At 40.9% G+C, this 71877-nt stretch overlaps 2 protein-coding genes across 3 annotated transcripts; both read left to right on the plus strand.

Moving 5' to 3' along the window:
• Positions 1 to 5021: 5021 nt before the first annotated feature.
• On the plus strand, positions 5022 to 47117 carry OBI1 (ORC ubiquitin ligase 1). 2 transcript variants are annotated; one of them, XM_045811017.2, is made up of 7 exons: positions 5041 to 5149; positions 9080 to 9134; positions 17123 to 17258; positions 19349 to 19440; positions 22190 to 22438; positions 25978 to 26066; positions 44363 to 47117. In XM_045811017.2, the coding sequence occupies exons 4-7, from the start codon at positions 19372 to 19374 to the stop codon at positions 45876 to 45878; spliced, it is 1923 nt and encodes a 640-aa protein (XP_045666973.2). In that variant the 5' UTR covers positions 5041 to 5149; positions 9080 to 9134; positions 17123 to 17258; positions 19349 to 19371; the 3' UTR covers positions 45879 to 47117. The 2 variants fall into 2 exon arrangements, with proteins under 2 accessions (XP_045666972.2, XP_045666973.2); XM_045811016.2 differs by lacking the exon at positions 9080 to 9134 and having other exon boundaries at positions 5022 to 5149.
• A 9757-nt stretch (positions 47118 to 56874) lies between these two features.
• POU4F1 (POU class 4 homeobox 1) lies at positions 56875 to 58972 on the plus strand. Its single transcript, XM_045811103.2, has 2 exons — positions 56875 to 57155; positions 57830 to 58972. Exons 1-2 carry the CDS (start codon positions 57033 to 57035, stop codon positions 58970 to 58972), a joined length of 1266 nt encoding a protein of 421 aa, XP_045667059.1. The 5' UTR covers positions 56875 to 57032.
• The last annotated feature ends 12905 nt before the right edge of the window (positions 58973 to 71877 follow it).

A 71877-nucleotide genomic window follows, 5' to 3' on the forward strand; every position in this document is an offset into this window, starting at 1 on the left:
TATAGGGCTTGGTAAATAACATGAAAACGAGGGTCTGGCTTTCAGTTCTTTTTTTTTTTAATATTTTATTTATCTATTGGACAGAGAGAGAGATAGAGAGCACAAGCAAGGGGAGTGGCAGGCAGAGTGAGAGGGAGAAGCTGCCTCCCCGCAGAGCAGGAAGTCCCTGCGGGCAGCCCAATTGCAGGGCCCTGGGATCATGATCTGAGCCAAAGGCAGATGCTTAACTGACTGAGCCACCAGGCGCCCCCAGCTTTCACTTCTTAATGGAGGATCTCACCTTGGAAGTTCTGCTAACACCTGAAGGAAGGGCAAAAAGAAAAGGAATATGGTCTGTCAGGCAACTTAAAGACAAAAGCAGTCAGGATCTCAGAGCGGGGTCCCCTATTCTGTTACTGTGGCGAATCCCACAACTTCTGTCTTTGTGGTTCCTGTTATGATATTGCCAGAGATAATATTTCCTTTATTTATTCTCTAGCATTCAACAAACATTTGTGAAGTACCACTTAGCCTTAGGTGGCACTAAAATATTCTTTTAAAAATTGCCTAATTTAAAACAATCACCCAATTTGCAACATTTAAAAATATTTAAAACTATAACTTTCTGTGTCACAATGCCAGAGGCTAACCCACAGTAAGAACATCTGGAAGAGAAATTACTGTAGAAATGGGCACTTTATGGTGAAATAGAAGAGTTGGGCTCCATTGTTCCATTTGTAAAGTGGCTCATTAATAGTACAGTGGTGGGGTGCTGACTGGCTCAGTCAGTAGAGCATGTGACCCTTGATCCTGGGGTTGTGAGGTCAAGCCCCACTTTCGGTGTGGAGCACACTTAAAAAAAAAGAAAAAAGAAAACCACACAAAAAATTAGTACAGTGGCTGGCACCTCATGGGTAGTCAGTAAAGTGGTTGTTGAATGAATAAAAGGCAGGGATTCATAGCTGTGTACCAGGATCTTAGACCAGGGCCTGGCACATTAAATAAATAAATAAATAAATAAATAAATAAATAAATAAATAAATAAATAAAAATTTAAAAACCACAAAAAACTTTAAATATTGGTGGAATAGTAAACCACTAACTTCATTCATTCATTCATTCATTCATTCATTCTGCAATCACTTATATTGTGGTTTACATACAAATTTGACGTGCAGGTTCAGCATTAAAACCTCAACTGCTACTCCAGAGGCCAAGATTTGGTTCTAAGCCAATGCAGTATAACTTTCCCACTGGAAGGAAGGCTCCATGAGACAGAACTTTGTCTGAGTTAGTTGTTCCTTAATATCTTTAATAGAAATACATTATATGAACGCATGCTAACTTCTAGTAGTCTGTTAAAAAAAAAAAAAAACCAACTTGCAAGAAAAACTTCTGCTATAGTAACAAGCGTCTTTCATGCCACCATCCTGAGATATTTTAGCTCAGAATTCCCAGCCTATGAAAAGACTGTCCCATGCTTGACGTCCATGCAGCTGGGCCAGCCCCTATGATTAATTTTTTTTAATCCAACTTTCATGAGTTTCCTCAGTGTTAACCACAATCCAAGTGGGGGAGTATAAATTTAAAACAAACAACAACAAAAAAGATTGTGTTTCAGAAATGAAAGATAAATGTAATCTGAAATCAATATTTATGAAGTTGTGATTAATTGACTGATGGCCAAATGATTACAAAACGTCTGTCTGAAACATCTACTCAAATTTATTAGCTTTGACCAAAAAAATTAAAAAACAATCTGAACTGGGTCAATGAAAGAATAATGCATGCCTAATCAATTTTTAATAGCACTTAAGATTTTATATTTTTTTAAACGTGCTTTTAAATAATTTATCATAAAAATGAATCTGATTTAAACAAGGGGTAAAAGGTGTTCCATAGCTATTTGATGGTTTTCTTAGCAAAGAAATTCAATTATGACTGACTTTTTATTACCGAACTACTTTATTAATAATAATACACCTTGCACTTACACAAAGGCATCGGGCCAACAATCTCAGAGAATCCAAGTAAGATCTAGGATTTAGTTCCAAATCTACCATTTTCTGGTGGTTTACCTTCTCTAGGTCTCAATGTGTTCATCTGTGAAAGGAGAGACCTGCATAAAAACCCCTAAGATTCTTTCTAATTCTAAAAGTTGAAATTCTAAGAATTTAGGGGGGTTTAAGCCCATCCCAGGTGCTATATCTGACGGTACCCCTCAGATCACAGGACTTTCCATAAGTCTACTAAGAAGCCAAAACACAGATTAAGCACAAAGTCGATGAGCCATGTAATCTTTGTTTTCCTATTAGAGTAATGGCAACATTATTTAACAATTTTGGCCAAATGACTTCTGTTTAGAACATGATTTGTCAACAAAAAGAAATGCTGTTCATAGAGCAGAGGGAAAGGATAGTTCCTGGCCTTAAACCATTTGTATTATTAAAGTGACACCTGGGAATTGGCCTGGAATCAGTTTGGACCTAGACGTAGTCCTCATCAGCCTGTATTACTAACAATATTATTTAGATGTGTGTGTGTGTGTGTGTGTGTGTGTGTGTGCGCACACGCCAAATCACAAGCATTAGTAAACAAAGCAGGTATGTTATGGTATGATCCTATTTGTGCTTATGCACGAATATATGAATTAGACTGTTTGTATGGATATGATTTAGAATTTAATAGTGATTACCACACAGGATATAAAGGAGAGGAATAAGTACAGAGGAACCTTTGCTTATTATTTTATATATTTATAAATGGCTTCATTTTCTTAAGATAAGCCTTATTATTTTTATAATTAGCAAAAAAGCAACACAGTTTTCCATTTTGCAGTGAAAAACAAGTAAAGGCAATGTTTAAAATAGCCTGAGTCTGTAGCTAAATAAAATACTACCTTCTGTGGAATAGTGTCCTAGTACCAGATACTAGAGATAAATCAGACACAATCTCTGACCTCAAAAAACAGTCTGTTGTGGGGGCAAACACATAAACAACCAACTATAATAGGATAGAAATAACTATATGGATAAACTACGACAACAGCCCCAAGGAGCAGCGACAATGACAGTGAATGTGTAAGGAGAGGCTGGGAATACTCTAGATTTTAACATTCTACTTAAAATGTAGGTTACAATTTTTTAAACTCACTTTGTGACTGAGTATTAACACCAGTCACCAAGGTGATTAACAAAAAATGAATTTGCTCCATTAACAACAGAAAAGAATTTTTTAAAAAATTGTCTTCAACATGTTTCCCTGCTACATTGTTTCCAGGGGTGGATGTGAGAGGCAGAACATTCTCAGTCCTACATCCCACTCAGAGGGTGGGAATGACAAGTCCTAACATACCATCTCAAGTGTCATTGAGGTGAGAACAGGGAATGGGCAAGGTGAAAGTAAGGAAGAACACAGCAGGATGGGGAAAAGGTGAAACTTGAATGACAGTGGGTAATGAATGACCTGGAGCTTTCTCATTCTGAAGTCTGAGATTTACAGCCAGGGACAGGAACGATGCATTAGCAAAACATGTGAACTCCAGACCCCATAAAAATATTACTTCAAATAGCCAGAAAATAACCAAACCAGGTGACTTTATGCCAGGCGTTTTGAAAAAGTGGCCATTAACCAGACAAGCGATGTGACTATTTTGCCTAATTCTCCAATTCCAAATACATGATATGGCCTCCAATTCCCAGAAAATGAAGTTTTGAGCTGTTTGGAAGAATTCTCACTGTCCTCTGTGAGACAATTTTGAACTGGACTTGGCCTTCTTTAGGTGAATTACTGGCTGGTCCAGTCTCATTATTGTCTGCCTCTTTGAAACATGATAGTAAGCATACATTGACCTCATTTATTACACACGCGCACACACACTTTACCAAGAAGGAACCTAAGAAGCAGAGAGGTTAAATAAATGGTCTGAAACCAGTAGAGCCAGGAAGTTTTGGGGGCAGGGAATTCCTATGCTCCCAGTACAGGTCCAGAACCCCTTTCCTTTGATCACGGGTTTCTCGTGATTATACTGTCTCTCTTTAGAAAAGATTACTGGAAGTCCTTCCCTTGGTTTTGTTTCTAAATCTCCCTACTCACAAATTGTATTTGTTTGCATAAATTAATTACATTGGCTCTTTCTCACTTAAAGTTAGTTGCTGTTAAATTCCTAATCTGTTGCTAATCAAGACGCATCTAGGAACTTTTAGAGTTTTTCTTTTTCACTAGTAGGAAATGCTGACTTAGAACCTGCTTAGACACTGCTGTCCTTCCGAGTTCTACAGCACAATGATACGTATCTTATCCAACATATACCTGAGATGTAGGCTTTAAAAGCTTGTGCAAGTGCTTTCCAGGAGTGTGGATGGTTGGCACTATTTGCAGCTTTCTCACTGACGGGTATAAAGCAGAGTCCGTGGCTCCGACCCTTCGGTCTCTGTTAGAAACCACAGAGGGGCCAACGCAAAGCGTGTCTTCAGGGAAAGTTGCGATAAAATATAACCTGTTTCGGAAACATCAAAAGACAATCACTGTTGCTTTTAAGTGACATAACATCATTTCAGAATGGAAAAAGACCTGAGAGCGGCAGAAAGTTGTTTTGAAAAATTAAAAGGTATAGATATAATCTTTTCTCTTCCTGTTTTGACTGCACCATGTGTTTCCAGACTGTGTAGCGTTTAATTTTTAGGCGGAAAACTCTCCCCCCTCCACGCTCTGGGAAAGAGCAAGGCTCTTAAAATCGCTTTCCCCATCTTTCTCTCGGCTCCGCACTTCTACTCTTTCATTTAAACTTTCAGGATCCTCCATCGGTGCCTGTAGTATACTGCCTTCCTTCTCATTCTCAAGAATCGTGCAGCTCCCCAACACGGGATTTTTTTTTTTTTTTTAATGAAAGGAAGGAAGGGAGGAAAAGAAGGGAGGGAGGGAAGAAGGAAGGAGAGAAAAGCCGTGGTGACCGCGCGTTTCGAAAGCGCGTTTTCGTTTCCTCCCCTGGCGGGCTCTGGCCCTGCCGGGCTGCCGTAGCCGGCCTCGCGCGGCCCCAGACGCGGCGAGGAGCTGCCGTCGGCGGGACTTCCGTGTTGGCGGGATTCTGAACGCTGCCATGGCTCAGACCGTGCAGAACGTTACATTGTCGCTCACTCTGCCCATCACGTGCCACATTTGCTTGGGGAAGGTAATGGGTGATTCTGGGCACTTCTACGAAACAGGGTCGGGTATGAAGTCGCCCTCCGGAGCCGAGGCCGGTCTCCGTGTGTGGCGGGGACGGGGCGTGAGGCACCGAGATGGGTGCAGACGCTAACTTGCGTTCTCTTCAGGCAACGGGAGGCCGCGTCCTGGGGAACGGAGGGGGCGCGTCGTGATTACTGGGTTCATCTGTGTGCCTTTTGGAGAAGGATGACAGCGGCCTGGGGTCTGAAGGGAGAGCGGCAGGCGGCTCTGACTCCGCCGGCGGCCTCACCCGGCCGGCTCCGGCGTCGAAGAGGCCTCGTCAAAAAGGAATCGCAACAGTATTTTACGCCCCTTTGCCACCCGTGTGGCGTGTAGTGAAGCCCATTGAAGCACGTTTCCTGGGAGCCTTGCCTAGGATTCCTTCGTCCCCTACACAAGTAGAGTGTTCATGTCCTTGGGCCTGCCTGCAGTGCTAGTTGGGGAGTCTTTTCCATTTCCAACCTCCTTGCCCTTGCTTAACCCAGCCTTTAGAGTGGCCTTTGCTCTGGGTTCAAAATTTGAAAAGTAAATAATACCCGCCCCTGAGTGGTGTTTAAAATGAGAGGCATGGTCTTTTATTCCAACAACGGATCAGCAATGAGATAGAATACCCTCCCTTTGTGTTGCAAGAGGTGCCTACTGTGTTTGTGAAACATTCAGAGTACTTCTGAATTAGAAACGGAATTTTGAAGGTTCTAAAGCATTCGTCTGCTCTTTCGTTTCCTTTTGTGCCTCCCATTCGATTTTTAAAAGAGCATTTCTTTAACGCATAGATCAAGAAAGGAGAAGATACTATGTATGAACAATCAGATTTTTCTCCAGCCTGAATTGTTTTTACGTTTGTGGTGTGTCTGTGTTTACCCTAAAATGCAGCCTGAAACTACAGCCACATATTTAGAATTGAGACATACAAACTTCATACAGCAAACATTTGAGTGCCAGCCAACGGAATCATCTGCCTTAGGTGTTTGGGGTTCTGTGTGAATTTACTGAGTTCAAGAAGTACAAAGTCAGGCTTGGAAGCAACTGATATCCCTCAGAATGAAATGCCAAGGAAAATAGCAAATGTGCTGTGAGAGCATATAGGGGATGGCTTGGTCAATTCTGACTGGAGAGATCTAGAATGGCTGCATGGAGGGTGGTATTTGAGCTGGCATTTGCTGCCACTGCCTACATACATAGCTGGGAGGAGAAGATGATGTTTGTGTTTGCTTGTCTAACTTGGTTTCTGACATGAAGTTCCCACAAGTATGTGTTAAATTCTGAGTGAATATACTCCCAGCAATAGCATTACAAGCTGATAAAAATACCTTGGGAAATAATTTTCACTTGGTCTTAGTTGTATGCATTGTATCTAGTTTCCATTAGTTAACAGGCCGTTTTGCAGTTGTGTTGAAAATGTGTTCTGCCTGGTTGATTTTCCATACTTATGCTTTTCGTGTGTAACAGAAATGATACTAGTAGAGAATAGTGCTTTGCAGATTACAGAATGCTTTTGTATGTATTTAATTCATTTACTTCTCTCACTAGTGCTGTGAGATAGATAGGCTGGTTGCCCCCCCACCTTTTTTTAACATAAGAAAGCTAAGACAGTCTCTGGTTTGAACCTCTATCTTTTTTTTTTTTTTTAAAGATTTTATTTATTTATTTGACAGAGATAGAGACAGCCAGCGGGAGAGGGAACACAAGCAGGGGGAGTGGGAGAGGAAGAAGCAGGCTCCTAGTGGAGGAGCCTGATGTGGGGCTCGATCCCATAACGCCAGGATCACGCCCTGAGCCGAAGGCAGACGCTTAACTGCTGTGCCACCCAGGCGCCCCTGAACCTCTATCTTTATCATCTGTGTCTTCAGTAGATTACTTCCTAAGAACTCATGTGAGCAGACACTCTTGGGGTCTCCTTCCCTCCCTCCCTTCCTTTCTCTCTCTCTCTTTTTTCCTGTATTTGTTAGCTGTGTTCTAAAATGAAATCTGCTAATAAAAGATTAACGATTTGTAAACTGGCATCTTTTTCTGTCTACTATGGAGGCTAAAGGTGTGGCTGAAGGCCTGAGTTCTGTGTTCAGACTGCATGAGTTCTAGCTTCTTCCATTTACTAGTTATGTGACCTTATACAAGTTACTTAACTTCTTTCAGAGCAGTTTCCTTATCTGTAAGATGGGAATGGTAATAGTAGCAACATCCTTCCTTGCATTTTGGGATGATTAAATCAAGTAATTCATATGTAGTGCTTAGCATACGGTCTGGAACATAATAATATTCCATAAATTTTTACCTATAGTGTGGGTGCTGAGACAGGCCCTCATGTGAGGAAACCAGCCTTTCAAGTAACTGTTCTTCCCAGTTGCTTTCTGAGGCAGTGCACTCACTTGATAAAGATTTGTTTTCCTAATGAAATGGGACCTGTTTGTTCTAGAAATTGCCACAGTATGTCCAGAGGTTTTTAACTGGTTCCATATAACTGTTGCATTTTGTATAGTTAAAGCAAATCTGATCTGCTTGGGCTATTTATCCTCCCCACATACTGGTATTTGTGGGGTACTAGAGATAGCATGACCTGGGATAGTAAGTACCATGTTCCCATTGTTATTTCGGCCTCCCTGACACAGCATCTCTGGCCAACTCTGAGCTCTACCTTAAGGTCCTTTCTGCCTAGCCCTCTTCCAGATAAGCATTCTTTTGCCGCCCTCATTATTTGTCCCAAATCTCACCATCAGCAAGATCCTTTTCTTTTGCTTGTTCAACAGAATTAGGGGCTGTTATCCCTGACAGGTCACTGTAAAAAAACCAAAAACCAAAAACCAAAAAAACAAAAAACAAACAAAAAAATGCTTAAAGGAGAAGGTGAGGGTAGGAGAGACCTCGGATCTGAATATAGACGCTGATTGGGATGGGGGAGGATGGAGGTGTAAAGAAGTAGTGGAGATAGCCTAAGTATGCACATTGTCAATACTTTGTCTTTTGGATACAAATAGACTTAAAATGGGACAGTTTAGACATTTTACATTTTCTGCCTGTCTCTACCTCAGTCTTAAAGGTGGATTCTCTCTGCTCAATAATGTTTAGCAGCCTTGCCAATATGACAAGAGCTCTATGTGGCTTGAAGAAGGTAGGTACACATCCTGTGGGATGAGTTTTGTGTAACTTATTTTCTTGCCTGTTCCTCAGTTTTTTCCCTTTGCCCTGGACTGTTGGGCCAGCAAGCAGAAATATAGAAATGATCTAGTTCAGGATATCTATTAAATGACAGAACTGGTCCTGGCACCAGATTGCTACAGACCAGTTTATCTTCAGATAATTCCAGTCATTTATCTCTTCAAATAGGATTCAAGCTATGAAATCAAATGATTGTTACATGTAATACCTTTATTGACTATGTCTGCATTTTCCCATGAGTGGCATGTCTCCCAAATGTGGCCCATAGTTGTTTTATGAAAGGATGAAGAGGTTCTGAAGTGAAATTCCAAGCAACTAGACTTCTGATGCTGTTTAACATTAATATATTGTATTCAGTTATTCTTCAGTTGAGTATGAGTCCAGTTTGGGACACCACACTTTAAAATAAATATAAATAAACTAGAGTATTTTGAAATCTTTTGGAAAGGAGTTGAAATTGAGGTTTAAATATAAGTGGAATGGACTCTGTTGGAATGAATGGACATGATAGTGAATCTTTAAATATAAACTGTTTTTCATTTGGAAGGGAACCAAGCTTTGCATAGCTCCACAATATTAAGATTTCTACTTATATAAGGGCATTCTCTCTGGCTACAATAATCTGAGATGAAATCAGCTTCCTTAGGATGTGGTGTGTCTGTTTCTTGTAGTGTCCAGTATAGGGTAGACTGTTTCCAGCTAAGAATACTACAGGAAGAATCCTTTTTTTTTTTTTTTCCAGGGAGGACTTCTTGCCTTGCTTTCCACCCATATTGTTGATTTAAAATGTTGACAAGGTAAGGCTAGGTACAAAGCTTTATGCAACTTAGAGTCCTCATTCTAGGTTGACTAAATTCATTCATCAGTGTTCATCAGAGGCTGTTGATTGGCCAGCATGTTATCAACCTCAGTACACTTGAGCCCACATTCGAGTCCTGATTGCTTCTTAGTTCCCAAGAGTGGATTTAAGAACCAGCCTTGTACATGACTATCACAAGTAATTTGATTTGAAAAAAGCCATATGGGCTACATTTTTCTCTTTTCCGAATTAAGTTTAAAGAATGCAGACACTTTAAAAAATGTATAATAATATTGTGGGTTTTTTAGCATACTTAGAGCATAATAAAAAATTAACTAAAAAAAAGTGTTGATATATCCTAATAATTTTAAGGTTAGTATGTAATAGCTGGAATAGTTACTAAACAAATAAGATTCTTGAAAGCATTCCAGGGGGATAAAGGTGGGGGAGGCAAAATGTATTATCTTTCCTTTTACCTAGACAGAAATGGGGACCCGGACCAGTAGGCATTAAGCAACTTAGTTCTCAGGATCACACAGTTTTAAAGTTCTAGGACTGAAATTTTGATCCAGAGCCAAAGATTTCTTGAAACATAACAAGAACAATCCAGAAATTTTATTTTGAAAAGTTTCCAAATTCCCAAAGTTGGTGATGGTGGTGGAGCTATTACCATCATTTCTCTACCTCAGCCTTCTTTTTCACAGTCTTTCTAGGTCTTGCCTCATAAAGCCCATAAAATTTTGACATAGGTGCAAGAAAGAATATTCTTTGAAGAAAGATTAGCTCTAGTCTTTAGCAAAGGTGATAAAAGACAGAAGAGTTGACTTTAAGTGTAATTGCCAGGCCAGTTGGTTAAGTTGCCTTTCCCTCCCATCACCTCTATCAGTGCGCCTTTTCTATAGCCCCTACTGATCCCAAAGTCTTAATCCTAATTTTTTGCTTCTTTCAGGTATGTGCCCTCTATTTCTTACTCTCAGACTATTGTTTACTAACTCTGCCCTAAGGAAGAAAAATCTATTTCTTAGTCGAAAGAGCACTCAGTTTGCAGTTGAGTCACATTGAATGTTGGTTAAATACTGGTTCTGCCACTTGTAACCTGCATTATTATTTTCTTGAGTCTCAGTTTCCACAGCTTGAAAATGAATTCGATACTACCAGAGCCATTAGGTTGTTAGGGAATTTCATGTGAATATCCTAGACCAGTTGTTCTCAAAGGGGTGGGAGTGTATTTCATCCCCCAGGGATATTTGGCAATGCCTAGAAATGTTTTTGATTGTCTCCAGGGGTGTGCTAGTTATGTCTAGTGGGTAGAGCCCAGGTATGCTAGCTAAACATTCTACAATACACAGGAGAGCTCCCTACAACAAAAAGTTCCTCACTCCAAAATATCAGTAGTGCTGAAGATGAGAAACCTTGTCTTAAACCAGTGTATAATAACGTCTAGTAGGTGAGTCTAGGATGATATGGATATTAATGAATAACCCCTTTTGACACCTCTCAGGTACATCTCAGTTACATCATTTTTTTAAGAAAGGAGCTTTGGTGGTAGAGTGGTCTCTTAAAACTGAAACATCTTCAAATAGAGGAAATCAAAACTATGTAGTAGAATTACAGATTTAGGGTTAATTTTTCTGCTCCTAGGACTGCACCCCTCAGGCCCATTCCAGTGAGAAGAGCCCACTTTTCATACCTCGCTTTCTCTTCTCTCTCTCTTTCTCCTCACCAGCCTCAGGGTGTATTACCCTAGAATATCATTTTGACATGCCTACTCCAGATGAGTTTGGAATTGTACATGTCACTTGCCATTGTCATCTTGCATTTTTATTTCATAAGAATACTGTTTTATTGCCACAGATCTCATTTGAGAGTAAATTGGATATAAAGTCTATTAACAGGCAACTCTTGACTATTTCTGTATCTCAGGAAGATTATATTAAGGAAAATTATGTGCATATTTAGGTATTGTATATACCAGGATCTGGGTAGAGGAAGGGGGTGGACAGGAGTTGAGGGAGCGCTAGATTCTTTGTATTTTGCTCCTGTAGGTTATAGTCAAATAACAAGTCATTTGTTTTAGTAGTTACTACTTCTTTATAGATTTCTCTTCTCCTAAGCTAAATTTAAACCATCGTTTAGAAATCATCATCTCATAAGTACTTGGTCCAAAGAAATGAATTAGTCAACTGTTTCAAAGCTCCAACACAATGACAGTGACAATACCAGGTATCAAGCAGTGAAAATAATTCTCCTGTGGGTGTGATTGCCAATGGTCTCAGCAGAGAGAGCTAAGTAGTCTGCCTGTGGTTGGTCTTCTGTAGGATTTGGCATATTAAATGGGAAGGTGAAACTTTTGCTTTTTCACAGTTTGGCAGTGGCCATCGACCTTTTGCTTCTTGAGACACTTTTAGGAACATTATCTCAGCCTTTCATTTTAATACATCAGAATTCACTTTTATTAATCTTAGAGTGTGCAAGGCATTATATCAGGTCCTGTAGGTGGATACAAAGATGAGCATGCCCATCCCCTGCCCCCAAGGAGCCTGAAATCTAATAGGGAAGCAGGATGTAAACAACTTTCTAAGTACCGTACAGAAAGAAATGAACGTTAAATCGATGCATAAGGGAGTACCTTTAATGAAAATCAGACAAAGACCCAGTTAATTCTAAAAAGGATTAATGAAAGCCTTGCAGAAGAGGTAGCATTTGATTTTCATCTTAAAATGTGGAAGGGACTCTATTTTGATTGGGGAAGCTGGATTATATCAGCAGGTTATATCAAGCTAAGAAATGAGAGCCTAATAAACAGGGAGCCTCCACTGTTCTTATTAATTTGGTGAACATCAAGTAGATCTGTGTCTTTGAAGTGTAGGTTATATCAAGTACTGAAATATAAGTTCAGTATTGAAATAGCAGATGAAAGGGCTGTTTAAGAACCAGCTTATGTTGTTCTTGAATGCTGTACTTAAAATTGTGAACAGGGAAAAATCATTGCTGTTTTTCAGGAGAGCAGTGAAAGCTGCTGATCCTTATTTTAGAAAAATAGCTCTGGCATCAGTGTGAAAGGTGGACAGAGGGATGCCTGGGTGCCTTAGTCGGTTAAGCGTCTGTCTTCGGCTCAGGTCATGATCCCACGGTCCTAGGATGGAGTCTCACTTCGGGCTCCTTGCTCAGCGAGGAGCCTGCTTCTCCCTCTGCCCCGCCCCCTGCTTTTGTGTGCTCTCTGACAAATAAATAAATAATCTTTTTTTTTAAAAAGAAAAAGGTGGACAGAAGTGAATATTTGGAAGCCAGGAAGCTTGGGAAGAGGTCATTACAATAGATCCATGGGTAAAGGAATGAGAGCCTGAACTCATTATTGAGGTGAAGATGGAAAAGAAGGGATAGATGATAAATAAAAATAAAACAAAGCAAAAAACATTTAAAGGTAGATTTGCCAAATTTTGACAATTCTAGGGTGTAATTTTTTCACATTATAACTTTTTTGAAACCTGGCAGTATCTTACAAGTGATGGCATCTTACAGTTGTAATTGGCAGCATTTTTCATTCTTTTTTCTTAGTGGTACATAAAATATTGGTGCATCTTAAAATCTCTGGCTACTTTGACTTAATATAGGATACCAGGATTTGTGGCCAATTGGATGGTGAGGCTAAGTAAAAGGGTGAGTCAGAGACAGCTCTGAGTATTTTAGTTCAAGTAATGAGGTGGTGGTGCCATTAACTTAGGTAAGAAGGAGTGCAGGAGGAGGAGCAAATGTGTGGAGGAGGCCAAGTTTGGGTTTGGACATGTTATGATTGAGGCAGCTATAAGATCCTTACATGGAGTTGGCTCCAAGGCACAGATTACAGTAATACTGTTACCTTTTTTTTTCTTTCTCTTTTTTTCTTTTTTGAGGGATTGCTATCAACCCCTCTGTGTTTATATCTTTACAGTATTAAATCTTAATGCCTGAATGAAAAGTATACTAAGTTAAGCCACTGTCTTCAGAGACAGAAACCTATGCGCATTGTAACTAAAGCGCTTACCTAAGGTCACACAGGTCAAGTGGCAGAGCTGAAGTTAGCCCCAGGTTTGTCTCTTAAAGCCCAAGCTCTGCTGCTTACTGAGATCCAGTTACAGAGGATTCTTAGGAGTTGTCATAAAAAAGATGTTAACATCATGTGATACATGAGATTAAGAGAGAAAATAGAACTATGTCAGATAAGATGGCCCAGGAAAAAAGCATTAAAGAAAGCAGCTGTACCATCTCTGGTATTTTGACTATAAGCATCTCACTCTGATTCTCTTTTCATCATACCTACTCTCCAGCATTACTTCAGCCTTATCAAGACCAATTTGTTGACTCTGTGAATATCACTTTTTCACTGTCATCATTACCATTCATATACTCATGTTTCTTGTTAGCCATGGTCATTTATTATCATCAGTCCCTTGTCTCTCTCTTTCTCTTTGGCAAAAATCCAATTCTGGGTAAACCCAACAACTTATTTGCTTCCTGCCTAAAACTGAACAGGTAAAAATTGGTAAGAAAAATACATACCTGTGTTAATTGGGTTTTGTTTATAGTAAAAATCACAGATCTCAAATAGGAACTCAAAAATGTTTGGTAATCCTACTGTATGTAAATTACTAGTAAATTTACTTTCTTGGTTTTCAAAATAGCTGCTGTATTCTATTTTCTCAAGTTGATATCCCTTCCCACTTCTCACTTTCAGCTGCTAACCTTACCTCATATTAAAGATAAAATATAAGCAATTGGAATATTTAGAACACGAGTTCTCTCATTTTTCCATCAACAGATCTTCTAACCCCTTTGCATTTGTTCTCAGGCCCATGGCCTTCCCTTTTGTTACAATGAAAGATGGATCCTCAAGCCTGTAAAAGCCACAACCTCTGCTGTGTGCTTTGGATTTCATTCCCTCTTGATTTCTTAGGGATTTTGCTGCCTATGGCTCTAATCTCTCCTTTTCTTCCTCCATCATTAACATCCCGTCTTTACTGTATCATTCTCTTCGGCATCTCTTACCATGGTCTTAATTCTTATGCTGACTTCTTTACAACGAAACACGAAGGAGTTGTCTGTATTTCTCTGTTGTTACTTAACCTTTCCCTATCTCTCTCAACCTTCAATCAAGTTTCCATTCTTACCATTTACTGAAACAGCGCTTGTCAGTAACAGATCACAGTGACTTCCATGTAATGAAATCCCATAGTCATTTCTTTGTCCATATCAAGCTCATACTCTTCTTTTCCTTCCTTCCTTCCTTCCTTCCTTCCTTCCTTCCTTCCTTCCTTCCTCCCTTCCTTCCTTCTAGGGGTGGAGGTTGCAGGGGCAGAGGGAAAGGGGGAGAGAGAATCTTTTTTTTTTTTTTTTAAGATTTTATTTATTTATTTAACAGAGATAGAGACAGCCAGCGAGAGAGGGAACACAAGCAGGGGGAGTGGGAGAGGAAGAAGCAGGCTCATAGCAGAGGAGCCTGATGTGGGGCTCGAACCCAGAATGCTGGGATCATGCCCTGAGCTGAAGGCAGACGCTTAACCGCTGTGCCACCCAGGCGCCCCGGGGGAGAGAGAATCTTAAGCAGGCTCCATGCCCAGTAAGGAGCCTGACTTGGGGCTTGATCTCACAACCCTGAGATCATGACCTGAGCTGAAATTGAGAGTCTGATGCTTAGCTGACTGAGCCACCCAGGTACCCCAAGCTCATTCTGTTATTATTTGACATGCTTGGCTGCTTTCTTCCTCTTGAAAATCTCTTTTCTTGGCTTCTGTAAGACCTCCTCCAGCACAGGCCCCTCCTTCTTAGTTCCCTTTGCTGGTTGCTCCTCCTTTTCCTTCCTCTGCTTGCTGGAATCCCTTGTCTCTAGCTACTCTGCCCATGAAAGAATCTCCTCCAGTCCTGTTGATATAATGCCATCATTTTTTATGCCAGTGATTCTCAGACTCTGCCTTATCCATTTAAAAGTACACCTGGCATCACAGATTTAATATGCCCAAAACAGAATTCTTAATTTCTACCACATGTGAGACCTCTTCCTCCATCTTTCTCACCTTAGTTAATGATAGCACCAACCACTGAGTTATCCAAAAGCATTTTTTAGATTGGGGAGATACTTAACCTTTGTTGTGGAAGCAATTACATGGAAAATACTGATTGCCTTTAAATGTGCTTCTAATGAGGGAAGCCTATAAGAGGTAGAAGAGCATCTTGAATCTTTTTAAATGTGCACAGTTTTATGTTTTGACCATTGGCTTTCATCCATTTTAGATGAGTTCATGACTTAAAAAAAAGAAATTAAATCACTACTCTAAAAGTTCAAGGAGATAACTTTTCTTTCTTTAGTTGAATTTCTCAATTTAGGGGTACACATACTTCTAGGAGTATTGTAGGAATTCAGGGTGTGTGTGTGTGTGTGTGTGTGTTGCAGGAATCTATAGGATAGATAAGGCAGTATCTTTCTGGTACTTAGTTTGAGAAGGTTTTTGTTCTTAAAACATTTCATGACTTTAAAGATGAAATGAAAACACCCGCAAATATATAATGGTGAACTTGGACAAACCACATGACTTTTTAGGAAAAAACAGAACCTGTAAAGGAAATTTAGACTTGTCTGCCTCTTGAAACTCTGACCAGGAATACCTTCTAGATAAGCATTCATTCCTTGCTGTAGGTAGGAGCACTTGGAAGAAGAGTATGAGAAGCTGTCTTTCATGGTCTTATTCATTTGTTCACTCAGATGAGTTGAACCGAATGAATTAGAATTGGTTTCTCCAAGAGGAAGTCTAAATGCATGCTGAATCATCTTTTCTGTTTAGTTTTCATATGTCAATGTTCATAATCAAGAGAGCATCTCCATGTTTGGAAAATCAGACTAAGACCAAAGAGTTCTTTACAGTGAAACTTAAAATGATTTCCTGCCTGTCATGGATCACCATACATCTGTGATTTCTTTGAAGATAGAGACCCTTTCGAATTAATGAATACTCACTATCTTTCCTAGGCAGACGTAGAGTAAGTAGCACAAGTGTTTTCTCTGCAGAAAGTGGTTTGTGGTAGTTCTGTCTCTTCTCCTTCTATTTTCTCTGTTTCCTCTTAATCTTCTGATCTCTAGTGAGGAAGGACTCTAAAATGGTATTTTTATTATTATTAGAGCAGGTAAATATTGAAAATATTACACAGTGTTTTGAGTCCCACAGTAATATTACCTTGTGAATCAAGTGAAAGCCTAAGCATTTACATGTCATTTCGGTTTTTATTTAAAAATTTTTGCTACTTGAAGAATATTGTTATTATTCCCTCTGGCAGTTCCTTAACTAATTAGTGTTAAATACTGTCTTAATAGCAATTACTTAATCCAACGAGTTTTTGTTGAGTACCTATTGTGTACTAGGCTGTCTTCTAGGCATCAGAGATTTAGAAATGAATGAGATGAAGGAAGTTTTTGCTCTCATGCAGCTTCCTTTCTAATAGGAGAGATAGACATTAAATGTGTAAACAAACACCAGATAGAAAACTAAAGTAACTTCTTTCTTCTATTTTCTGTCTTATAAAACAATTATATACAGTCAAAACACCTCAATAATCCTGACCGAGCCACAGAATTTCTTCACAATTTGGTTTCCTTATTTGTGAGGTATATTTACTGTGTTTACCTCACAGGACTATTTAAAACAGAAACACAGAGAGAGAAAGTATATGTGAAAGCCGTTTGTAAAATATAAGACTATATAAATGTAAAGTATTAGTATTTGTGCTTGTTTAAATGGAGTCAAAGATTTGTTTATTTAGTGTATGTCAGTATTTCTGTCAGCATTGTTTGCTGTTTAAATTATAAACCAGTGTTTTTATAAATCCTGGATAATTTCCTCTTAAAACACCTACTCTGCTGTACTGTAGAGAAACTATTTATTTGCTCTAAACTAAACCTATTGGGATTCTAGTTATGACTGTTGTCCTGTACTAAAAGTAATGTTTCTTTTTTCAAAGGTACGTCAGCCTGTCATATGCATCAACAACCATGTATTTTGTTCAATTTGTATCGATTTGTGGTTGAAGAATAATAGCCAGTGTCCAGCTTGCAGAGTCCCCATCACGCCTGAAAATCCTTGCAAAGAGATTATTGGTAAGGGCCTGTTTTATAAACACATAGAAGCAGATTTGAATCACTCTCTAAATAGTGTATATTTGAAGGAAGACTAAAATAGACAATTTTCACCGATGTCATTTTGCTACTGTCATACTGGATGGATTGGTCATTTGTATAATCTGTAAGTGAACACATGAGGGGCACGAGCCACTATGAGAAATCTTAGAGCCTTGTGGAACTAACTTTATGGTGGAGGCTATGCATATGGACCAAAATATTAATGGCTTAAAGTAGCAGATGCTAAAGGTCAAAAGAGGCCCATAGAGTTCAGGCAAGGAGGTTCAGCTGGGAATATCAAGAAAGGTTTCATAAAGCAGTTGGCCTTAAGAGATTTAAGGATGGATAAAATTTCAACTGGTGAAGGTTAGGGAGGGCATTTCATACAGAGTAAATTTCATGAACTAAGGATTAGAAATAGGAAAACACAAAGCATGTTTTTAGAAATGATCAGTAGTTTAGTTTGGGTCTGAGTACTGAAATAAGACTGAAAAGGTAAATTGAGACTTTAGTGCAGAGAATCTTGAGTAATAAACTAATTCAGGGACTCGGTCTGTAGGTGAGAAGAAAAGTAAAGTGAGCTGATGGTTTTGAACACAGGAGTGGCAAGATCCAAAATGTGCTTGAGGAATATTACTTGGGTGATGGTATGTAAGTTGGGTTGAAGGGGAGAGACACGCTGTGAGTAGGTCAGGTAGGAGGCTGTAGCCCAGTTAAGGGAGAACTAAGTCTGGTTTAAGGATAAAAAAGAACATTCAGTGCCATACCAGTGTGGGTAAAAGGGAAATAAAACTTGAACTAGACGATCCTTGAAAAATTAAACATTTAAAGAGCTTTTTTTAGTGTTTGGATTTTATTCTGCTCATATAAGTTATTATTCTTAGATTGCAGAAATGAAAATGATTTTTACTTCTTTCTGCTTTAGGAAAAATTGAAAGTGACTCTGGCATTACCTATGTATAGAAAACACTTTTCAGAAAACACAAGAAGTCATTGTAATATTCCCAATTTAGGGAAAATGGGCTTAAGTAAGATTTTTATGGTAGAAATGGAAAGGAAAATATATACTAGAACAAAAGAAGAACTAGTAGGACTTCAGAACTAAGAAATCTGAAGGAGGAATCAGATTATTCCAAGGTTTCTTTCTTGGTACTTGGGTGAAATCTGGTAAAGGAATATTTTTCTGTTGTGAACTTTGATGATTAAAATAATTTGAAAGTGTTTTCCCTAGCTTCTCTTCACATCCTTTCTCCTGCCTTTATTCATTCATATCTAAGTGATATTTCATAAGTTCTCTCAAGTAAAATAGTTCATTCATCCTTGTATTTGTATAGAATGTCCTGAAAAAGAACATCTGTAAAATACCTTTGCTGTCATGATACTAATAAGTACAAAGAAAGTTACCACAGCGTATGTGAAGAACTCTCAGGAAGAATTCATTTTGAGTGTTTGCATATCGAGTTATGGGCATAGAGTTAATGCTGTGATTCATAATGTATTGTAACTGGATTGTTAGATTCAGTAAAAATATGTGTTAATCTTTTCATTTGTTTTATCAGTAACTAGGTAGGTTTGAATACATTAGTTATAATAATATATATATGATAATATGAACTCATGTATTATGATATATATAGATATACTGGAGAATTATGTGAAATTTGATAATATGGATAATACTTACATAATTATTGGTTAAATATAAATATAATCATTGGTTTTATTATAACTGAACAGTTGTCTGGTATTCAAATTTTACAGTAGTCCAAATGTGATAATTAACAAAATATAACCTTTGCCTTCATTGAGTTTACTATAATAAGATACACAGGTAAGTAAATGCCCATGATATTTTACTGAAGGTATTTCTTATGGTGTTATTTGGTATTTATCTTTTCTCAAGATTGAGATAGAGAAAGGCCTAGGTGGCAGCCCCAAGTATGTATATAGGGAAAGGGTAGAAATTAAGCTGGAGAAGTATATACAACAATAAGAAAATCGTTTATCTTTGTTTTCATACTGCCTAAATCGGAATGAAAGTTAGATTTTTTTTTTTTTTCTCCTTTTAGGAGGAACAAGTGAAAGTGAACCTATGCTAAGCCATACAGTCAGGAAGCACCTTCGGAAAACTAGACTTGAGTTACTCCACAAAGAGTATGAGGTAAATAATAGTTATAATTTAAAATGAGGACAGCATTGAATTCAAGCTATAACTGAGCTCTCTCGGTCTCTGGACTTGTTAACATCCAATAAAATCTTATTTTAAATGCCATTTGAAAAATACCTTATTTGAGGGGCGTCTGGCTGGCTCAGTCAGTAGATTATGTGACTCTTGATCTCAGGGTTGTGAATTCAAGCCCAGTGTTGGGTGTGGAGCCTGTTTAATATCTTATTTGATAATTTTTTTCTTTTTTCCTTTTCTATTTCAAATAAAAGACAGGAACAAATGTGAGCATTTTTTTTCCTTTTTTTAATTTCAAATTTGTCCTCAACAGACACATCATTTTGTAAGTATTTGCTCTCAATTTGGGAGAGAAAAGAAACCCTCTTGTGAAAGTCAGTCTTCCAGTCCCTACAGGGCATTATGAATGCTCTAGTAAACAGTGGCTGTAACTGTCATTCCATTTGGTTTGTCTATAAATTCCCTGATATTTCTATGCCTGATTAGTTTTCATAAAATAAATATACCTATGTCAACTACCAGCAAAGAGATTTTGGTATGAAATATGCTATTTTTCTTTCTTTTTTTTTTTTTTTTTTTTTGGTTTTTTGTTTTTTAATGAAAATTGTGTATATTTGGGGCACCTGGGTGGCTCAGTTGGTTAAGTGTCTGACTTTGGCTCAGGTCATGATCTCAGGGTCTTGGGATGGAGCCCCATATAGGGCTCCCCGCTCAGTGGGGAGTCTGCTTGTCCTTCTCCCTCTGCCCCTCCCACCGCTTGTGCTCGAGCTCTTTCTTTCTCTATCTCAAATAATAAATAACATCTTTTTAAAAATTTAAAAAATTGTATATATTTAAGGGGCACAACATGATGTTTTGATATACATATCCATGGTGAATGATTGTGTCACTCAAGCTAACTAACATAGCCATCTCCTCACATACTTTTATTTTTGTGGTGAGAGCACCTGAAATCTACTCTGCTAGCAAAGTCCAGTATTCAAGACAGTATTAGCTGTAGTAATCATGTTGTACATGAGATCTCTAGATTTATTTAGCCTTCATAACTACAACATTGTACATATTGACCCATCTCCTTTCTCCCACCTCCCCATTTCCCCTACCTCCCCACCCTGGGTAACCACTGTTTAACTCTGCTTACATGTATCCAGTTTTTTTTAGATTCCACGTATAAGTGAGATCATGCACTACTTTTCTTTCTTGTGAAGGTGATTTGACACAGTGATGGAAATTTTCCAAATTAGTTTCATGCTAATGGACTATGTATGTTTTTGGTTTTTTTTTTTTTTTTAAGATTTTATTTATTTATTTATTTGACAGAGAGAGCATGCATGCACAAAAAGGGGGTGTGGGAGAGGGAGAAGCATGGCTTCAGTCCAAGGACCCTGGAATCATGACCGGAGCTGAAATCAGATGCTTAACTGACTGAGGCACCCAGGCACCCTGGAATATGTATGGTTTCGAGTAGTAGCCATTAAGCCCAGTTGTTATTTTATGTTGACTAAAGAGGGGATATTATTAATCCTTATTTTAACACAGAATATTTTTAAGTTAAAATATATGCATGGAAACTGCTTCAGTTGCCTCAAAAATATTTTGAAATAGAGTGGGGCATAAATAAATGACTGCATAAATGTTCGTTCATATATGTTCTCCTATTCATATTTGTTTATTCATTAATATATTAATTCCAACAAAAAACTTACTTTCTTGTTTTATAATGCTATTTAACTTGACGTGTACTGTAATTTAAAATATAAATAGTACTGTCTATGTTAACTCTAAAATGTATTCTTACATACTTAATATTTATCATACTTAGATAATAATCAGAATAATCCTTTAAATGTTCACTGATATATTGTTTATTTTCTAACAACAGAATTTCTAACAATCTTAGTTTAAGATGAAATATCTATTATAGATTAATAAGTGGTATCACAAAAAAAAGTTCTAGACCAAATGTTTAGTAATTGGATTTAAGAGAGTAAGCAGTTCCAAATGGGGAAAACTAATACTTTACATAGTCACAGTGGTAATTGAAGAACCAGAATGTAGAAAAGTTAAAAGTAAAACTAAAAATTAACTACATGTATTCTGAATGGAAAGTGGAAGGACATGGTATAGGGTTACACTCCTACTTCAAATGCAGAAGCAAAAATGTAACTATCAAACAAAACTATTATGACCTTGATCAACACTTTTTTTTTAATTCCCCTCACTAAAGCAGTTAAACATGCCTAAGAATTTTCTTCTGCAGAATCTACATCCTTGTTGAATTCACGTGACTTGTTTTGTTTTCTGCATCTCTTCAATAAAATAAAAGATTTGACTTTTTTTTTTTTTTAAGTAGACTCCACGCCCAGCACGGAGCCCAGTGTGGGACTTTGAACTCATGGCCTTGAGATCAAGACCTGGGCTAAGATCAAGAGTTGGATGCTCAGCCAACTGAGCCACCCAGGCGCCCCAACATTTTTATTTTTTTAACCACAAATTATCACTGAATTAAAATGAAAGCAGTGGAAATGCCAGCTTTTATCAGAGTCAAATACATTTTGAGAATTTCAACTGTATGTGACTTTCTGCCTACAAAACTATTCTGAGGCATAATGAATCTGTATACCTGCAGAATTTTGAGTATAAAATTTAAAAACACATTGACCTCAATTTAGCATACATATGTGTTTAGTATCTGTGTCTATCTAATGGCCATGCAATTCTTTTTCAGGATGAAATAGATTGCCTGCAGAAAGAAGTAGAAGATCTTAAAAGTAAAAATCTCAGCTTGGAGTCACAAATCAAGACTATTCTGGATCCTTTAACCTTGATGCAAGGCAACCAAAATGAAGACAAACATCCAGTTGCAGATAATCCAAGTAAAATTGACCCAGAAACTGTAGCAGAGTGGAAGAAAAAACTTAGAACAGCTAATGAAATCTATGAAAAAGTAAAAGATGATGTGGATAAGTTAAAGGAAGTAAGTTGTGGTTGTTTTTAAAATTCTGTACTTTACCTTTAAAAGTAAAAATAGTATGGTAACTAACATAACATAGTAAAAAATAAAATAAAAGGAAGAATAGCCATAATATCTTCACTCATCAGAAGATTTTGGGGGAAGGACAAAAATCTCTGGACAAGCATTTATAAGTAATACAACTTTTTTCTTCTTAAATGTCATCAGCTGCCAAGAAATATCAGGTCATTCCATTTGTGACCATAATTGGAGACTGTAGTGCTTCTATATGAGTTTGCATCTTCTTGTAGAAGAGTGACATCAGTTTAAAGGATGTGTTTCTATTTCCCCTCTTTGTGGTTTGCCTTAATTTTTTCTTAAGCTTATGTCAATGACTGCCCTATATGCATAAAAACAAACATGTATCCAATTCCCTACCTATAAAATGGGAAGCTTGGAATATATCTTTTCTAGTACTATCATTCTCTGATTTTTAAGATTGTAAGTAGTTAAAAGACTTAATGACTAATTCCAAGGAAGCTTTGAATAGTTGCTTTAGAATACTCCATGCAAAAAAGTATTGTAGCTTATGAGGTGAGTTCTTTTTTCTTTTTTTTTTTTTTTAAGGTTTTTTTTTATTTATTTGACAGAGAGAGACAGCCAGTGAGAGAGGGAACACAAGCAGGGGGAGTGGGAGAGGAAGAAGCAGGCTCATAGCGGAGGAGCCTGATGTGGGGCTCGATCCCAGAACGCCAGGATCATGCCCTGAGCCAAAGGCAGACGCTTAATGACTGAGCCACCCAGGCGCCCCTGAGTTCTTTTTTTTCAATTATTCTTCTTTTCATCCAACAAAATAAAGCATAGGTGGAAAAGGCAAACCTCTAGGATTTTTCAGTCCAGGAAAAGAGATGAGATCCAGTATGAGAGGTTGTTAAATCAAGTGCTGTAGAGGTTTGTTGGCCAGAGGGACCAGCCTTTGGCTTTCATTTCAAGTTTATCCACAGTAGAGTCCTGCTGTGCTGAATGGTGATGGTTTTGTGGTATCCATGTCCACAACCGCCCATTTAACCTGTCTGCATTCCCTTAAAACATCCTTAGTGTGTTGAATTATTGAATCCTGCCTCCTTGAAATCATTAATGAGCTCCTTAAAGAAATACCACAACATACTGACCCTCAGATCCTCAGTGAGGCTAAGTAGCTTAGAAGTCTGCAACTTAGTGTAAATACCAAGCCATCTTCACATATCTACCTATAAAATAAATGTTGTTTGAGTTCAGAAAAGAAGGGAATTTAGTGCTTTCAGAGAAAAAAGAAACTATAGATATAATTGCACTGAGTTTGTTACAAGTTTAGAGGAAGTGTGTAGTTTCTTTGGGTATTGAAGGACATTAGCCTGTTGGTTTGTCCAGGAAGAGGATATGAAAAGCAAAGACAGCTGGAAATTTACAGTATTTATTAATCTACTATGTCTCCTTTAATTTCCCTTCGTCTTCTTGAGCTATCATTAAGTTCTACATGGTCTCCTTTATAGTTATTAAAACTTCATCTAAATTTTTGGCAATAAATGCTTCTTTGAAGATGAGGATCGATATGAAAACATTACTCTGGGCTTGTAAAAGTGGTGTAGGGGGTATGTGAAAGAAAAGTACATAAAACAGTTTTTCTTTGCTCTTTTAAAGGTCACATGTTAAATTCAATCCCAGAGCTACACTGAGACCTCAGAATTATTTGGGATATTTAATAAGCCCATTTTGGATGCCTAGTGGTGGTATTAGGTAGTACTAGGCAATAAATTGTGGCACAAGTGAATTAGAAAACGTGGAAGCAAATTTTGAATTGAGGTAAAAAATAACATACTATAAATCAAATACAGGAGTACAAAAGATTCAGACTACATAGCATGAGTGAAATGGACTTGTGTTCTGATGAGTTTTGAAACCATCATGAGTCCAGTATCATTACTGAATTAGTATTGCAAATGCAAAATAGTTATCTGAAGTCCTCATTACTCTTTTAGGTGCAACAAATGGGCAGAACTTTGCTCTTGGTAATCTTGACCCACTCAACCAAAAATACCTCTGATAGTTGGAAAGAAAAAAAAAAAGAAAGAAAAGAAAATACCTCTGATACTTAAGGAACCAGCCAGCCCATAATGAGGATATTAGAGAGCCACAGGACTGGTGAAAGACCTTGAAATGTAGCGATACCATATGGAAGGGATGGGGAAAAGAAATCAAATGAGTTTCTAATTTAAGCTTGTCATCATCATCAAAAAGCATTCACTAAGTGCCTCCTCTTATGGTGCTATGTTTGAGAGCTTAATTCATTGTCTGTTTGTATGAGGAAGTAGATGACTTTCCTTATATCTTCAGAGGGGCAGTAATAGTTATTTATCAGTCACTTAAAGAATTAACCCTCCACAGTACTGGTTGGTTTGCAACCGTGAGGATAAGCAGCTGTTTAAGAGCCCAAAAGAACCTCGATGAGTGTAAGTACAAGAGCCAGCCAGGCTTTATGCCAAGAAGAATGTTTTTTTGCCCTTCCTCTCTTGTCATCCTCTAGGGGTATTTGTGTGGGGGTGGACGAGCAATATAGTCAGAAGTTCTGCAAATTAGTCAAAAACATTGGTCAAATTTTCGAAATATGTTTTTAAGCCTTTCAGTTTAAACCTTTTTGTTAACAGTAGTTTTCGTGACCCATTCACTTTAAAATGTTTTAAATGTCAGTGTTCTAGTCAAAGACATTTCTCTTGCCAAGTTAGTGAGACTGGTTTCTAGGCTAGGGAGTGTTATTCTTTGGAACTAAAAAAATGCCATTACTGAGGAATTTAAATGGCTTTTAAGAAGACTCTAAAATTGAGGCACACTACTTTTTGTCCAGAATCAATATTCAACTTCTAATTTTCTAGCAATTAATGTTTTGTTAAACAATTTTTAGGTATCAGACAATACAAAAAGAAAGTCGTAGTTTGGATTTTTTTTTAATCAAAAGAGAATCCTTACAATTTATTAGAAAATATTGACCCAATTTTGAGAGTCCCAGAAGTTGTGAGCCAAGGCATTGGGGAAAAACTTTTGCAGAAAGAAAACAATTGGTTTAATTATATTAGATTTGTTACCACTAAAAAGCTATTTTTAAGTAGCAACCAAAAATCAATCTCATAGCTCATAATTCATGAGAATTAACTCTTAGCATTAGTTTTGCAAATAATTGCATATAGTATAATGCTTAGAATTATTCAGTTATGTGAAAAAGGAAAAAAAATATATTTGCCATTAGTATAGTCCCTTAATGACTCTAAGCTAACTAACCTAACTCTGTTTATTTCCCTGGATAGGAGAATTGCAAACTGCTTGGGGAATATGGATTAAAAATGCTTGGTTGTGTTCACAGTTTCACAAGTCATTCCCAGTGGTGATTTTAAGTTTCTGAAGGCCATGTTCTAATATTCAATTTTCTGATATCACTCTAAAAAATACAGATGGCTCGTGACATAATTTTTACAAGGCACTTGTTTTATTGTTTTAGCTCATGCTTAATTATTTTCAACTCTTTTTTAAAGGCAAATAAAAAATTGAAATTGGAAAATGGTGGCCTGGTGAGGGAGAATTTACGACTGAAGGCTGAAGTTGATAACAGATCACCCCAGAAGTATGTATTTTGCTTATAAAGCAATGTTTCAGATTATGTCAGTGTTTTAGAATAAGCTATTATTGTATGTGTTTTTCATTTGACTCTTTTCATTGAAATATGTAGATTTAAATAGACTGTCTTGCTTCTAAAAGTCAAGTGTACACTTATGTTATTGGTGAGATCTTTGTGTCATTTAAGGCTAATTTTGAAGAAAGGATTTCATTGTTATCCTTTTTCCTTACCTGATTAGCGAGAGGATTGTTTTATGTGACCTAAGACAAGAGAACTTTCACTTGGTTTTATATATAACTGTTTAATAGTACAACAGAGAGTAGGGTGATTAACATAATGCCCTTTAGATATTCTCTGAAATAATCTTAATAGTAGTTAACATGCATATAGTCCTTTCTCTTTGCCAGGTACAATAACCTGTGATGTACTATTAGTGTTCTCCATTTACAGATGAGACAGAGGCATAGAGAGATTAAATTAATTTGTCTAATCTGCACAGCTAGTAAGTCGTGGAAATAGGATTTGAACCCACATAGTCCAGCCCCAGAGTCCATGCTGTATTACCTTACACAGAGAACTGTTACACTATTACATTAACCATTATACTAGAAAGCATATCTGAAATAGAACTTAAGACATTATTTGTTGAATTCTAGACTGATTTTAATTATACAATTAAGTGAATCTGTTCTTCCTTTATGATGGGATAGTTTTCATTCCATTCCAAGTAAGAGAGTACAAGTATTGACCTGTTTAATAGTTTGTTTAAAATTATAAGAAACAATTGAGAGTTGAGAGTTAAAGATGGAGAAGAGATGGGAGATAGCACTTGAAGTTTTTCTTCTTCAGGGGGGAAAAAAGACAAGCAGAGAATATGGCCCTCAATCCCTCTTTGAGGGGTTGGCATATCAGAACTCCACACCTTCCTTCTGTAATTACTGGACTTCATTTCTTCCAACTGGAAAAAGGCAAGGCAGACATAAGCAACCAGTGGAAATTTATCCTACCAGAAGTAGCTCTCTGCTTATCATATGAAAAAGCGAAAACATTGCCTTTAGTAAAACCAAGTGTGGTATCAGGAAATGGTAGAAGTAAACCATAATTACTCAAAGGAGAGATAACTAACCAATAGAGAAAGAAGCATAGCTTTTACTTTTAAGTAGTTCCTTCCCCTGTGCTTTCCAACCTCATTTTTCTTTCACTTCAGATAATGTTGTACTTTGACAAATTAGTGAAATAAGCTTAGGAAATGTTGCTGTTATGTGGTGGTTTGAATCTCTGCTCCTCTCATTTATTGGCACCTCGCCTTGCCAGTCAGAGTAATGCTTGTCCATTAGCTGCATTTCCCACAGTGTGCTGAATGGAACTAAAGCTATTTTGTCTGCAGCATTTATTTCTTGAAAAGTTGCCCACCAGATTTCATATTTAATGCCAGCCACCAGGATGTGTTTTTAAATATCCACGGCTCCAACCTGATAAGTAACAGAAGAATCTTACCTGAAGAAACCTGGCCTCTGTCTATTCTAACAAGCAGTCACACTTCTGAATCCCATATAACTTTAGGACTTGCTATCTCTAACTTCCATTCCTTCCCTTCAGGGGAAGGGAACAGTTTCACTTAAAAAACGATTTGAACTGACCCCTATTCCAGATCAATTTGCAATGCATTGAGGTATTAAATGCATTGCATTTGATTTATAGCCTTGTTTACTCTGCATCACCAAACCCTAGTGGATTCAGAGGGAAGCTGACCACAGCTGAAAATACCCAGATCTGGTTTACCTGAGGAGAGCTCCTGTTTGTATTGAAAAAATACGAAATTTCAAGAGTTTAAAAGTAAATGCAAGCAAATACAACCATCTGTTCCATTTTGTTCCCTTGATTAGGAAATGCCTTACCAATTATTTTTCTTGTCTACTTGGGTAGGTGTCAAGGTATCCTTTTTATACACATAGCTTTCGTTTCCGATGCATCCTTCAAATTGCACAGACATATTCTACAAATCATGCAGAGGAGAGAGCTTTAAAATTTAGATACTAGAGAGGAAAAAATTTAGAAAAGTATAATTGTCAGCTTGGGCAATCATAGCAAAATACTATAGATGGAGTGGCTTACACATTGAATATTTCCTTTCTCACAGTTCTGGAGGCTAGACATCCCAGATCAAGGTTCAGCAGTTTTAGTTTCTGGCAAGGGCTCTGTTCTTGACTTGCAGACAGCTACCTTCTCACTATGTCTTCACATGTCTGAAAGAGAGTTTGGTCTCTCTTCCTCTTTTTTTTTTTTTTTTTTGTTTTGGAGAGGGAAATAGAGGAAGGTGAGATAAGGGCAGAAGGAGAGGGAGAGAGAAAATCTTAAGCAGGCTGCACGCCCACACCCAGCACAGGGCTTGATCTCACGAACCTGAGATCATGACCTGAGCTGAAATCAAGAGTCAGATGCTTATCCGACTGAGCCACCCAGGTGTCCCTTTTATTCCTCTTGTTAGAAGGACACCAGTTCAGACTAAGGCTTCATCTTTATGCTCTCATTTAACCTTAATTACCTCCTAAAACTCTTATCTCTTTGTATAGTCAGACTGAGGGTTAGGGCTTTAGCATGTGAATTTGGCTGTGGGTGGCAAATACAGTACAGTCATAGCAGAAGGTATTTCTTTTCAAGATACTCAAATAATACTGTTACCCCCAAACTAGACTAACATATGGTGTGGACAAGGTGACTTAAACATTTACAATTGGTCTCAAGTAGATAGTGCAGTATAAAAATAATGTATTTTATAATACTTTAAAAACAGTGCTATAACCTTTTAAAATGAAAATCTGGGTTATTATTTATCTCCTCTGTTGCTGTTTTTCTGTTCTGTTTCCATCCATTATATCCAGTCTTAAAGTGTGCCTGAATAATTTTCCTTTCTCAACTTTCACCTGAAAGCCTTTTTGAGCAGTATGGCAGATATTCTACTAAGCCTGTTCTTCAGGTTTAAATAATATCCATTCTGTTCCTTGTCAAAAATTCATTGTCCTAACATCTAAACTGGTAGTCTAGAAAATGTGATCTTTTTCTTTGATTTCATATAGCTACTTCCTGAATTTTTCTTCTCTTCTAAAATAGTTTATTTCACCTAGGGAAAACCATTTGTTTGTCCTTTCAGCTTTCTTTAACATGGATTCCTAAGAGATTCATAACTCCAGAGGTAGTGATGTGTCCTTTAGTTTATAAGACTGATAATTTGAAGAAAACTTAACTCTCACAGCCAGCCTGGGAGTACTGAATGTTTATTTACTTAACATTGTACAAGGTGCATTGAACTACATAAAATAAATATTCTTCCTGACCCCTAAAGTAGGTTAGGTTCCCTTGCTATAATTTCTCTTACTACTTTGTACTTTCCCTTCATAGCACATATCATAATTGCTAGTAGTTAATATTTTGTACAACTATCTGTTTCATGGCTTTCTTCTGTCTGAGCCAGGACTATAGCTGTATTCACTGTTGTAGCCACTGCATTTTATAGAGTTCTGGCTCATATTCCGCTCCTAATACATATTTGTTGAGAAAATAGATCATAAACATAGCTCTTTTTTTTTCAAGATTTTATTTATTTGTTTATTTGACAGAGAGCGTGTACGCACAAACAGGCAGAGCAGCAGGCAGAGGGAGAGGGAGAAGCAGGCTCCCCGCAGAGCAGAGAGCCTGATGCGGGGCTCAATCCCAGGACCCCGGGATCATGACCCAAGCTGAAGGCAGATGCCTAACCAACTGAGCCACCCAGGCAGCCTGATAAACATAACTCTTAAGACGAGGAGGAAACAGACAAATGCCAAATGTGGTACACTTTATGGCAAGGTGGTGGTATATGCAGCTGATGAGTCACAAACTCTACCTCTGAAACTAATAATACAGTATATTAATTGATTTTAAATTTAAAAAATGAATAAAAATCATTGGCAAAATGGGAAGGGGGATGTGCTTTACAATAAAAGAGGATTAAGAGTCAAAATAATCAGATGCAGTATATGGATCTTCTTTGGATATTGATTCATCACAAAGCATGTCAAAAGACATTTTTGAGGCAATTAGGTAAATTTGAATATAAGCTAGATATTAGGTGATACCAAGGGATTACTGTTAATTTTGTTTAGGTATTGTGGTTACCTAATAAAATGTCTATATTTTCTTTTAGAAGTGACTACTAAAATACAGAATATTTTAATAGAAGAAAGGGGATGTATAATAAAAAAAATAAAACTCCTGAAACACATCTAAAAAGCTCATAATCTAATGAAGCAAGAGACAAAAATACACGGAACAATTAAATACTGAACAGTAAGTCAAATAGCAGAGACCACGATAAGAGTAAAGAGAATGACCAGTGCGTTGCAATGGTAAGAGTCTTTATCAAACAGGCAGGACTTGAGCCTGGCTTTGAAGGGTGGAGATTTCCATGAGGAGGAAGGCATTCTGAGCTAGAGGGAAACAGCTTGAGCTGTTAGAAATACTAAGTAATCCCTTTAGTTCCAGTCCCTCATTTCCAGTACTAGCTATGGTTATGCTTGAGAAACATGGTGGCTTCCTTCTGAGACTCAGAGCAGAAGTCCTCTATGTAATTTGCATATCTCTCCATTGTGACCATCATCACCCCACTTAAATAGCTGGTTAGCTTCCCTCTACTACATCCATCACTCTGTGCTTTAAACAGAAAGGCCTGTTCTCAGTCTTCTGTTTAGTGGGGAATGCCAGGAGTGTTACACCTCCACATGGTAAAAAATAACAAGAATGAGAAGAAGCTAAGGGAAGACTTTAGTGTTAATGTTTCTCATATTCCTAAATACCCTTGGCTTCAATTACTATCCCTAAACTGTGCCCAGAAATGTGGATATACTTGTCCTTGAAGAATTGACTTTTAAAGTGTTTCAAATTTTCATGCCCTCTCTCAGATCTTTCTGTTCAGTTGTGCCGTTTTTTGGTTGTTTTTTTTTTTTTTTTTTTTTTTTTTTTTTTGCTCTAGGCACACTAGGCAGGGTTTGTGCCAGCTGTTAGGAGGCTTTAGTGGAGCAACTGTTCTTGCTCTCAGCTACTAACTTGCCTTAACAGCATAAGGTGTTAAACTCCATGTACAAAACTCTGTAGGTCATTAATATCAAACTTGGTTATAGTTGGATTAATGGCTTTCCTTTCTATAAATATGTATTCAGGAATGTTATGTGTTCTTGTCATTGTGTCTTTAGTGAGATTTATGGATTTGATAATGTCTCCCTGCATGTAGCTCTTTTACTGCACAGCAACCCCAAAGCTTGTCATTATGGACCAGTCTTCCCCCATGCCCCTGCTCCTTCTGGGGGAAGATAAAGGCTCCAGATACTCTCTGGATAGTGAACAGTATTTCCTGTTATTAGTATAAGAAAAAAAGTACTCTGAAGAGGAAAGAATAGATTTCATAGGTTATGACCTGGGCTTTCTTCCCTTTTTGCTGTATTTGTGTTCCTTGATGAGCCATCTCATTTACTCCCATAGCTTTAATAACCATCTACCTATATGTCAGAGATAAAATAAAATCTAATTAATCTTTGTTTGGTTTTACATTTTTCCTCAGCTGTAGATTCATATTTCTGTCTATTTTATACCTTCACCCAAGATCTTATACCTTAAATTCACCACATAGTGTAGTGTTTAAATAAATACTTAGCATTGGAGACAGACTACATGGATTCAAATGTCCCTGCTTCCACTCTGCCCCTCCTTCCCCTACCCAGTTCATTTTCACCATACTTGAAATTGTCTTTTTATAAAATATAAATCAAATTATAGAAGTCTCCTGCCTACAACTGTCCTTTTTTTTCCTAAAATAAGATCCATATTCCTCACAAACTAGTTTATGTTTCCCTGTTCCACTTCATATCATTCTCCCAGCTCATCCTGCTCCAGCCATACTGGCTTTTTCTGTTTCTAAAACATGCTGGACTTTTTCTCTCTGCTTAGAATGTTCTGCTTCCAGATTTTATGTGGTTGACTCCTTCTGTCAGCAGATTCAGATAGGCCTTTCCTGATCATTCATTCTAAAGCAGCCCTTTGCTTCAGTACCTTCTAAGTCCTTACACTGTCTTACTGTGATATCACAGTAATAAAATCATGGCATGACGAAGCAGTGTAGTATGTGATTATGAGCACAGGCTCCAGAGCCAGACTCCCTAGGACTGAACTCTGGTTTTGTCTGCTTACTAGCTCTGTGATTTGTATCTCTGTTCTTGTCTTCTGTGAAATGAGGCCAACAGTAGTACCTATCTTATAGGTTGTAGTAATGGTTAAATAAATTAAAACTTGAAATGTGCTTATAACAGAGCCCACAGCTAGTACTGAACCAAGGTTATAGTATTATTGTCTTCCTAGACCTAATCAGTCTGAAATTATCTTGTTTGTTTAATAGCTTGATCTGTTTGTTGTCTGTCCCTTCCATTCTAAACTCCACGCTCCGCAAGGGTAAAAGAATCTTACTGCCTATTTTCTTCACTCGCAAAACCCCAGCACCTGAAAGGCATCTGATAAATATTTGTTGAATGATTAAATGAATAGATAAATAACACTCAATAAATTACTTAATCCCTTGAAGCCATCATTTTCTTTATGTAAAATGTGGATGATATGTTACTGCGAGGATTAACAGAGATAATTTTATGTCCTTGGAACAATGTATAGCACAAAACTGATATAGGTGTGTGTCTAAATAATTGTATCTGTTATCCATTCTACTCAAAAGATTCTTTATCCTCTTGCTTTGTTTCTATCCTCCTTAATGGCTTTACTACTCATCTGGTTGCCTCAGATAAAAACCTCAGTCTTCTGTTTTTCCACCCCTTCTCCTCATCCCACACCTAATTGTTCAGTATATTCTATCTATCCTACCTCTTAAATGTCTCTAATCCATCTTCTCATTCCCCACTAGTTTAGATGCACATGATTTCTTGCTTAGCCTATTTTAAACAACCTTCTGATTGCTTGCTTTTCTTTTCCACTCTCAACCCTAAAGCATCTGCTTTATTATAGCCAGTATTCTAGAATATAAATTTGATTATCTCACTACCTTGTTTAATAACCTTCGGTGATGCCCACTGTCCTCAAATTAAGGCCCAGAAATCTTCATAAGTATGTGAGGCTCTTTACAATATGACTGGAGTTTTGGCCTTTTTGTGTCCGCTCCAACCTTCCCCTTCTTTTTTTTTTTTTTTTTTTAAGATTTTATTTATTTATTTGACAGAGATAGAGACAGCCAGCGAGAGAGGGAACACAAGCAGGGGGAGTGGGAGAGGAAGAAGCAGGCTCCCAGTAGAGGAGCCTGATGTGGGGCTCGATCCCATAAGGCCGGGATCACGCCCTGAGCCGAAGGCAGACGCTTAACCGCTGTGCCATCCAGGCGCCCCAGCCAACCTTCCCCTTCTCATACTCTGCTTTGACATGCTGAATTTTGACCAGATTCGCCATGTTATGACATGCCTTTGCACCTTTGCTCATGCCTTTTCCTTTGTTTTCCCTGGTCCTCCCCATTAACCTCTCCCTTTTTATTCTGCCTTGTTAATTCCTCCACAGTTGTTACTCTATTTGTGAAGCCCTCCCATGAGTTCCTAAGACAGAAGAAACACTTTCCTCTTGTTCTTCCCATTGTTCTTATATTATTAAGGGTCAAGTGGTATACTGACAAGTTCCATGACTGATGCTCAGTTAATCTAACGGCTAGCTTCTTGGAGCTAAGACATATTTATAAAAATGCATGCAATATGTGTATCTGTATAAAGTATATGTCAGTGTGTGTATGACTCGTGTGTGTGTGTGTGTGTGTGTGTGTGTGTGTATGTGTTCCTTCTCTGAAGACTGGCAGAAGGAAGGAGTCCTTATACCCTAATATTCCATGCTGCAACATGGAGAGAACTAACCAGGGAATTGAGATTTTGAGTTTTCTTGAAGCTTAAAGTACAAAGAGTTTACACGGACAGGAAATCCCAAGATTCTTGGTATTTTCTCCAAATGAGGAGAGCAGAGGGATTTCCTGAGGTTTTCCTAGGTCATACTAGAGATTGGGAGCAAGAAAGGGGAAAGGAGGAGGTGGGGTTGCTAGGCTTCTGGACAAGATTTCTCGTCTATCTCCTTACTTGTACTGGGTTTATCCTACCTTGATCTGTCTCCGTGCTGACTCTGAGCTGTGGCTCCTTCTTGGTTCACACTTCTGCTCTTCCTAAACTGTGTCTCAAGACATCCCAGTACCACTCAGAGTGCTTCTGTCTTTCGGCTTCCTCAGCAGCATGTCTGGTCTTGCTGGCCTTGGCTATTGTCCCTTCTTGACCTATTCTGGCCTTTTTTACTTCTCATGATTCTGCTCTGACAAACGCCACGATTCCTGGTATTTGACCCCAGCCTGATCTGATGACTGATTCTGCTATGCCCTTTGGTTTTCCCGGAAGGGGAACTTGTAGACTGTCAGGGGAGCCTGATGATACCCTGGGGCCAGACTGTGACAGCCAGGTGTGCTCGGGCCCCTCAGCCGCCTGAGGGGCCCTTCTCTGGGTATTCAGCTAATTGGGGATGGACAGTTACTGCAGTTTTCTGTCAACTTGTCTTTATTGTATTGATAAGATATTTTAGAAGCCTGCAATGCATGCTAATGACTAAGCAGTAGGGTTGTCGGGAAGATTAGGAACTGCTTGAGAACAAGAATGTCTTCTACTTTGTTTTCCTTTCTCTTATTCCCTCAGCATACTTTAAGTCCTTAGTAACTGTCATCAGAGTAATAATTACAGCGTGGCCGGATCACAGTTTTTTTGTTGTTTTATTTTGTTTTAGATTGTTTCTTGTGTTAATAAACATCCCCTTTGAAATTGGGAGAATAAAAAAATAGATTGCTCCTCATGGTGAGAGAGAGGTTGATTTAACTGTAGTGAAAAATGTATAGATAGATACTAGTCCGGAGATTTTTAAGTATGCTTTTTTTATATAGCAAAAGCTATCCTCTTACACTGTTGAGATTTTGTTGTTAAGGTTATTATATTTGGGGAAAACATATAAGTCCTTTATTCCTTTTAGAACTGTAAAAAGATATGAAATAGCATGTCATAGGTTATTTCCTTCCATGAAAGATTAGGATCCCCACTGATATCCTGTAAACTTCAAGGCTGATCTTTTCTTTTGGGGAAGAAAATTAAGGCATTTCTATGTGGAATTGAAATGAAATATATTCATCAAATAAAATGGAATTTATTCCATAGTAAAAAGAACAGTTAATATATGTGTGTGTGTGTGTGTGTGCGCGCGCGCGCGTGTGTGTGTGTGTGTGTGTGTGTGTGTCAGCCCTTTTTAGAGACCACAAAAGGGAATCTCTTCTTCTTCAATTTACATATGCAGCCCAACTCTAAGGTTGTTTGTGTTAAGAATTTCTAGGTTTCTCGGCAAGAATTTTCAGCCTCACAATTTTCAACTACAAATGCATGGTTAGTTTAATAAATGCACCAAAAAACCACTTCCTTTAAAATTGTATTGATAATGTGAGCTGTTATTTTAAAACTCGGCTCTCCATTTGAAAGCTTGCAAAGCAGACTGTACCTTAATCTTTAAACAGTACTTCTGGGAGGTAGGAGGAGGAAAAATGGCTACATGGGCCTTAATTCTTTATCTAGTTCCACTGTCCCTGTGACCTTTGTCTTTAAGGAAGAAATTGTGACTTTTTTTTATTCTTGCAAATGTTGAAGCACTTTCTATTGTATGCTAAAACTAAGATGCAGCATAATATAGCTGGTATTTTTTTATTCCTCAATATTAGACCCCAGGACAAGTACCTGTGTGAGGCTTAGGCCCTAAAATTTTACATTTAAAATTTTGCTTATTTCACATAAGTAGCATTGTTTCCTTATAGTTGAAGATGCCTGCTGATTATGCATGAGGTAGACAAAATGATCATGTATACTTTCTGTTGTTAGCACACTTTAAGATGGGGCTTTCAGATTTGTGGTTTGGGTTCCGATTTAGTCCTCGTATCTCTGGTTAAAGGAGATACCCTCTTTGGGTTGGCATTTGTTGGGGTGAGCTGTCTGTGCTAGTTTCCTGAAAGGCTACTGTAATAAACGATGTTTGGAAATTGCAAAATATTCTTGAACTTGTGCCTAAAATATAGTAGGTTTTTGATAAATATTTATCAGTTGTGTGCATACATATCTGTATGTCTTCCTACATCTTGATCCCTTATTTCCTCTCCATGTTCTATTAGCAAATGTATGGATTAGTAAATATTACAGCAATCCTAGTTACTTAACTGTGTGTACAGACTGTGTGCTCAGCAGTCCTAGCTTGTATTTTATGTTACTTTACAGTATAAATAGGTACTTGTATTACTGAAGAAGGGATCTCAATGTTCAGGCACTTCATATAATGTCAGACTTGGCATTTGGACTCAGATACACTTGAATTCAAATCCTATTCCTGCCACTTTCTGCAAATCCTTGAATAAGAGACAGTCTTTTTAAGCTTCTCATTTCTTGTCTTTAAAATAAAAATAACAGATCCTCCTTTATTAGGTCGACAGGACAATAAAAAAGATAATATATAATGAGCATATAGCTATGTGCTTGATTCAGGTAAACATTTAATAAATTGTGATTGCTGCTGTTATGTTTGTCACTGTCATTATCAGTAGTGGTCAGGCTACTGTTAAAGACTTACTTGTTACACTTACTCTTGTTAAATTCCATCATGCAAGTTCACTTTATTTATTTATTTGATGATGGGCTATTTCTTTCTTTCTTTATTGATGATGGTCCAGAAAACAGAAATGTTGTTTTGAGTCTTCAGGAGGGAGGAATTTCTTCCTCTTCTCTTAGTGTGGCTCATATTATTTAACATGTTTTTGTGGAAGCAGCTTGTGTGGCTAGGATTGGTCATAGATGGTACTTTTATGATTAATAAATTCTCTAAGAATGTAGAATTTTCATCACTGGGTGTTTAATTTTAAAAAGAAAAAACTCTTGAAGAAACACTGGCAAGTCATACAGCTCTGCAGCAGATAAAAATGTATCAGCCACTTCCCAAAGCTTCCCTAGTAGTTTAAAGACAGAATGCCCTTGACGGTCCTCCTGACACATACACAAGGGTGAGATAGATATAGGTAAACACATAAACAACTCTTTGGAAACAGGTGAGAACGAAAGGCCCTCACCACCAAGTACAGTTTTGAGCTTCCTACAGTCCTGGTCCTCTCTGCCCTCTTGCCCTGAAATATGCCCCTCTGCCCACCCTGCGTGCGCAAGCACAAGGCAGAACACAGTACTTGGGCCTCTCCCTTTTCTTCCCACTCCTATCAAACTTCATGTTTCTGAAGAGTTCATATTATAAGCTACTTTCTTCAGTTACGTGTAATCAAAAAGAGGAGTTTGCAAATTTAAGGAATCTCTAACTGGTGAATTTTGCTTTAGGAAAAAATATTTAGGAAAGGGAAAAGGATAATGGGATGTTCTTCCCTTTGAAACCCTACCTCTCTTCTATGTTTAAAATAAGATATTTTTTAATATCTCTGAAAGTCAGGGAATGAGAAGATATGCAACAGCAGTTGTGTAAACATGCAACTGTACAATACAATTCCCTCTATGAATGGGTTATTCTTTAAAAAAAACTTTCAAGACTCACTGAAGTTTACTTGGTTTTCTTACATATCAACTATTCCTTTAGTGTAGGTAATACTCACTTTGCACAGTTGTGGAGGACCATAAAAAAGGCCATTCAAATAAAAACCATGAAAAGCAGTCTTAATAATCAATGGGAAAAATCAGGTTGCTTTATAAACTTTAATAATTTTTGTCAAAACATTAAATCTCTTGCTTTCAGCTATAAATGTATATGGAAATGAAAAAAGAGTAAAACTAATATTTATGTAGTGTAATTTAAAACATTAGAGGGGCGCCTGGGTGGCACAACGGTTAAGCGTCTGCCTTCGGCTCAGGGCGTAATCCTGGCGTTATGGGATCGAGCCCCACATCAGGCTCCTCCGCTGTGAGCCTGCTTCTTCCTTTCCCACTCCCCCTGCTTGTGTTCCCTCTCTCGCTGGCTGTCTCTATCTCTGTCGAATAAATAAATAAAATCTTTAAAAAAAATAAAAATAAAACATTAGAAACATTGTGAAGTGTAAAGTATTTTATTTCTTTGTAAAAAACCTGTGGAGAATAATCTGAATAGTGCTTGTCTTCCTATCCTATAACTTATGATATGAAGCTAGCATCTTTTCTAATGCCTTGACGAATTGTCATACTCCTAAGTTTGCATCAGCTTCCAACGTTTTATCCTTAATGCTTTCAATGTTGTGAAATATCTCCATATTGCTTTAATGTGAAGTTTTTTGCCAGCCTGTCACTTCCTCTAGACAGCTTTATTCTTTTCATCACAACTACTTTTCTCATTTGGGTCAATAAGTTTGCCGCTCCCAGTTTCCTCAGGCATTGCTAGGGTCTCTCAGATAGTGACGGTTTCAACATTTCCATGGTCAGTTCTTCAATAACTGCATTTACATTTGATTCCAGTTTGACTTCTAGCATTGATCACTATTCAGTTCTTTGCCACACCTTCCTTTTTGTTGACCAGTTCTGTCTTTTGATTATCCATTCTTGTAAAATGTATGTGACAGTAGTACACGTGTTACTGTCTGTGTGTGAACCGAATAACAGATGCAAAGTGACCACTTTCAGACTTTGAAAGAAGTGACCCGATTGGTCACTGATGCGTATGTTATTTATGTACTGTTTTGTGAACTGAAAAGCAAGTATTGAAATTTTTATTTTATGCAGTTTCATGCAGTTAGTTACATTAATATAATGTGGTAAATTTGAGCCACGTTGTTAAGTAACTGGTATTATTTACCTAAACTGTGGCAACTGAAATTTACCCATATCAGAAGTGTGTACAGCAAGGATATCAGTGCTGGAAAACTGGCACATAGGCCAGATCATAAAAGCTGGTCCGGATCCAAAGATTGCTTTCACTTTGTTTCATAATTACTACCCCATCTAGCAAGTAAGGAAAAGATGTGAAATCAAAGATGCATGGAGGGGCAGGTGGGTTCCCTTCCCTGATGTCCCCCTATGTCCTGAAGATGTTTTAGAATTTTAGTGGTCTCAGCAACCACTTGACTTGCTGACTTTATCTCTTTTGTTGGGGATACCATTGAGAACTAGAGAGGCAAGTTAATTGCTCAAGTTCTCACAATTAGTTAATGGCAGCATGGCACTAGAAGTTAAATATTTTGGTACTTGGTTCTGGCATTTATTCTTTTACCACCTTTCCTTTCTTTTAATCCCCTTCAAGCACATCCTATTACTTCTGTGTAATGGGCTATGAGATAATGTGGACTGAGGAGCTTTTCATTGTGAGTAATACTCTATTCTAGGTGTAATACCTCAAAGGTCAAACTAATAGGACTTTCATTTCTCCTACTGCTAGTAGGGACAGGAATAATCTTGTACCTCTGTAGCTTTTTGGACAAGGGGAGCCCTAATCCAGATTGTATATATCTGTTAACATTGCAAGCTGCAAAATCCTTTAAGCTTCTCCTAGATTCTAGCATACTTCCGATATATCGGTTGCAGCTCCCAAACTGCTTTACGATGTTTTCTCTGACATAATGAAGCCTTTGGCCATCACTGCTACTTTGAAAATCAAAGCCTTTTGGTCTCTAATGGAATGTTTATAAAAATACTCCATTTTGAAATTTGCTCAGGAAAAGGAAGTATGGTAAATGATGTTAGAATTCCCTCTGGCTTGCCTTGGCATTGATTCATTTAATGCTATGTACTCTGGAAATATCTGGAATTAGTGTGAATAAGAGTATTAAAACCCAAAGTTAAATAAGCTCTTATCTTCGTTGTCTTCTTTTATGGAAGTATAGCATCAGATATGCAGCCCTAATTGTTATTTCTATATGACTTGATTAATTTCCCTTTGCCAAATCTAATACAGTAGTCGAGGGTAAGCTTAAAATTCCTAATAGCTATGTCAAAAGTCTCATATGTTTCCATTCTTTTGCTAAGGTTAGAGTTAAAGATTTTATGTATTTATTTGATTGAGAGAGGAGAGAGAGAGAGAGAAGAGAGCACGAGCCGGGGGAGGGGCAGAGGGAGAGGGAGAAGCAGGCTCCCCACTGAGCAGGGAGCCTGATGCCTGGCTGTATCCCAGGACCCTGGGATCATGACCTGAGCTGAAGGCAGATGCTTAACTGACTGAGCCACCCAAGTGCCTTAAGTGGCAGGTTTTTTTAGAAGGAGCAGTATAAGATGGAAAGCCTGTAGTAAAAACAAAACAAAAAAGCCACAGAACTATGCTCTGTATGTGGTGTTCTCTGTTGCTGCTTTCCTTTGTGTCAATGAAAAAAAAAAAAAAAACAGTCAAATGTATGAAACATTCAGTTTAGTTATATAGTGATTCAGAATACCTACATGTATGGGGCACCTGGGTGGCTCAGTCATTTAAATGACTGCCTTTGGCTCAGGTCATCCCGGAGTCCTGGGATGGAGTACCACAACAGGCTCCCTGCTCAGTGGGAAGTCTGCTTCTTCCTCTGCCTCCACCCTGCTCTCGTGCTCTCTCTCTCTCTCTCTCTCAAATAAATAAATAAAATCTTAAAAAAAAAAATTGCTTAACACGTAAAAGAGACCCAAGGACCTTTGGCTTATCCTATGTTGTTGGCTCTGTCTTGATGTAAGGTATTGATGCATCTTAAAGTAAGAAAATAACATTTATTCAAGGTGCATTTAATGAGGACTGCTGTATACCAGGAATTGTTCTAGGGAGCTAGCAGTGAATGTGAGTTGGTCAGACTCCCTACTTTCCTGGAGCTTATACTCTAGTGGGGGAGAGAGAGACAAAAATTACATGGATTGATTAATTAATTGATCAGTTCCATAGCTTTCACTATACATTTCTGTTAGTTTGTCCACCAGCACAGGCCTCTTATTAGCATGGTAAAAAGGTCTGATCACTCAAAGTATTATAGACTTGTAAAGTATTGAAATGGAACTTTGGGGAATTGAGGGCAGTGACCTTTTAGAAAACAGCCAGCTCCATCAGTGACTTGTGCTTGCTGTCTCTGTCATATGTGCTCCATTGCTGGCCTTTGTTGTTGTTAGTTCTTAGGGCACTTCAGCTTTCTTTCTGAAGTAACACAGAATACATGGTTGGGGCTGTCATTTTGACTTCAACTCAGAACCATTTGTTAACTTATTTTAAAAACATTAAAAAAAAATAAACATAGGGACAAATGTAGCATCTTAAAGTGACGTGCTTAGGGGCGCCTGGGTGGCACAGTTGTTAAGCGTCTGCCTTCGGCTCAGGGCGTGATCCCGGTGTTCTGGGATTGAGCCCCACATCAGGCTCCTTCTCTGGGAGCCTGCTTCTTCCTCTCCCACTCCCCCTGCTTGTGTTCCCTCTCTTGCTGGCTGTTTCTCTCTGTCAAATAAATAAATAAAATCTTTAAAAAAATAAATAAATAAAGTGACATGTTTGAAATTCCAGGTTAAAACCTGCTAATAAAAAGCTGCTAATATTTTGGGAAACATTTCATATTTGTCACTAGTCTTTCCTTATGTAAGCGTCTGAGTTCCCAAGGACATCCTTTGGTAATGGCTGACTTACCTATCTAGTAACATTATTTGATTTTAAATTGTTTGATTTTTGGGCACCTGGGTGGCTCAGTCAGTTAAGTGTCCAACTCTTGATTTCAGCTCAGGTCATGATCTTAGGGTTGTGGGATCGAGCCTCATATCGGGCTCCCTGCTCAGTGGGGAGTCTGCTTGTCTCCCTCTCTGCCCTTCTCCCTGCTTGTGCTTTCTCTCTCTCTCTTTAAAATAAATAAATCTTTTAAAAAATTGTTTGATTTTTTTTTTTCTTCTGAGTTTACCTTTATTGTAAAAATCGCACTTAAGAAAAAGATAAATTTTATCTTGGTAAGCAAATTTAAGGCTGTCACTTTTGCTGTTTGCATTAAATAAACATGCTACACATTTTTTCCATTTAAAAATATGTGGGTTATTTGATTATAGAGTAGTTGCAATCAAGAACTTACATTTTTGCTGATGTCCTTAAGATATTCATTGCTCTTTAAAATCCTCTTGTGAAACTACAGCTCTATTAGATACTACATTTATAAACTAAAACATTTTTCTCTAGCAAAGAAGGAAAAACTACCATCATTCATTTAACCAGATACTTATAGTAGTAATAAACTTGGTTTTAAAACAGGGAGGCTTGTTATTGTAGTTGGTTTTGTTATTGTTATACCTGTGGTTTTTGCTTTGTTTTTTAGAGGTTGAAGGGAGTATGCTTTTTCTGGGAGTTCAGTTAGTTAATTGCAGTGATTAGATCAATATTCAGTACTGAGTCTTTTAAGGCCCTTCTAAACCTGAGATTTTATGAATCTGTATCTACTTTTGCCCTGCTTTTTTCCCCCAGTAGTGACCGGAGCAGGAATTGTGTCAGAGTAAGCTAGAGAGTGAATTGGGCTGTAGTGGAAGAGGAGGTGTTGGGCGTTGAGTGAGTCAGAGCACATGTAGTGGTTGTCTCTAAAACGTAATTACTGTGGGTTTCTTCTTCTTTGTGTTTTTTTTTTAATACCTAGTATATTTTCTTAATTGTAATAACTTTTTAAAAAAAGATTATTTATTTCAGAGACAGAGAGGGCATAATTGGGGGTGGGGGGGAACAGAAGGAGAAGGGAGGCAGACTCCCTGCCAAGCCGGAGCCTAGGCAGGGCTTGATCCCACAACCCTGAGATCTAGACCTGAGCCGAAACCAAGAAACCACCCAAGCACCTCTTAATTGTAATTACTTTTATAATTAGGGGGAAAAAGAAGAAAAAGATAAACCCATAGATTTAAAAAAAATTTTTTTTAGAAGCCACCTTCTCAAGTACTTTCCTCCGAACAGACAATCGTGAATTCTTTAAGATGGGTCAATATTTAAATCATCAAAAAGATTATAGAAAGAGGCTCTTTAAAAGAACTTTTGTGGAGAGGAGTATTTTTCATGAGGTTAGAATGCAAGGCTTATGTTTATTCGGTCATAAGAAGCAGTTTCTTAAAAGATAGAATTTTCTTTGATGTTCAGATGGAATTTAAGGTAGACATTTTATATCCATTGGGGTGGGACAGTGTTGCTGATCTTTGTATCCCCAGCTCCAGATATACCATCAGCCCATACTAGGTGCTCAAAACTGTTTTCTGAGCTGAGCCTAGTACCCGTTCTTTTTTTTTTTTTTTTTTTAAGATTTATTTTTATTTATTTGAGAGAGAACAGCGAGTGAGCATGCAAGGGGAGGGGCAGAGAGAGGATATTAAGCAGACTCCACGCTGAGAGCAGAGCACCACTCAGGGCTCAGTCTCATGACCCTGAAATCATGACCTAAGCGGAAATCAAGAGTCAGTCACTCAACCATCTGAGCCACCCAGGTACCTCCCATACCCATTCTTAAGGGAATAATGAAAACAAGATAATCCTGAGTAAAAGAAGTGAATTTTTGATATGTTCTTTTTCAGTTACTCTCCAAAAGGTTCCTTTTCAGAAAATGTGAAAATGTTTTTATGTGTAATATATTGACTTTATATTTCAAAGTTGGAAGAAATGAGATTGATGTCCCACACAGTTGTAAACTGCCAAAAATAAGTAGAACTGGAATGAATTAAAGCCCAGTGTTCAGAAAGGCCAAGTAAAAGCTTCAGATCAAGAGTGGCTGTAATTGAAAGGGTCCAAATAAGTATTTAAAACCACCCCTGCTGGGACTGCTAAGATTTCTGAATTTCAAATTGGCATTTTATGTTTGACAAGGTGACATTGTATAAGAAATGTATTGTAAAACACTGCTGCACAATAGGAAAATGATTGAATGTAAATATTTCAAGATGTGGACCACTGTTCAAATGTTATCATAAATCTTTGCCATTGTTTTAGGGGATAACCCTGCATGCATATATGAGCTGAATTGATAGAGTTAGCTCTTGGAAGGGAAATCAGCAGTGAGTTTCTGCCTTTCTGCCACTACTAATCTGATTTGACCACAAGAGTATCCTATTAGATCTTTGCCATTGTTATCATATGCATATTATTATATAAAGTGGAAAAACTCTTTTCTGAAAATACTACCTCTGGCATCGCTTTTGACCTGTTCATCGAGTGGTCTGAAATGTCACTGGTATGTGAAATTGAAATGGGTTGATATAGTTTACACTCTTAAACTTTGAAAAGGAAAGAAAAAACTTGAACTGTAAAGTTAACTATCTTTCCATTCCTTGTAGGTTTGGAAGGTTTACAGTAGCTGCTCTTCAGTCCAAAGTAGAACAGCATGAACGTGAAACCAATCGTCTCAAGAAAGCTCTGGAACGAAGTTATAAGTATATAGAAGAACTAGAATCTCAAATTGCACAGCTAAAAAATTCAAGTGAAGAGAAGGAAGCTATGAATTCCATTTGCCAGAGAGCACTTTCTGCAGATGGCAAGGGGAGCATAGGCAACGAGGAGGATATGGCATCAAAGAATCAAGGTGATGGTGCCAGAAAGCAGCTTGGCTCATCCACCTCAAGTTCTCACCTGGCAAAACCTTCTAGCAGTTCTGCCAGGCAGGAAAGCACCAGCAAAACAGAACCAAATTGTTCTAAGAACAAAGACCTATATCAAAAACAGGTGGAAATAATGTTAGATGTGACAGATACAAGTATGGATACTTATTTGGAAAGAGAATGGGGTAATAAGCCAAGTGATTGTATACCCTACAAAGATGAAGAACTTTATGATCTTCCAGCTCCTTGTACTCCTTTGTCCCTTAGTTGCCTTCAGCTCAGTACTCCAGAAAATAGAGAGAGCTCTGTAGTCAAAGCAGTGGGTTCCAAAAAGCACTCAAACCATCTCAGAAAATTGGTGTTTGATGATTTTTGTGATTCTCCAAATGTTTGTAATAAAGATTCATCAGAAGATGATAGGAGTGAAAATGAAAAGAAATCAGAATGTTTTACTTCCTCAAAGACAGGGTTTTGGGACTGTTGTTCCACAAGCTATGCCCAAAACTTGGATTTTGAAAGCCCAGAGGGGAACACAATAGCAAATTCTGTTGGAGAAATTACTCTAAAATTAAGTGAGAAATCAGGCTCATGCTTATCTAAGAGGTTGAATTCTATTCGTTCTTTTGAAATGAATCGGACAAGAACATCCAGTGAAGCATCCATGGACGCAGCTTACCTTGACAAAATCTCTGAGCTGGATTCAATGATGTCGGAATCAGACAACAGCAAGAGCCCCTGTAATAATGGTTTTAAGTCAGTGGATTTGGATGGGTTATCAAAGTCATCTCAAGGCAGTGAATTTCTGGAGGAACCAGATAAGTTGGAAGAAAGAACTAAGCCAAACCTTTCCAAAGGTTCTCTAACTACTGATCAGTTAGAAAATGGAAATGATTGGAAACCCACTTCCTTTTTTCTCCTCTCTCCATCTGACCAAGAAATGAATGAAGATTTTTCTCTCCATACCAGTTCTAACCCAGGTACTAATGAAATCAAACCTCCAAGCTGTCTGTTTCAGACTGAGTTTTCCCAGGGTGTTTTGTTAAGCAGTTCACACCGGCTATTTGAAGATCAGAGGTTTGGGTCATCTTTATTTAAGGTGACCTCAGAGATGCATGGTCTTCATAACCACCTTCAGTCTCCTTGGTCTACTTCCTTTGTGCCTGAGAAGAGGAATAAAAATATGAATCAATCAACGAAAAGAAAAATCCAGAGCAGTCTTTCCAATGCAAGCCCATCAAAAGCAACTAAAAGTTGACTCATTAGAAAGGTGTCATTCATGTTTTTGTCCTGAGAGGAATAATAAGTTTTTAAAATTACTTTTTTCCCTCATAAAAGTTCTATATGATTTTGAATTGATAATCTGTAGTCAAATGTCAGGTCAGAATGGTGGATTAGCCTGTACCCAAAATACTTTTGTTCATTTTAAAGAATTTGTCCTTTTTCAGTTTCGTTTGGGCATCTTTTTAACCAGAAAGGATAAGGAGAAGGTTTCTTTTTATATGTATCTGGTTTAGGTGTATTTTGTTTGTTTGGGTCTTGATATAGCTGTTAGATACAGTGGCCTGTTAATGAGCCTTGGTTGTCTTCAGAACTTGGATTTCTTAAATAAAACTTTTTGGGTTGTCTACACACTGCTCATAAGACACTTGAGTTTCTTTAAAGCTTTCCTAGGATGGAAATAATTTTGCCTGCCCTTTTTTATTTATGTTTAGTGATGGCTCAACTTTTAGGCAGGGCCATATGGGATGGAGAAATAGCACTCTAACCTTAGTCTAATATTCATTTACTTTTCTTTTTAGGTTTTGTGTATGTATGTTTGCATTTTTAACATTGTGTTCTGTACAGTTTTTGTGAGAACATTTTGCTAGAATGAAAGAATGCAGTTTCTATATGAAAATACTTGTTTTATGTCAGGTAGTTTTCATTTCCTCATCTTTTTGTGTGTGTCAAATATCAGAAATTGAACCTACTTTGGAAAGAAGGCATAGAATGGTTGGTTGGGTTTGGGGAGCCTAAACTTGGTAGCTTCATTGTTCCATATACACAGGTGCAGAAGCGCTCTTTGCCAAATTCTTGATCCACTTTCATCCCAGGGGAGCTTTTTTTGGAGTGAAGTTCTTGTTTGCATGTTACTATTCTTTGTGGAAACTCTGTATGCATGGTAGCATTCTTGCTTGCACTGTTCTCCTTACTAAGAAAAAGAAGTTTTAGTTGGCTAATAGAATTATCTTTGTGTCGGACAGAATTTTTTTTCCTGAAGAGTGTTGAGATGAGAATAGGTGAGCTAAGCACAATTTTTAATTTAGGGTCTGAAAAAGTATATTCTGTACATGTTTGGTATGCCTGTATAGGCCTTTAAAATGGTTTGTATGCTAATAACTTGTTTATCTAATGTGCACTGAACATTTTACATTAATACTGTACTGTTTTACATTAATACTGCATGCTTTTCTATGTGAATTGAATAAAGGATGTCATAAGCACTGTAATCCTTGATGTTGTCTCAGATATTGAGTTAGCCTATAATGATCAGTAAAACTCACCCTTTTTAATAAATCTTATAGGGGTTGACAAACTATGGACCATGGACCAAATCTGGCCTACACCTGTTTTTTGTGAAAAGCCTGTGAAGTATAAAAATAGTTTTTACACTTTTTAATGGTTTTTAAGAATCCAAAAAATCTTTCATAATACCGGAAAATGGTACAAAATTCAAATTTCAGTGTTTCTAAATACAGTCTTACTAGAACGCAAATACACTCCTTTGTTTACATGTTACCTATGACTGCTTCTACACTGCAGTGGCGGAGTTGAATAGTTGCCACTGAGACCATATGGCCCACAAAGCCTAAAATATTTACTGTTTGGCCTTTTACAGAAAAATTTGCTGACCCCTGTTAATAGTAGACTCTAAGGATTCAATGAAACCATAAACGTGTAACAAATCACTTTTATGATTTGGAGAATCATGCCTTCCACTTTTAGAAATAATAAGGGCCAAAAAGAAAAGCTAACATGAAGCATAATTTTTATCATATATATTTTCCAATAAGTATTTGTGTGTTCTTTTTTCTTTTAATGTGTTAAAGTCAGTGGGTACTTTTAGAGATATTAGTAGTTTAGATATCTTTGACAATATGATAATATATTTGAAATTCTATTAAATGTAAAAATCCACAATTTTTCTGAGTAAATAGAGTAAATTTGAGGGTAAGCCTCACTCTAATTCTGTCTATAACTCTTCTTTACTATGAATGTGTCAGTTTTTAATCCATTAATCCAAATATATACTGATAGTGTGCCATGGCAGTCCAGAATGTGTAACCTGATTTCGTGATGCCTAATCAGGGTTAGAGTGTCTCTACTGGACCAGAGCATTTCCCAGCTGCGTCAGAAATGTTGCTCCACCCTTCCCAAAACAATATTTCAGTATATTAACAATATATTAAATTAATCAAACCTGTGACATTTCTCAGGCGAAGGGAATAACCTGCAGGATTTTATTTTAATCACATATTCTCATTTGTACTCTTTACTTATTTTACCATAATCTGATATGTCATGATAAATGTAGTGGTTTCATATATTTTTAAGTATATTGTATACACACTCTAAAAACAAACTTTTATTTAAACCAAGTACTTTACTAACTTCTATTTCCTTTAATCCTCTGTAAACCAAGAGCTGTTATCCTCAGTTTAAAATAAGTGATTTGAGGATTAGTGGTCACACAGCTGGAATGGGATAGAACCATGTCTTAGAGCTGGGCCCCTAACTCTAGAGCTTGTACTCTTCCTCCCTCACACATGAGAGTTCACATTTGTAGGCCAAAGGATGAATGGATTTGAAATTTCCAAGGGTTCCTTTTAAAGTACTACTTTAGAAATAGTAGCATGTTTCTTTTCAAGTAGCATTTTATTCCTGCCAATGTTCCAGGGTCTAACTCCACTACTAAGTGGAAGCTCAGTGATGAGAGTTGTTCGTGTGCCACTTATATTTTATTTAAATTTTTATTGTGTTAGTCACCATACAGTACATCATTAGTTTTTGATGTAGTGTTCCATGATTCATCGTTTGCGTATAACACCCAGTGCTCCATGCAATACATGTCCTCCTTAATACCCATCACCTGGCTAGCCCATCCCCCCACTCCCCTCCCCTCTGAAACCTTCAGTTTGTTTCCTGGAGTCCATAGTCTCTGCCACTTTTAAATTTTGAAAGATTTGCATTGACTCTGACATTTAGATGAATTTAACCCTTATTGGGAGGGTTAGATAGCAGTAAAGGCTGTGTTAGAACAAGATGCACTTGTGATAAGGGAAACAGACCGTAATCAGTCATGCCTATAAAAACAACATCTTTTCATTGCTCATCTTTCTCAAATGTAATGGCTAAGGAAATGTGACATGATGCTAGGGTTTGTTTGTTTTTGACATGACTTTTAGTGTTCATCTTTTAATTTTCAAAATCTTAATCCCATTCACAATGACATTTTTTTCCTGTTTTAATGTATCAGCTGAGACTAAAACTGAAAATGGTAGACTTTAAGATTTATAGCCCCTTAATTTCAAATCTGCTTTATATTCCTATAATTTCTTTTGTATCTACATTGGTTTAAAACTAAAGTTACCACTGAACAAGGGAAGAACTTTCGTCTTAAATCCCAAGGTGTTTCAGGAACTTGTTTCTGTATACTTGAATGGTTTTCAGTTATTCAAAGTGTAATACATAGATTTTGTACCTGTGAATGATACTTGTAGAACATCAAACTGAGATTAACAGTTTAACTTTATGGAGTATGGCCTATTAGATTAAAAGTATTTCCCAAAGCCTCATAAGAAGGTCTTTCATTCCTATTTGTGGGAGTCCTACAACACAGTCTTTGCCTGTGATGATGTAACCCAATCCTTTTAATAATACTTGGCAGAGAGAAAACCTTTTAAGCAATGATCTCAGAGTGCATAGTGAACATTTATTGCCTAATTCTCGGAACCCCACTCTGAGCGAGGAAACATCTATTAAGATGCAGATTTTTTTTAAAGAACCCATCTGGAGCTCAAGCTAGGGTGATCTTCAGTTTTATATGACAGAAGCAGCCTAGAATACTTTGAATTGGAGCTCCACTTCTTGAAATGGTAGATTCCAAGGTCTGCAGTGGCTTAAGAGGGAGCAGACCCCCTCTAATAAATGTTAGTTGGATTAACCAAGCGTGGAGAAGTGTGTGCCTTGTGTGGCACGATTTCGCGGTTACCAAGGGCAAGGATTTAGGCGTTTACCGAGACTTTCCGTGAGGACAGAGGAGCTAGTTCTGGTCCATTTTGATTCTCACAGCACGGTGAAAAAGTCGGTGTTGGCGATAGCATGGAGCATCTTCACGGAAGTGCTGTTTGCACTGGGTCTTTAAGGATGAATAAGAGCTCGGTGTGGGAAAGGACGTCTCTTCTGCTTTGTTCGCTGTCCTTGTAGGGGCGCCTACTTCACGGCCGTCTCAGAAGAGGTGCTGAAGGACCCATTGCCTAATGCCAGGGCTTCTGACTGAGAAAGGTTTCTAGATTGCTCCAGCCTGAGCTTGCAAGTTTGGCTTTGCTCCGCCTCCTCTTTCTAAGCGTCCCTGGAGACTCTAGCTAGCCCTAGCCGCCGGGGCCGGCGGCCTGATGGCGAGACAGTGACTCCCTGGGCGCAGGAAGGCTCAGGAGGTGGCAGGGCTGGCCCATCATCTGTCCATTAAGCCGGGGCTTTGCGCTGCGAGGGCCGGAAGGCGCGACCTCGCTTCACTCACAGGGTCATCTTTGTGCTGGGAGTGGGGAGGTGAGGTCTAGCCCACTAGTCTTGGCTCTGAGGCCCCTGCCTCCCTCTGATTCCAACTCACCCCGCCTTCCCGGATTTCCGCAGCCTGCGCGGCTCTTCCCCCAATCCCCGGTCCCCCGGCCCCCTGGGAGGACATACCCGCCGGTGCCCCTCGGGCCGGAATTTCCCGCGCTCTCGAGGGCGCTCTCAGTTGGTCCCGCCCAGGCCCCACCCGAAGAAACGACTTGCTTTGCGGTTTCCTTTCATTTTATTACCACTCGCGAAACCTGGCGATTAAGACGCGAAACCAACAAAGAGTTTTCTTTCCACCTTAACCTTGCACACAATCCTTTAACAAATTAATTAATCCTAATGAATTAACACTTCATTTATTTAAACGCGCTACAGTCCATGAATTAAATTTTCATGCAGTGATTAAAGGCTGTTAAAATATGCATGATTTCGTTAAAATTTTATAATAAATCAGGGCAATGTGTTACATGACAAGGCAACTATTTCCCAGTCCCTCGCAAGGGGCTTTGATTTGTGCGGGCGGCGAGGAGGAGGGGAGGCTGGCGGCGGCGCCGGCGAGTGCCGGAGCCCGGCGACAGGACCCAACTCCGCACTCCGGCGTTCGGACTCGCGGCTTCACGCTTTCCTCGGCGGCTTCTGGGCCCTTCTGGGGATCCTGCTCCTGCAGGCAGAGCTGAGCCCGGGGAGGGCGATGAGCGCCCGCCTCCCGGTCCCCGGAACTGCACTCGTACGCTGTCGGGGGTCCTCTGCTGTCCATTTGCGCCCGCCGAGCTCCCTCCAACCCCGGCCTGCGTGCGGCCGAATCGCAGCGGTGGGCAGGCGGCTGAGGAGAGGGAAGGCGACAGAATCTCCATCTCGTCGCATAGGGTCACTGGCGGGAGTGCGGGTTGTAGAGTAGGTTTGTTCGTTGTTGTTTTTAACCCGGGGACCTCGAACCCCTTCTCTGACCAGCGCGCTCTTCCGGTTTTGAAGGAGCCTGGGTGGAGCGGGGGCGACTTTGCTCCTCTTAGGATCTAAAGCATAGGGGGCCGTGGCCTGGTTTAGTGATAACATTGTTCACACGGACAGCGAAACTAGCGGGCGGGGGAGGCCATGTCCCTGTCAGGACCCAGACGTAGTTGTCCTGCCTCGTCCGTAGATCTTTCACAAGGTAGGTTGGTTTTGAGTCCATAGAGAGATGAAGGTGGAGAAGGTGGAGATGAAAGGTAGATAGATAGATAGATAGATAGATAGATAGATAGATAGATAGATAATTGATAGATGATAGATAGATAGATATGATAGATGATTGATAGATCTCTACATATGTAACGCCAAGAGTGATAATGACCGGCAGTGAACTTTACTGGGACGCATCATCTCGGGGTAGCGTGGTGGACATCCAGGAAAATGGTCCCAACGGAAGTTGCATTTGAATTAAACGGCCAGAAGAAAGAAGACAGTGGGGATTTTTACTGGCTTACTCCAGAACCTTCTCCTCAGGTCCCAGCTGGAATCCAGTATGAACGCGGGGCTGAAGCCTTAAGGAGATCACCAAGGGCCTCAATAACTCACTCAGCTCAGCTTTGGGGAGAGGGACGGGCAGCCCGAGTGCGGGCGGGGCGCGGTAGAAAGGGAGGACAAGGCCTCCAGGAAATCCTCGAGCTCCCGGCAGCAAGAGCGTGGCTCTGAAGTCGCTGCTTGGGCAGGGCTGGGCCCTGAGGCTGGCAGAGAGCAGGGCCACCGCCCCAAATCGGACGGGGTGGGCGCTGCGTGGGGGAGGTCTGAGGACCCCGGCAGGACCTGCGAGGAGCCCGGGCCCCTAACGGCAGGAGAGACGGGATCGGCCTGCGCGAGGAGTAGCGCTCACAGAAACCTACCATCGAGGCAGCCCAGGCTTAGCCCTGGGAAGGCGGCCGGGAGCGGAAGCAAAAAGTTCCGCCCCAGTAGCGTCTCTCGTCCACCCTTCAGACAAAAAGTGTCGGAGTGCGAAGGCGCCGCCCGGCCCACCCAAGCGCAGCTCCCCTTCAAGAGAACCGACCCCCACCCCCTACTCTGGGCCTGCTCCTCCCCTTCCTGCCCCTGCACATTGCTTAAAAACAACCCAGAAGGCCTCTGGAGCCCGTCAGCTCTGAGCTCTGGGGGCGACTCCTGCACGCAGAGCGCTGGCTGCGCTGTGAAATGTGCCTAGTTTCAAACTGGCAACTGCCCGCGGGAACCGGGGCACCCCGGGTTTGGGAGGTGCAGAGCTCCCGCCCGGGCCGCCAGAACCCGAGGTGGCTGGCCTGCAGGGAGGGCCAGATCCCCAGGTTCAGGCCAGAAAGTGGAGCCCGATACCCTTCACCTATACACACACGCGAACTCCATGCACTTAAGGAGACATTCTTCAGGGCCAAACCCCTATCCTTGAATCCGAACAAATAACTCGGGTTCAATCCCAGAGGGGTGTGTGTGTGTGTGTGTGTGTGTGTGTGTGTGTGTGTGTGCGCGCGCGCGCAGGTAGCGGCTGCTGAGGGCAGCGCTGATCTTCCCCGCACCCCTCTGGACGGAAAAAGGCAGCCCGAGTGGGCAGCAGCTGTCAGGAGCGCTCTCCTGATCTGCGGAGGTACGTGGGTGTCTAAGGTAAGGAGAGGTCACTCCCAGCAGCGCCGGCCCTTGAACAGCGCCTCTCTCGCAGGCCCTCACTCCAATCAAGGAATCTCTGCTCTCTGAGCTCGGGGAAAAAGCAGCTGCCAAAGGAGATGTGAAGTGGGGCCTGCCAAAGGAGGAGGAGAAAATTAATTAATGAGGGAAAGAAATGTGTCTCTGATCCAGATGATAGACTCCCTATCCCTGGGGGCGGAAATTCCTTGGAAATCAATAGCTGTGCATTCATTATCCCCTCTTGATAAAATGCAAAGCTATGAGATGGGGGGAGGGGAGAATCTGTGTTGGTCATTAAACAAGTAGGAAGGGGGGGACCTTTCCAGGAATCTATGCCAAGGCTCAGACCCCATGTGGGCATCATTAGCACAAGCAGGGGCCAACTAGTTACTGCACTTGCCAAACCAGGAAAACAAAGCAGTGACATATTGGTGAGCCTCAGCCCACCACCCTCTTCTTTCACTGCCCTGGGGGAAGTAGAGAAAGACTTCATAAGGTCCAAGGAACTGCCGGCAGATCGGCCACTGTGCCTGATTCTCTAGCCTGGGGCCAAGGCTAGCAGGGATGTGGCCAGACAAGTGACCCAGCATCATCTCCCACCCCATCCCATGTTTCTGTCCAATTCCCTCTCTTTGCACCTGTCACACCTGTACCATAGCACCCCTTCAACCTGGGGCTGCCCCACTCTTAGAGACTGCCACCTCCTGGAGGGCAGATACCCATTTTTTACACCTCATTTTTCTCTCCAGTGTCTTGCCCTGGCCCAGACTGGTGATAACCAAGCACCGAGGGAGGAAAGTAAAGTAGACAGTAAATGAGGGAGGGATGAAATAATTGAACTCCGAAAAAGAACAAGCTGCTATCAAGATTTACAGCTCTGGGGGCGCCTGGGTGGCACAGCGGTTAAGCCTCTGCCTTCGGCTCAGGGCGTGATCCCGGTGTTATGGGATCGAGCCCCACATCAGGCTCCTCTGCTATGAGCCTGCTTCTTCCTCTCCCACTCCCCCTGCTTGTGTTCCCTCTCTCGCTGGCTGTCTCTCTCTCTCTGTCGAATAAATAAATAAAATCTTTAAAAAAAAAAAAAGATTTACAGCTCTGCATAGCGACAACACACCTCTTTGGCCCAGTCTCCATCTTCCTGTTAGGAAGAGAGGAGACCCTTCAGTATTCTTCCTGCTTGCCCCTCATTAACCCTGGCTTGTTGAACTCTCTGGCTCTTACTCCTGGCCCATCTGCCTTCTCTTTCTTCCTACACACAGGTATTTTCTGATGGGGCATTTTTACTCTTGTGGAGAGCACCTTGCTAGGTACCACGGTGGACACAGATGTGCCCTAAATGGGCTTCCAGTCCATTGGTTAGGGGGTGGGTTGGGAATTGAACCCACAGCCCTCGTATTTCTAGCGCCAGGAAAAGCTGAGATATTCTGGATTAAAGTTTGGCTTCACCCCAAGGCATTGTCGGAAGAAAGGAGTCCAAAGAAATGTGAACTAGGGGAGGAGTCTCGGCAGGCCTGTGAACTCCCGATCTCTGGCAGGGTGTCTATCTTCTCGGTTTCCTGGTGCTCTCCCAGAGTCATAGTGTAAGTCCAGAGGAGTTTTCAGTACAGGGGAGGGGGGTGGCTGGCCTCGCTCTCTGGGGGTCCACTTCGGAGGAACCTGTGCTATTTGAGGTTCCGTCTCCCACGCACGCTTCCGGGTCTCTAAAGGCCAGCGTTTCGGGAACAGGCAGGATCTAGGCTCTCGCCCTCTGTGGGACCCATCCTTTCCCTAGTGAGAGATCTCAGGGAACCGCCGCCTTGGGTATCAGGAAGGATTAGGTTAAGCCTGGACACCCGGTGCGACAACTACCTAGGACTCACTCGCTCCCTCCAGCGATGTCCTGCTCCTCGTCCATTCACGGTAGAGATAAGTTGCATTTGCACTCCCGGGGGACCACGTAATGGATGGAAACGCGCGGCTCCTCTCCCACCAGCAACTGAACATCTTTCTTACTCCCCTCTCTGGCTGCAACGGGGGAGGAGGGTAGAGAGGAAAGAAAAGAAAGAAAATGCCATGGTGACGCCTGTGGGCTTTTCTTGGAATTTGAGTATTGAGTGGGTATGCTAAATACGGACACGTTTATCCGAAGAAAAGATCCACACGAACGCAAATTGAGAGATGAGAGCTGCTCTTTGGTGGAAATCCAGACCTCTTTGGTGTGGGAGAGACCAGAAAGATTATTTATCTGATCTCTGACTCCCATAAGTAGCCCCTAGATGCTCTCCAGCTCTCCTGCCGCAGATGTGATAACATCTGGGCTGTTATTATCACCCGGGGCAAGCGCTGTGTCCCTGGGGACTGGGCACCTGAACTGTAGCTCTCCCTGGAGGCCCTTGATCTGTCTGCCACACAAGGGCCATATAACAGGTTGGCTAATTGATTCATTCTTCTTAGGTTTTGATTTCACAACAAGAGAATATGTAAAAAATAAAGTCCAGACCAGAGCTTAGGTTTCTTTCTTTCAAATTGGTTAGAATTAATATTTTAATCACACTTTCCTATAAACTGGCTTGATCCTGTCTCCTATTGGAGAAGTGTATATGTGTATACATACACACACACACACACACACACACACACACATAAGATGCAAAGAAGCCAAAACGATTGAAGGGAAAAGAAAGTTCTCAACATCTTAATTCTTTTTTCTGTGAAGCGATTTCCTTTTCCCGGAGTTTCCAGCATTAAGTGTGTGTGTGTGTGTGTGTGTGTGTGTGTATACACTGAGGAGAGGAAAGGATCCCAGCAACACCCTGTTAACTATTTTTCCTTTTGATTACTAGAAGCCTCAGATCACCCGGAGCTCATTTGAAATGTGGGTTTGTACACGGTTAAAGGAGACAAACAATAAGAGAAATGCACAATTTCATTTCAACAGCGGTTCCCTAGTAGAAAGCACACGCTCCTTGTGGCTCCTAAGTGGCTGTCACTGTCGGTGCCTGACACAGTTATATTCACAACAACAACAACAACAACAAACTATGCAGAGGAAATTAAATTATATGGAAATCAATAGCGTCTGACTGCTTCAAACAAATATCTGTCACCACGATTATTCTCCAGGAACCTATTTATAAACCTTGAAAGAAACAGGTTCTTGCAGCAAAAGACAGCATCTTCTGCATTTCTGTGTTGTTATTTATACTGTATACAGAGGAATGCGCGGGCATAATTTAACATACAAATACCCAGCTGTATACATTATATAACAGCTTGTTAGACATCCCGGAGTGGAGGTGTGCCTAAGTAATGCGCATATATTCCGGGCTTGCGATGGGATGGGGAGAGCTTGCGAGAGGGAAAGCACCAAGGGGCTTGTGAGCATCTTGTCTTTCTCCCCCTAAAAGGTGCGTACCCTGAGACAATAGCTAGCCCTTTTGATCTTTCCAGAGCCGCGGTGGGAAAGGTGAGGCGTGCAATGCGCATGCCCAGGTAGCTACAGGTGCATCACCTGCGCTGTCCTTGCTGGTGGTCACTATAAGAGCGGCTCCCAAGCGCCTGTCTCGGCCGAGCGAGCGCGCGCGCGCGCAGACGCACGGAGCCGCGGAGAGAGAGAGCGCGCCTAGACAGACAGAGACAGCTGATGCCTGTCAGCGCGGCGGGGCCGGGAGCTCTCGCGAGAGCTCCCCGAACCGGCCGCGAGAAGTGGGGCTCAGGTGTAAGAGGAGTGCATCCCGTCGGCGCGCGGGGCTAGAGCTCTAGGAGAAGTGGGATCGCGAGGCCGGTGCGCGGCGCTCTGCACGGTCAAAGGGAGCGCCGGGCGGCAGCGGCGGCAGCAGAGGAGCAGCAGCAGCCCCCGGCGCGGCCGCCGCCTCCGCGCCGCCAGCCGCCTCGGCTGCAGCCTCCGAAGGGAGGCCGGGGGAGCCGGCGTGCGCACTTTCCGGCAGACTTTCGGAGTGTTTGTGGATTTACATGCCAAGCCATCAAGATGATGTCTATGAACAGCAAGCAGCCTCACTTTGCCATGCATCCCACCCTCCCTGAGCACAAGTACCCGTCGCTGCACTCCAGCTCTGAGGCCATCCGGCGGGCCTGCCTGCCCACGCCGCCGGTAAGCGCCCCACGTCCGCGGCCCCGGCCCGCGCGCCTGCCCCCTCCCCGTCTCCGAGACACTGCATGTCGGGTGATGTGCGCCAGGTCCAGGTGCTGGGTTTTGCGGGCAGGGATTTTTAGAGGAATCCCGCTGCGAGGCACGTTTTGTCCAGTGGCGCTTAATGTGTTCCCGTCGCCTCTGCCTCGTGTCGGGCGCCTGCGATCAGAGTGGGGAGCGCTGGGGCCATGACTCTCGACTTCCCTCCACTTTCTCTGTTAATTTCACGCCTCGGAAAGGCGGTCTCTGTGCGTGTTCGGGTGCGTGACACGGGTCCCCAGCTGCGAGTTACATCTCCATTTCTTCTTCTTTCCCCCTTCCTTTTTGGTCTCCTACACCGGTTCCCGGAATGTGTTCTTGTGTCCCCCTCTCCCCTGCACCTATCCCTCTCCTCACACTCATGTCCCTTCTCATCTGTCCCCCCTGTCTCGCTCTCAATGTGCTCCCCATTCCGTCTTTCCCGGTCTCCGCTATCCCCACCCCCGTTATTGTTATTTTGGTTGCTTTGTGTTTGGTTTGCCCTTTGCTTGTGCTTTCCGGCTTGTGTGTGGTTTTGTTTTGTGTTCTTGCTTTTTTTTGTTTTGTGGTTTTTTTGTTGTTTGTTTTTGTTTTGGTTTGGTTTGTGTCGCCTGCAGCTGCAGAGCAACCTCTTCGCCAGCCTAGACGAAACGCTGCTGGCGCGGGCAGAGGCGCTGGCGGCCGTGGACATCGCCGTGTCCCAGGGCAAGAGCCACCCATTCAAGCCAGACGCCACGTACCACACGATGAACAGCGTGCCATGCACGTCCACATCCACCGTGCCGCTGGCGCACCACCACCACCACCACCATCACCACCAGGCGCTCGAGCCTGGCGACCTGCTGGACCACATTTCGTCGCCCTCTCTCGCGCTCATGGCCGGCGCGGGTGGCGCGGGCGCGGCCGGCGGCGGCGGCGGCGCCCACGACGGCCCGGGGGGCGGCGGCGGCCCGGGGGGCGGCGGAGGCCCGGGCGGCGGCGGCCCCGGGGGCGGCGGCGGCGGCGGTGGCCCGGGGGGCGGCGGCGGCGGCCCGGGCGGCGGGCTGCTAGGCGGCTCGGCGCACCCTCATCCGCACATGCACGGCCTGGGCCACCTGTCGCACCCGGCGGCGGCGGCCGCCATGAACATGCCGTCGGGTCTGCCGCACCCCGGGCTGGTGGCGGCGGCGGCGCACCACGGCGCGGCGGCGGCGGCGGCGGCGGCGGCGGCCGGGCAGGTGGCGGCGGCCTCAGCGGCTGCGGCCGTGGTGGGCGCGGCGGGCCTGGCGTCCATCTGCGACTCGGACACGGACCCGCGCGAGCTCGAGGCGTTCGCCGAGCGCTTCAAGCAGAGGCGCATCAAGCTGGGCGTGACGCAGGCCGACGTGGGCTCGGCGCTGGCCAACCTCAAGATCCCGGGCGTGGGCTCGCTCAGCCAGAGCACCATCTGCAGGTTCGAGTCGCTCACGCTCTCTCACAACAACATGATCGCGCTCAAGCCCATCCTGCAGGCGTGGCTCGAGGAGGCCGAGGGCGCGCAGCGCGAGAAAATGAACAAGCCCGAGCTCTTCAACGGCGGCGAGAAGAAGCGCAAGCGGACTTCCATCGCAGCGCCGGAGAAGCGCTCCCTCGAGGCCTACTTCGCCGTACAACCCCGGCCCTCCTCCGAGAAGATCGCCGCCATCGCCGAGAAACTGGACCTCAAAAAGAACGTGGTGCGGGTGTGGTTTTGCAACCAGAGACAGAAGCAGAAGCGGATGAAATTCTCCGCCACTTACTGAGGGGGAGTGGGAGGTGCAGGGCGGGGCAGAACGGGGAGCTGAAGGGGCTTTTCAGGGGCTTTCCCTGAGCCTCTTTCCCGTAGATTTGGAGTGTCCGTTATCTTGCTTGCATTTGGGGAGTCCCTCCTGGCGCACTCTCCTTTACCCCCTCTTTGCTCTCTCTGCCCTTTACCCTCCCCAGAAAAGAGGACTGTGGTGCTGGGTGTGGACACCGGAGAGCCAGGCAGGGGAGAAAGGGGGAATATTTGGGTGAGCCAGGGAGTTGAGGGGAAGGAAAGCAGAGACTGGAGGAGGGGTTCTGAGGAGCAGATTGGTTCTGGGGGTTAGGGTGGGGGGAGACTCGGGAAGAGTAGGGAAATGGACTGTTTTTGACCAGAGACACTTGTCAAAATCTCCTGGGGACCAAGGGACTATGTACAAAAACAAACCTACCAACCACCAAAAACCTGACAAATAAAGACAAACTAAAACAAAACAGAACAACAACAACAAAAAAATGCTTTAGGAACTTAACTCTGGGGAGCCGTATTCTGCAGCTTCATTACCCCCTAAGGAAGAGAAAAAAGCACCACTATTATTACCACCCACCCCAACCCTACATACAGGAACTGAGTTAAAAATGGAAAACCAAACAAACCAGAAGGTGAAATTCTGGGTAGCGAAGCTAGTTGTTCTGTTTCTGTGTTTACGTTCTCCTCCCAAGTCTCACCTCCACCCCATCCGTGTCCTCTTTGATTTATTTTCTCCGTCCCAAGGAGGCTGCGAGGCTGCGATAGCTGCTCTCCATTGCCAGAAAGTGAGGGGGGACACAGCTGAAGGAGAGGGAGGCTATTCAAGACTCCCAAGTTTTATGGTGACCTGGCCTATACTCCTGTGGCCTGGTCACTGTCTGGTGGGGATGTTTAGGGAGAGAGAAGACACACAGTCTTTGAGCTGACTAAAGGGCAGAATTTAGGGGCTCCGAAATAAGTATTTTATTCTAGGAAAATAAAACAATTTAACAAGGTTTTTCTCTTTTCATTTTTGCTTGTATATCTAAGATCTGGAAAACAGATTATTTCGAAATAAGATCCCCCCCCACCATGCCATGGAACTTGCTTGCCCTTTCATTTATTTTTCTGAGTGTGGTTTATTTAAACTACCTACTTACTTTTCCCCCTATTGATTCAAATACACTGATGGGGTGGAAGACACTAGGAGAGATACTGTGCCCCACTTTCTCTCCAGAAGACCCATCTTGCTCTTCTAGGTACCCTTTCTTTCTCTCTTGGAGAGCATAAAATCATTGAAATATTGGAAAGTTTCTGCTTTCAGTTGGAGCAGGACTTGGCTGGGAGAAAAATCCACTGAATCCCAGAAGAGAGGAAGACAGATTTAAAGCCCTCCGTTTGTTTCAATGGGATCTGCATGTTGGGGGGAAGGGGAAGCAGAACAACTGTGTTTCATTATTATTATTATTATTATTCAAAAGTAATTTATTGCTGGGGATATATGTTGGATAGCAAGAACTTTAATTTGCACTATCAGTCTCCCAAATAGAAAATCATTTATAGTATTTCATAGTAATAATCAAGGTACTCTATGAACTGTTGATGGATAAAAAAAATGAGACAGTCGAAGGTGGTTAGGTAAAATGCCTGCTTGGTGCACAAGATACTCTTGATCTCGTGTGGAGATGGTTTATTACCATTCTTTAATAAGAACTAAAAAATTGAAAACAGAACAAATGAAAAAAGGAAAACTCTGCCATTTAACAAGACTGAAATCATGCATGATCTGAAAGGTGCAGAAAGAAACACAATTAGGTCTCACTCTGGTTAGGCATTATTTATTTAATTACGTTGTATATCATTGTTTGCAGCGCAAACATACTATGCATTTGAAACTGAGCACTAAACTGGGCTAGCTTTCTGATAGACCGTTTTGTGGATAGTGTGATTTCACAGTCTACTGCCTGTTTTCACCAAAAACACAACATTCTTGTCATATTCTTGTATTTAGAGGAAGAGAAAAAAAGGAAGATTACTGTAAATATTTTCTTTAACGCACACACTCACACAGTGGTTACAAACTGCCAGTGTTAATCCTGAAATGTCTCACGGATTGATCTACCTGTCCATGTATGTCTGCTGAGCTTTCTCCTTGGTTATGTCTTTGCTCTATTACCTTTCCCCCTCCCCACTTCTATTAGAACCATTTCTGTGCGCCAAAATACAACAGGGGGATGTGTCCCAGTACGCTTACAAATAAAACATAACTGAAAGAAGAGCAGTTTTATGATTTGGGTGCATTTTTGTTTATACTGGGCCAAGTCCTGGTAGAGCCGGTCAAAAGATGAGATTCAATTCAACCACAAATACAGGGGAGGATATTGAAAGGGGGATAAAAAGTGAGGAAGGGGTTAGAACGATGTATTTTTCTGCTGAATCAGAATTCACTTTCAGATAACTTATGTGAAAAGCGGTGCTCTGAATAAAATTAATTCTATATTAGTTGCCTGTGTTATCAGTTTTTTTTTTTAACTGCAGAAACTTAAACCACAGCCCTCACTTCAGAGTGGTGGAAGGTAATAAATAACCAGGTCCCCCCCCCCCCAATTAAATTGAGGTTCAGGGAAAGAGGCATTGGAACGTTTATATGTATTGTTCTGGCCTAGAAATATTTCTTTAAAAAATGTTTTAACTAAATGACTTTTCTTTTGAGGTTAATAAATATAAAAAATCATCCACGGATCTGTCCAGCCACCATGTCGAATGCCTGTGTTCATTTGAAACATTTAGTGTGCCACCTACTGCTCCAGAAAGACCAGAGATACTTTATTTCTTGGTGACCCGGGACTACATCAGATGCCAAATGTACAAAGTTTCTTAATAGCTGGGATTATATCTTCTGACATCATCCTATTTTAGCCAAATCTTTTTAATTTCACCGGCAAATCTGTGAAACAAAACACCTGATGTTCAAAAAAGAATAGTACATTTAAAAAGCTGTGATTTTAAACAGTTGTTAATGTTTTAAAAAAGCACTAGAGGTATTTTTAAAAATAGATCTCTTCCATCAAAATTGATTTGTTTCCGTTGTTATTGACTTGAAATGTCATCAGAGTTTTTTAATAAAATGCATTTGTAAAAAAACAAAAAACAAAACAAACCGTTATTTTATAGGAAAGTATGACCGGATTTCATTGTTGGAGAACCAGGAATGAACAAATGAAAAGATTTACGAAGGCTGTTTTTTTTTTCAATCTGCTCCAAACGGAAATGTTGCAGGCAAATACATTTGTATTATATAATGATGACCAATGTATGTAATAAGAACTTAAGCATTTGTTTTGTATTAAAATCCTTACCAAATAAAAAGAAGACAATATTATGTTAATAAAACATCATAAAAATACATGCTTTGCAGAGTTTCCTATTTTACGTAGTAGGAAACTGTGCAAAACAGAATGCTTTGCTCTCTGGTGAGTGAATCTGTACCGTGGGAAGGAATAATAAGACTGTTCTAAGACACCTTTGTCAATTTAGGAAGAAACAAACAAGCAAACGTCCTCCTGAAGAGAGTGCAAAGGCTTGTCACTCAGCGATATTTGGCCTTTCAAAGTTATCTGGTTGTGAAGAAGAACTACACTCCTAGCAGATTCTGAAACCAGTTGGTGAGTGGAAATAGTAAAATGTGTGGCTCTGGTCCTTTAAAAGAATAATCTTAAAATAAGTTGGAGAGAGTGGGAAAATTGTGCTCCGTTTGTATTTCATGTTCTCAGGAAATCCAGGCGGTCGTGGAGTAGGAAGGGCAAAAGAAAAATAAGCATGAAATGCACCTGCCACGTTTATGTCATCCACTCATTTTAAATTTCTCTTTGCCCCAGTCCTAGCTCAGGGTCCTGCTCCTTCTATAGGTCTAAGAAATGATGCCCTCAAGACACATCAACTAACTTCTGAGTAGATTTTTGTTTAACGCGTGTTCTGAAATTGCTCTCAACTTCGATTACACTCTCATAAATAAACCGTAGGCACCCACTGCCATGATTGTATCAATTGATACTTTCTCGTGATAGTAAGATTACTTCGGTCCTGTTATCACGTGCCGCCACGCCAAGAGAAGACAAGGCGCCCTAGCCCCCAGGACTCACCTGGCCAGCCCCCGCCCATGGCCCTCTGCCTCGTCGCCCGGGCCTCTCCTGCCGACCCTGCGTGAAGCATCCCTGCTCCATCTTTCTTGGGGATGAGCTTTCATAGTCTAGTCCATGAAGTGAGAATTGTGAGTTCTGACTTGGGCTAAAAAGCAGTGTTTTCCACTCCATTCGAATTGCCTTGGTGGCCAGCGGGATGATAAAGGTGATGACCACAATTATTATCTGGTATGGTTCTGTTTATCGGTGTTATTGGCGCCGCAGTCCTAGCCCCACGACGAGAGCCACACAGAGCTCGCGGGCGGTTTCAAAGGAGACCGCAAGCTTAATTGATTTTTTAAAAATAGCAGCCGAATTCTAATTCTCGCGGGGAGCCTCTTTTCCACCTGCGAGATAAGCCTTGTCGCAATAATTACGTTATTTAATATTTGATCAAACCTTCGCACCACCGCGGCTGGCTGCGCCGGGCCCGCTCACGCCCTCCGGGGCGGCGGGCGAGCAGAGCTGCCGGAGCCGGGCCGGGAACGTGCGGCGGGGGCGCGCGACCGCCCCGCTCCGGTTGCCTTGCCCTTTGAATAATTCATGGCTTGAGAGTTCTGGAAATTAATAAAATGAATGATAACAAGAAGCTAATTAAAAACTTTCGTAATTGTTGTCAAGTCAACTTGATGGGAGGTGGGCAGCCCTCCCTCTCCCCATGCCCGAATCGGGAGGCTCTGTAGGGCTGGGCGCGGGCGGGGTATGGCCTTGAAAGTGGAGAGGACTAGTGCTCCCTGGACTCAGGGAGTTACTTCGGGGGCCGCCTTGTGGGGCTGCTCCCTCCCCTCCAGCCGCCACAGTCAGCCGCTCACTTGTCATCTTGGCTTGACTTCGGACTTCCGAGCGGGTGGATGGGCGGGTGCCGGTTCAAACCGCAGGCGGAGCTGATTGGGTCAGAATTTGCAGCCAGGAGGGACCCGCCCTCCCCCGACCGGTGTAGGGTTCTCCCCCTGCCATGGAAACACCCGCCCACCCGGGGCCGTCCGCGCGGGGAATCCCCGCGCCCCAAGCGCGCGAGCCTGGGTCAAGCGACTGCAGGGCGCCGGGTCTGCGCCCGTCCACCGCCTGGCGGGAGACTCGCGGCCTGGAGGCTTCCAGCCGCCCAAGACCACAGTTCTCTTGGACCGCGGGACAGCCACCAGCCTTCGGGCCCTGGCAGGGAATTGGCCCGGCCGCCAAACAGCCCAACGGAGTAGCTGTCCAAGGCCTGGACCCCCGGCGCGCTTGCGCAGCGGTGGCGGGTGGCAGGCGGGGAGCAGAGCGCTGGGAGCGCCCGGCGGACGGGGCGTGCACGGACGGCGCAGGGAGCGCGCGGAACTCGCACATGCGCGCTGCGTGCTCCTAGTCCCCTCGGAGAGGCGAGCCGGAGTTCCGCAGCTGGTAATTAGGAGCTCTCAGAAGTCCTCTCCCACCATGTAAGTGCCTTTGAGGATGTCCTGAGAGAAAAGGGAAGGGACTAGTAGCTCACAGAGGTTAAAAATACTCCTCTCCCCACAGCTTGCCTAAGTCGAGCAGACACGTTAAACACCATGAAACTTTCAAAACTGGTTTACGTTAAAAAAAATTGGAAGCAGTAAGATTTTGGTTTTTGTGGTGTTGTTGTGGTTAAGGTGCACACCACCAAAGCCCTGTTATGGTTTTGAGTTTATTAGGCAAGGATTTGTACCCAGGGTGGGAGGAAGGCTGGCCACTCTGCTTCCGTCCGGGAAAATTCGGTAGAATCCTGGATCGCAAAACGGGGGTGAAAAATCTCGGTCCAAGAGAAGCTGGCAAAGCCCAAGTGGTGAGCCCAGCGTACTGCTCCTGCAAACGCAGGGGTGGAGCAAAAAGCACCCCGTCCCATCCCCCGCCCCAATCCCAAAGGTCCCGGAGGTCGCAACTCTGATTTACGAAGGCAAGAGGTTAGGGAAGGGAGAAGGGAAGCTCAAGTTGCTAAAAGGGAGATTGGACGGAGAAGTGGCAAAAGAAGGGATGGAGGAGGAAAAGAGATAGACTGCCCACATTGATTAGGCAGAATGAATTACAAACAAAAGTTTGGTAACTCTGACTCCTGGCTTCAGTGCAGCATAATGTACGCAAACTTTTGTAGGCATGGATCAGACTAAAACAAAGTGTTGACAATTTCCAGCCGAGGAAATACACTTATACCAGTCTCTCCCCACCGTATCCCCCCTCCGCCCCCGCCAAGTGTTGACAATAAACATTTAATGAAGGCAGGGACCTGGCTGTCTCCAGTCAGCGTCAGAATACTTTAAGCAGACCATTAGCACGGCTTCTCCCACTTCAAACATCGCGCGCTACACTCTAACATTATATTTTAAAAAACAAAGCAAAACAAAGTGTGAGACAAATAATATGTTTATACGGATATCTTAAGTGGTCTGCGGTAGTTCTGATACCCCCCCGTACTTATTAACAGAAACTAACTCATTGTAGATTACTCGCGCTTAAAAATGTTAAATACAGTTAATGCAATATTAATCGCCCTTTGGTGATATAAAATGCAATATTTTCAGACAGCTATCGAGCTTTTCTAGAGGAAGAGCTGATGAAAAGAGTCACAGCTGAATAGTGGAGAGAAAAAGCCCGGTATTTATTGCTTTTGTTTGGCTTTTGGCTACAGAGACAGGAACCTTCTAATGGGGTAAGGACATTTATTTTATCTGCAATCTATTGCTGCGAGAGCAGGGGCGGCAGATGGGGCTGGTGAGATATTCGCAGTGTAATTTAGACCAAATCCTAATAACTAATAATGATTTATGTTAATTTTGATCATTTATGCGACTTTACGAAAGCGTTGTCATGAAAGAAAGGGAAAGAAAGAGAAGCAGAATGTGAGAAGGGGCTCTGAGGCTGAGATTGGAGCTCAACTGCCCTGCTTAAAATATGTTTTATGAGTTAGCAATGGAAATACAGGCTTTTTAAAAAGCAGGTAGGATCTATTTAACTCGGGCAGGGAGTTATCTCCCTGGGGCTTGCATTTCTTCTGAAAAAGTACCTAAATGAGAGGAAATGAGACGCCTTTGAGCGAGAGACTCTTTCATCCCAGTTTTAAGGAAAGCAGATATGTTTCAATTGTTTCATTTGCTTATATTCCACTAAGGGGTCGTGTGTGCGCGCTTGCTTGCGTGTGTGTGTGTGTGTGTGTGTGTAGTAGAATCAAGTGTGTGCGAGGCACGAGTACGCGCCGGGGTCTTCCCTTCAAAGTGTAAGCTGAGCCCGGTGTTTGAGATCAGCCTTAGCTCCTGTGTACACCGCCGCCACGCCTTATGCAAAAGTTTTATTACTGGCCGCTTAAACAAGTTGCTGTATCTTAATCTTCACTTCCCGTCTGATATTTGTTTGCCTAGAATCAACTTTTGAGAAGCTTTGCCGTCTCTACCTCCTGACTTTCTCCTCCCCCAAGGGATCTCAGGGCTTTTTAAACTTAAAAGTGCTTCCCCTCTCCTCATCCCCCTGGTAACGTGGCTCGGGTTCAGAACCCCAGGGGCTGCCAACGGGACGTAGTTCTTCCCAGGAACAGGCGATTTTCGGCTGCCACGCAGTGCACTGCAGAGGGTCGGAGCGATTTTGAAAGGGAGGGTGCGCCTTGCTCGTGGCAATTTACTTTTTCGGTTACCTTTTGCGCGTTTCAACGCCTCAAGGCTATAGTTTGAAAGTAAAACAGCATCAAAGCACCTCCTTATTAGCTCTGTATTTGAGAAATCCGAAGATGAAACTACCTAAAAGGTTTAATAGGGCGGAACAGCATTTATTTGCCGAGCAAACAGCCAGAGTACAGTTCAAAAGGGGTACAGTGGTTTATCAGCAGGAGGCTGGAATAAGAACGTTGGGTAAAGCGAATTTCAAGCTTCAGTTATGTTGTTAAACTGTTAAAGTGAATGAAATAAGCTTCAAGTGGGATGTCTTCTTTGATTTTGAATATCATCTCCCTCATGAAATATATATATATATACATACATATATATATACACACACACACATACATAGAAATATATGTGTGTGTATATAAATATTTCTGTCTCCTAGAGGCTTTCCCCACCTTCAGAGTTATAGAATTATTGTCAAGACTTTTGCTTGTCTGTAAACTTTCAGGTTTAGTAGAGCAAGAATAGTTACCTTTCCAGGGATTTGATGTGCAAATGCATCTAAAACATGATCACATCTTTTACAGTTAAAATTTTCATGATTTTCTTCCTCTTTTTCTTATTTCAAAGCTGTAGATGTAAAAATACACTTACTTTCTTCTATTAGGGAAAGACATCAGGCTACATGATTCAGAGAAGTTTATTTCTTAAACATTATGCTGTATTTTATTTTTGCTTTTGAATCATCTCTGTCAGTAACTGTACTGTTATTGCATTGTTAGTATTTTCGGTATAAAGAGGAATTTAAACAAAATAAATCCAGGCAGGTGACACTGCCTGTTTACTGATAATACTCAGGCGCTGGTGTGTGTTTGTGAGCTCGGAGCTGCGCCTCCACGTGCATATCCATATACAAACAGATGCAGGTACAATTTTTACTGTTGTTGAATGTAACTGAGTCTCATTTCTAAACTTTATTCTGGTTCTGTCCCAGTGTTTCAGCACTAGCCACAACGCTTAAAATTGAAGAGTGGTGCATTATTGAAACTCTCTATCAAACAGCTCTGGGGTGCAGCCTTTCTGAAAACACCGGCTCTGGATGAGGTCTGACTGTCTGACTGCACATAAGCCCCTAATATGTTAATGGCCGTAGGGGATGCCTAAGGTACTATCTCAAGCTGCTTCGCACACCATATGTCAGGCCGTTAGCCACATGGATCTATTAATCAAAAAGAGCTGGAGAGGGAGGAGAGGGTCTTCTAAAGGGGGAGAATGAGAGCAATGGGGGAGGGGAAGAGGGGAAGAGAAAGCATTTTAAACCCCCATCATTTCTCATTTCTTTTATAAAAAAATAAATAAAAATAGCTAAAGAAGACTCAACCAATGCAGATTTCCTTTCTGTCAAGTTAAAGACTGTTCATAAATCTCTCCTAGAAGAATTGGATGCATATCTGGTACTATTAAAATAGAAGGACATTTTACCTTAAGGGTCTCGTTTAGGGTCCCTTTATTGCAAAACTTTTATAAGTAGGACTTAATACAAAAAATGTTTTTTGTTCTGTAGGTTGTTTTGTAGATGAGCTTTATTAAAAGTAGAGTGGGAGGAGGAACGGGGCAAATGTGCACTGAAGGGATGTAAGGGGGGCATGGAGGGAGGCGCCTAGAGGATTTGTAATGAATATATAATTTAATAATATTTTGTCTACATGTACAGTAGCGTTTTCACCACCTTTAGTTCTTCTGATAGTAAATAAAAAATGTTTATATTTTTTCCCTTCCTTTAGGCTGGCTTTGTGATAAATGAAACTGCAGAGTCTACAGGGTACAAAAAGTATTTAATTCTTTTAGGAGGAGAGGAAATGAGAAAGCATTTAAATCTTCCATCTTTCTCATTTCTGCTTTGTTTGGAAGTATCTCTTGCCCTTGACTGTTAAAAAAATTTCGGTTAGATAAGTAGTTTAGAAAGTTTGCACAACCTTAAAAGTAATTATGAGCTCAGCATGTAGATGGTATAAATGAATAAGGCATCAGGTCTGTAAGAAAGAATTTTACATTCTTTCTTAAAATGGTGAATATATTTTGTCATGTGCCATCAACTTAACACATTACAAAGTACTGATTTCAAAATGTCACAAACAGAGCAATGAAAGGAGAACACATAGGCACTTAAATTTAAAAGTTGCATTTTTTTCATGTGTGATGCTACCTGGGGATACAGAAAATATAAAATCAAATGTCAATTAAGATATTATTATTGTTTATTGGTAACCAATGATGATGAGCCATATGAGGACTTAATTTCTGGATTATTAATTTTAAGTTTCAAAATCTATAATTAATGATAAAATTTAGGAAAGAATACCCTTGAAGATGATTTTTAATGTTGTCATGATTAGTAGGCATGATTTACAGTATTAATTTATAGGATAATGGAATGACTGAAAAGTTTATTGATCTTAGTTTTTAAATATATATGCAAATGATTGACTACTTCTATGTATTTGAGAGCTCAGATTATACAACCATATCACAAAACCTCTGTCATTAACATAGATTCACAGTACTCTATTATATTGGACTTGCGAAAGAGAGGGAGCGGGATGCTCTTATTTGATTAAAAAATACATTAAAGAAGATGATTGTGAAATTGTGCTCAATGAAAAACAAAAACTCTGTAAGTGACATCTGTTACATCATTTATAGAATATAAGTGAAGTATTTTATGCTGTATATTAGGTTGGATATGTTAAATATTCTTTATTTTTACAAAGACACCTATTTGTGTTTATATAGAAGTAAGGTTCTCGGTTACAAGGAAAGGTTAACATTGGCAGGCGCCAAAACACCAACACATTAGATTATTTGGCTTGGCTAGAAAATCATCTGTAACTCTTTTAGAAAAAAAAAAAAGCATTAAAAAATGGAGAATCGTATTGTAGAGAACTGCAGTGAATGTGTAAATATGAGGGGTTCTGTAGCACTGTATTTCATCCAGGAGATGACGAATACATAAAAACAAGATCATCCTGAATTTCAAGAGTAGCTAGGTAGAGAGAAACACTTATTATCTTTAAATTTTGGTGCATGCCACACTAGCCTTCATTTCTTTCCCTGTAGTTAAAAGGTAGCCCATATATCTGTCGCTTTGGGTTTCCAAAGACTCGTAACTTAATTCCTTCAGGCTATTCATCAGCACAGTAATTAAACTAGCAAATGGATGTAAATAAAGTGAAATTGGTTTCATGACAGATGAGGCGAAGAGGCCTCTGACATGAAACAAGGCAGGACAATAATGATTTCGGCAGCATCGGGCTATGGAAGGAACCCCAGCTGGATTTATTAGGTGCTGCAAGTGATTTGCTGGAAGCGGGCAAGACATGAGCACTCTTTAATTTGACAGGAATTTTGCATCCTAAGGAGCATATTGAAATATAAATCCAGAAACAAGTTCAGGCAAACTGTAAACAGAGGCGTTATTGGACTACAGGTACTATTCAATAGAAAAAAAGGAAGAAGCCTAGAGAAGTAGTAGAAGGGCTTCAACTGCACAACTTATCACTTAATCCTGGGGAGTGGCAAATAATTATGAAACATTTCTTTCTACTTATGAATTCTATTGCTATTTCAGGGTTAGCAATTTTGTATTTTTCAGGTTTATTTATTTGGGAAAACAACTAATATAACATGATTTAAAAAACCAGCATGATGAAAACATCTGTAGAAATTATGGGTATATGCATATGTGGGAGGAGAATATGACAAACTGGGAGAGAAGCCTGGATGGCAACTTATTTAACAGAGTACAATTATTACTGCATTTAAATGAAATCTGAAATAAAGATCTGGTACCAGTTTATTGCCTCTAGCAGTCTGTGCCTGGATACCCAGAAAGCAAATTTCTAGCTACAGAGAGAAATTGTGTCAAGCCCTTGATCAAATGAAGCCTTGAAATCAAATGTGGATTTATTTTTGCAAAATAAGCAGTTCCATAGACTGGGTGAACCAAGTATAGCCGAAAATTGATGAATATGAGAAAGAGAAGATGGAAGGAATCAGTTCTTGGCTAGCTCAAGAAGACTTAAATGGAAATTAAGTCACCAATTCCACTGCAATAAGGAAGTCCCACACAGAATAAATAAAAGACATTTCCACACTAGGAGCAGATTAGCCCCTTTCTCCATGAAAAGATAAGAAATGAACTATGTTATGCTTAAATGTAATCTCAATTATTTAAGCCGCCTTTATGAGGAGCAAAAGACTTCACCAGTGGTGCCCTCCCCACAAGATGCACGCAGGATTTTCAGAACCACGGCCAGCACCCCCCCCCCCCCCGCCCGCCCGGCGTCGCAGCGGGTGGGGGGAGGGTCGGGGGCTGCCGCAGTGGGGAGGAGCATAGCCATTGACCTCAGAAAGGTGAAATCTAAATACTCCTGAAAGTCTACGGTTGGTTTAATTATTTAGCAGTGGATTCAGATCCGCGAGTGGGATACTAACATCGCCCAAGTCCTCAAATCTTTTAGAAAGCAGTGTTTTAAGAGAAAGGGTGGAAAGGGTAGGAGAGTAGGTTATCAAAATTCTTAATGAAAATAAGATCTTTAAAAAACAAAACTCAGCACCCACTGCATGCTCCCTCCCTTCTAATTGTGGGTGACTTTCAGGCCACGAAGGAATATATAATGAAACTCAATTGGCTTTCTCTCTGAGCCTGTTCTTTGTTGTTGTTGTTTTTATTTTTAACAGAAAAATATGCCTAATTATTTTAAAGTTATTTTCTAATCACAAGGCATAGGCAAGTCCTTTAATTAGAATACAGTCTGGATAGGGGGAGCATATGGAGGAGAATGTCAAGAGGAGGGTGCCAGGGGCAGATCCTCAGAAATCTGTATTCATTTCTGGCTCTTATTTGTTCAGTAATCTCTACCATCATAACTAAATCTTGAAGCACTGATGTAGTTCGAGTTGTTGTTGACTTAACGTCAAAATTCAATCACTGGGGGTTTTGCATCAGCCGGGCTACTTATTTGTCTAATAAATCCGTCATTTTGTAAGAAAAATATTTGAGCAGCCGTACTTGACCTCTTGGTATCCACAAGTCACATTTATTTCTCCCCGTTTACAAATGCAAAATCGAGATGATCATCTAATGC

The sequence above is a fragment of the Ursus americanus genome, chromosome 10 (genome assembly GCF_024610735.1).
Source record: "Ursus americanus isolate L20-20 chromosome 10, mUrsAme1.1.p, whole genome shotgun sequence".
Classification (NCBI taxonomy): Eukaryota; Metazoa; Chordata; class Mammalia; order Carnivora; family Ursidae; genus Ursus; species Ursus americanus.

Bases quoted from the DNA above. Each gene is read 5' to 3' on its own strand.
- OBI1 (XM_045811016.2), top strand. From the start codon at position 5,078: ATGGCTCAGACCGTGCAGAACGTTACATTGTCGCTCACTCTGCCCATC. The intron at 5,150-17,122 runs GTAATGGGTGAT...CTTTTTTCAAAG, and splicing joins GCCACATTTGCTTGGGGAAG to GTACGTCAGCCTGTCATATG. The intron at 17,259-19,348 runs GTAAGGGCCTGT...TTCTCCTTTTAG, and splicing joins TCCTTGCAAAGAGATTATTG to GAGGAACAAGTGAAAGTGAA.
- POU4F1 (XM_045811103.2), top strand. From the start codon at position 57,033: ATGATGTCTATGAACAGCAAGCAGCCTCACTTTGCCATGCATCCCACC. The intron at 57,156-57,829 runs GTAAGCGCCCCA...TGTCGCCTGCAG, and splicing joins CCTGCCTGCCCACGCCGCCG to CTGCAGAGCAACCTCTTCGC.